This window comes from Choloepus didactylus (assembly GCF_015220235.1).
Source record: "Choloepus didactylus isolate mChoDid1 chromosome 25 unlocalized genomic scaffold, mChoDid1.pri SUPER_25_unloc2, whole genome shotgun sequence".
NCBI classification, from domain to species: Eukaryota; Metazoa; Chordata; class Mammalia; order Pilosa; family Megalonychidae; genus Choloepus; species Choloepus didactylus.
The window spans coordinates 4,430,234-4,502,322 of record NW_023637607.1 but is presented as its reverse complement, the minus strand read 5'-3'; the positions used below and the strand labels follow the sequence as shown (position 1 = coordinate 4,502,322).

General features: G+C 39.9%; 1 protein-coding gene across 1 annotated transcript; it reads left to right on the top strand.

The window, feature by feature from the left end:
• Positions 1 to 25,103: 25,103 nt before the first annotated feature.
• Positions 25,104 to 54,200, top strand: CD209 (CD209 molecule). Its single transcript, XM_037824322.1, is given in 6 exon segments — positions 25,104 to 25,279; positions 47,621 to 47,707; positions 48,430 to 48,500; positions 50,253 to 50,365; positions 53,944 to 54,091; positions 54,093 to 54,200. Coding segments are annotated over 6 exon segments (699 nt in total). The 5' UTR covers positions 25,104 to 25,107.
• The last annotated feature ends 17,889 nt before the right edge of the window (positions 54,201 to 72,089 follow it).

Genomic DNA, 72,089 nt, shown 5'->3' with positions numbered 1-72,089 from the left:
TTTTTTTTTCAAATATAATTTTATTGAGATATATTCACACAAACCATACAATCCATCCAAAGTATACAATCACTTGTTCACAGCGTCATCACATAGTTGTGTATTCATCACCATGATCATTTTTAGAACATTTGCATTACTCTAGAAAAAGAAATAAAAAGAAACAAGAAAACCCCACACATCACATACCCCTTACCCACCCACCCCCACCCCCCATCTTATTGACTACTAGTATTGCACTGTACCCAATTTTAAGACTTAAATACAGGTAGGTTAATTAAGACAGTGTAGTATTGTCAGAGGTAGGCATATAGATCAGTGGAACAGAACAACGCATCTAGACGTAGATCCATACAAACACAGGCAAGTGACTTTTTGTTTTTTTCCTATATTGTTATACAATCATCGTCAAAGATCAGGGCTACTGGATTACAGTTCAACAACTAGAAAACGTACTGTTTTTTTTTTTAATCTTCATTTTATTGAGATATATTCACATACCACGCAGTCATACAAAACAAATCGTACTTTCGATTGTTCACAGAACCATTACATAGTTGTACATTCATCACCTAAATCAATCCCTGACACCCTCATTAGCACACACACACAAATAACAAGAATAATAATTAGAGTGAAAAAGAGCAATTGAAGTAAAAAAGAACACTGGGTACCTTTGTCTGTTTGTTTCCTTCCCCTATTTTTCTACTCATCCATCCATAAACTAGACAAAGTGGAGTGTGGTCCTTATGGCTTTCCCAATCCCATTGTCACCCCTCATAAGCTACATTTTTATACAACTGTCTTCGAGATTCATGGGTTCTGGGTTGTACTTTGATAGTTTCAGGTATCCACCACCAGCTATCCCAATTCTTTTTTTTTTTTTATCTTCATTTTATTGAGATATATTCACATACCACGCAGTCATACAAAACAAATCGTACTTTTGATTGTTTACAGTACCATTACATAGTTGTACATTCATCACCTAAATCAATCCCTGACACCTTCATTAGCACACACACAAAAATAACAAGAATAATAATTAGAGTGAAAAAGAGCAATTGAAGTAAAAAAGAACACTGGGTACCTTTGTCTGTTTGTTTCCTTCCCTGATTTTTCTACTCATCCATCCATAAACTAGACAAAGTGGAGTGTGGTCCTTATGGCTTTCCCAATCCCATTGTCACCCCTCATAAGCTACATTTTTATACAACTGTCTTCGAGATTCATGGGTTCTGGGTTGTAGTTTGATAGTTTCAGGTATCCACCACCAGCTACCCCAATTCTTTAGAACCTAAAAAGGGTTGTCTAAAGTGTGCGTAAGAGTGCCCACCAGAGTGATCTCTCGGCTCGTTTTGGAATCTCTCTGCCACTGAAGCTTATTTCATTTCCTTTCACATCCCCCTTTTGGTCAAGAAGATGTTCTCCATCCCACGATGCCGGGTCTACATTCCTCCCCGGGAGTCATATTCCACGTTGCCAGGAAGATTCACTCCCCTGTAAACCCCCTTTTATAAAGGCCAATCCATCTCTGGTGTTTTGCATTCTGGCAGCATTAGCAAACTAGAACAGATTTTGGTACCAGAGAAATGGGATGCTTTTGCTGCCGAGTTTGCAAATACCAAACATGTTAGAATGGCTTTTTAAATGGATAAGAGGAAGATTCTGGAAGAATTGTGAGGCGCTTGATAGAAAATGCCTCAACTGCTTTGAAGAGACTGTTTGTGGAAACATGGTCTCTAAAGATACTTCTACCAAGGCCTTGAACAGCAATGATAAATGTGTTGTTGCAAAGTGGAAGAAAGGCAATCCGTGTTTTAAAGTGGCAGGGAATTTGGAAAAATTGAGTCCTGGTGTCAGACGGAAGGAAGAATTTGAAAGTGATAACCTGGAATACTTAGCTGAGGAGATCTCCAGACTACATGTGGAGGATGTACCCTGGCTTCTCCTTGCAGCTTATAGTAAAATGTGAGCAGAGAGAGATAAACTTAGAACTGAACTCTTGGGTTCAAAGAAACCAGAAGCTGATGGCTTGGAAAATTATGAGCATCCAGGGGTGGAATCCCAGAAGCTACAGCCTAATGTGAGGATGTAACCAAACATGGAACCCAGCTGCCATTTCAGTACAAGCCAAGATTGGAAAAGGAGTTAAGCAGAAAGGATTTGTGGAAAGTCCTATTGTCTGACAGCTTTGACTCCTGTGTTCTTCATGCAAAGCTAACAGAATTTTTGTGAGATCTTTATAGACAGAGCCATTGCCAGTCTGGACTGGAAGAGACAGACAAGGAACAAATTGAAGGAAAAATTTCTTCAAAGATAGAGCCATGGAGGTTGAGGTCTGGAGTCAAGAGGTCTTGGGCTGGGAAAGTAGAGCAGCCCACATGCAGGGATAGGGTGAGTTTGCCCTGGAGGATGAGGGTGGGCCTTCCACCTCAATGCTCAGGAAATGTTCTGCCACCCCAAGCCCCAAAGAGGGTGGAGCACATTCCCAGGGAATTGGAGACAGCGTGGTTGCCACCGCACTGTTCTGAAAGTGTTGAGCATGTGCCCCAGAGGTGGAAGGGAATCTGAGTGCTGCCCTGATGTTTGAGGAGGGTGGGGCTGAGAAGGTGGTCTCCCCAATGTGTGGATATGTTGGAGTGCTCACCCAAGCATTTGGAGAGGAAAGGGCTGCCACAAAGGCCCTTAGGAAGGGTTAGACTCCCAGTCTCTCAAGCCCCAAGCATGCAACCTCATTCTGTAAATGACTCTCAGACTTTGAAATCTAATGGAGTTTGTCCTGTGGATTTTAGGAACTGTTTTGGTCCTATTAACCCTGTTTTCCTTACTCTTTCTCCTTATGGCAATAGGAATGTTTATCCTATGAATGTCCCTCCTTTGTATATTGGAAGCACATAACTTGTTCTAGGTTCACAGATTCACAGCTAAAAGAAAATCATGCCTTAGGACTGACCACACCTATAATTGATTATGATGGAATTTTGTACTTAACTATTGCTACTGAAATGATTTAAGTTTCTATGATATTATTGTGGAATGAATGTGTTTTTTATTTGGAAAGATAATGTCATTTTGGGGTCCAGGGGGTGGATGTGCTGGTTTGAATGTATTATGTTCCCTCAAATGCCATTATCTTTGATGTAAGTCTTGTGTGGGCAGACCTGTCAGTGTTAATTAGATTGCAATTCTTTGAGTGTTTCTGTGGAGATGTGCCTCACCCAACTGTGGGTGATGTCTCTGGATAGTTCCCATGGAGGTGTTGGCCCACCCATTGGGTGGGTCTGAATTAAATTACTGGTGCACTATATAAGATCAGACAGAAGGAGCAAGCTTGCTACAGCCAAGAGGGACAATCTGAAGAAAGCACAGGAGCTGCAGATGAGAGAGAGTTTGAAGATGGCCATTGAAAGCAGACTCTTGTTCTGGAGAAGCTGAGAGAGGACAGATATCCCAAGTGCATCTAAGAGTGACATTTTTGAGGAACTGCAGCCTAGAGAGGAACATCCTGGGAGGAAGCCACTTTGAAACCAGAAGTTTGGAGCAGATGTCAGCCACATGCCTTCCCAGCTAACAGAGGTTTTCTAGGCACCATTGGCCATCCTCCAATGAAGGTACCCAATTGCTGATGTGTTAACTTGGACCCTTTATGGCCTTAAGACTGTAACAGTGTAACCAAATAAACACCTTTTTATAAAGGCCAGTCCATCTCTGGTGTTTTGCATTCTGGCAGCATTAGAAAACTAGAACAATATGTCAGGTGAAATGTATTATGGGGAAAATAAGGCAGGACAAAAGAAATAGGGCATGGCATGAACTGCAGTATGTGAGAATGGGAGATACTGGTCTATCTATGTTGTTCTGGGAAGGTGTCTATGGTAAGATGTCATTTGAGAAAAAACATGGAAGTCATGAAGAAGTGAGCCATGCAGATATGTGAGGGTTTAGAGTTGCAGACTGAGGAAAGGCATTGACTTGGTACCACAGTTAGAGTCCAAATAAAGCCAAGGAGACTAGTCTGGGCAAAGTGCAGTGATCATGAGACAGAATGGAAAACAGAGAGATAAGGGGGAATGATAGATCCCAAAGTGCCCCATACTTCATTGTAAGGACACTGGATTTAACTCTGAGTAGGATGGGAAGCCATTCAATTTTGAGCAGCTATGTGACAATCAGGGGGTCACTCTGGCTGTGGGCAGAAACATAACTGTTATTGTTACACATTCTATAACATAAATTTGCTAACAGATTTATTATATGTCTTACAACTTTTTATTTTAACTGAGGTGTTTCCAATATTATTAAGCACCATTGTTTTGTTTCCACATTGCTAAAGCAAATACCATGCAATGGGTTGGCTTAAGCAATGGGAATTTCTTGATGCAGTTTTGAGGCTACAAGAAGTCCAAATTAAGGCACCATCAAGGTGAGGCTTTCTTCCCAAAGACTGTGGTGTTCTGCTCCTGGGCTCCTCTATCACATTGCAATGCTCATGGCTGTCTCTCTTGGCCTCTCCCTTCTCTTCTGGGTTTCATTGACTTTCAGCTTCTGGTTGCTCCTTCTGGTTTTTTTTCTCTGGCTTTCACTCTGCTTATAAAAGACTCCAGTAATACATCTTGGTTCATTTGGGCCACACCTTAACTTAAATAACATCTTGAAGAGGTTTTATTTACAATGGGTCTGCACCAACAGGATTGGATTAAGATTAAGAACATGTTTTCCTCATGTATATAGCTCCAAACAACTTCAACCATAAAACAAAAAAATCTAAACTCTATGGAGAAAAGAATTTTTTCTTCACAATTAGAAATATTTTAATAGTGATAATAATAATAATTTCCCAGACAAGATAATATACGTAGACAGCATAAGAAAACATATACTGTTGAGTGAACTTTCAGCATTTCTAAATACTATTCCCCTCTCCATATGAATGTCCTCTAAGTTTGAAGTCATTACCTAAGCCTGACTTCATTTTTTCGGGATGTGAAAAGAAAGCAAACCATTCCTTAATATATAAACTGGTAGAAATCATTTCTATAGTTGAAACAAGACCATATCAACTCAATGTTTAATGAATAAATAAATTTCATAGGGAGAGGGTTTTTATTGTCCGTAACCTTTAAAAAATAATCTTGAATAAACCCATGAATGGCTATCACAACATTTCCCCTAATTTGGGGTGTAATGGAGCATTGCTTAATATGGCTTTTGTAGCAATTGCATAAATTTTTTTTAGACAAGTCAGTAACCATTTTACAGAATGCTTTCTGCAGAATTTGGGGAATAATGCTGAATTGCACAGCTATACTATTTTTAAGTATAGGATAAATAGTGTGATACATTACTTGTTTATTAGAGAAGTTGTGGGTTTACAGGAAAAATCATGCATCAATTATAGGGTTCTCATATACCATCCTATTATCAACACCTGGCATTGATGTCATACCTTTGTTACAACTGATGGAAGCACATTTTAATAAATGTACTATTAACTACTGTCCAAGTTTTTACTGTTTGTGTGTGTTGTTCCTTCAATTAAAAAAATTATTCTGGAATATACAATCAGAAATTTCCCCTTTTACCCACACTCAAATACATAATTCAGCACTGTTAAATACATTCATGATGTTGTGCCACCATCACTGCCATCCATTATCAAAATTTTTCCATTGTCCCAAATATGACTCTGTACATTTTAAGCTTTAACTCCCTATTTCATAGCCTCACCCCATAACCTATATTTGAGGTTCTAATTTTGTGAGTTTGCATAGTCTAATTATTTCATGCCACTGAGATCATTCAATATTTGACATTTTGTTTCTGGCTTATTTCACTCAACATGATATCTCCAAGGTTCATCCATGTTTTTTCATGTATCAAGACTTCATTCTTTTTTACAGATGATAATATTCCATTGTGGAAAGGGGGATACAAGTTGGAGGATTAGGAGAGACAGAGAAAGATTCTACCCCATGAAAAATGCTAGATAAAAGACAAAAAGTGCTCCAGAATAGTGGTTCCAGGGTTCCACTGGCCGGGCAGGGACTTCTACATCCATAGTGACTGTGCACTTGGAGAGACCAAGGGACTGTGTTCAGAGCATGTGAATGTTTGGTCTGGAGAGCTCCCAGGGAAATGGCACATGAGGTTGAACCAGAGTTGGGAGAAACTGAGAGACTGTGTTAGGAGGCAGCTTAGTTTAAAACCCGGAAAGCCTTCAGGGAGCTGGCAGTGGGAGCTGCAGTCAAGCATGGGGGGAGTGCCTTCCATGCCCCAGGCACCCACCTCAGTATCTGGTGTGGGTGACAGTCCTTTGCACACCTGTGGCTAACAGCACCTGAGCCAGGAACAAGCTGCTGCAGCAGGTGGACAATTGCAGAAGTGGGTAATTTCCATTCCCCATACAGCCATATTTGCAGCAGGCTGGGAGACACCCCTTTGCAGTGCCACAGATGAGAGCTTCCTTAAGGGAATTCAGGATTCAGCTGGCTTGTGACAGCACACACCCTTCCTCAGTGGGAGCCCATGGTGTGCACAGCCTAGAGGTAGGGATGCTGCATGGATGTGCCAGGAGACTCACACCAATCCCAGGGACTTGTGAGCCCACAGAAGAGAGGGACCATGTGGGGAATCTGAGCTGAAAGTTTAGGTACATTCTGAAGCCCAAGGGTATTCCAGCCACAGCCCTGGGAATGGCTGGGAGTACTGGGTCTTTAAGCCCTCTTCCCTGCCAAACTGCATAGAGCATACCTTCCACCACAAGGCTGGCAGTACCCACTGCACATGGAAAATTGGTTCACCAATTAGATCCCCACATGGTTTGTACACCCACTTGCTGCATAGATGAAATTGGGGAGAACTGGATTGAGGGTAAGAGGTAGCTCAGGAGTGCCATCTGCTGGTAGGTAAGGGAAAGTACACTCCATCAAGCTGTAGCTCTTCCAAATAGTAGACAACTGTTTAAATAAGCTTACATATCCTAGAAGAACCCTATCAAGATAAGCAAATGTCAAGGCCAAAAACAAGAGAAAATTATAAAGCATACAAGGAAACCAGAAGACATGGATAACTCAAAGGCCCAAATTGAAAAAACCAGAGGAGATACAGAACTTGGAGAAATTAATCAAAGAAGTAATCACAAACACCAATACCACAGCTCAGGATATGAAGGACATCAAGAAGACCTTAGAAGGGCATAAAAAAAATTTGCAAGAGTAAATAAAAAAATAGCAGATCTTATGGAAATGAAAGAAAATTTTAATCAAATTAAAAAGATCCTTGAAACACATAACACCAGATTTGAAGAAGTAGAGAAAAGAATAAGCAAGCTCAAAGAAAGTGTGTTGGAAATTGAAAGCACAAAGGAATAAATGGTGAAATAATTGGAAAACTTGAAATGGATCTAAGGGAAATGATGTACAACATGAAGCACAGAAATATAAGAATCATTGGTATTTCAAAAGGGGAAGAGAAGGGTAAAGGATTAGAAAGAGTATTCCAAGACACTGTTGGAGAAAACTTCCCAACCTTCTAAATGACATAAGTACACAAATCATAGATGTTCAACAAACTCCAAATAGAATAAATCCAAATAAACTCACTGTGAGACATATTCTGATCAGATTGTCAAATGCTGAAGAGAAGGAGAAAGTTCTGAAAGGAAGACAGACATGATTCACCACATATGAGGGAAAAACCTTTTTTTTAATAGTGTCCTTCTTTGTCTCTTATGACATCTTTGCATTTAAAATCTATTTTGTCTGAAACCAATATTGCTACCCCTGCTTTCTTTTGGCTGTAGCTTGTGTAGAATATTATTTTCCATCCTTTCACTTTCAATCTCTTTGTGACACTAAGTCTAAGATAAGTCTCTTGTAAACAGCATACTGATGGTTCATGCTTTGTAATCCATTTTGCCAATCTGTATATTTTAATTGGGGAGTTATTACTGTGAGGCAGTTCTTGAATCAATCATATTATCCCTTTTTTAATTCATTTTCATTGAGAATCAATGTTATTACTGTGAGGCAGTTCTTGAATCAATCATCTTATCCTTTTTTTAATTCATTTTCATTGAGACATATTCACATATCACATAGTTATACAAAACAAAGCATGCATTATATTTTTTACAGTACCATTATATAGTTGTGCATTCATCACCAAAATTAATTTTTGACATTTTCATTACCACACACACAAAAATAATAAGAATAAAAATTAAAGTGAAAAAGAAAAATTAAAGTAAAAAAGAACACTGGGTGCCTTTTTTTTTCTTCCCCCATTTTTCTACTCATTCATCCATAAACTAGACAAAGGGGTGTGAGGTCCATATGGCTTTCCCAAACACATTGTCACCCTTCATAAGCTACATTTTTATACAATCATCTTCAAGATTCAAGGATTCTGGGTTGTAGTTTGGTAGTTTCAGGTATTTACTGCTAGCTATTCCAATTCATTAGAACCTTAAAAGTGTTATCTATATTGGGCATAAGAGTGCCCACCAGAGTGACCTCTCAGCTCCCTTTGGAATCTCTCTGCCATTGAAGCTTATTTCATTTCATTTCATGTCCCCCTTTTGGTCAAGAAGATGCTCTACATCCCATGATGCCAGGTTCAGATTCCTCCCTGGGAGTCATACAAGGGAAACAACTTAAGATTAATTAGTGACTACTCAGCAGCCACAATGGAGGCAAGAAGGCAGTGGTATGACATGTTTAAAATTCTGAAAGAGGAAAATTGCCAACCAAGAATTCCTGATCCCACAAAGCTCTCCTTCAAATTTGATGGAGAGCTTAAAAACTTCACAGACAAACAAAAGCTGAGAGAATTTGCTAATAAGAGACTTGCCCTACAAGAAATAGTAAAGGGAGTCCTACTGGAAGAGAAAAAATAAAGGACCAAGAGGTCTGGAGAGGGACACAGAACTAAAGAGTTTTAGTAAGGGTACATTAAAGGAAATAAAGGGGAGGGGAACATATTTGACAAACAAAAACCAAAGGATAGGATGGCTGATTGAAAAACTGTCTTCACAGTAATAACATTGAATGTGAATGGACTATACTCTCCATTTAAAAGATATAGATTGGCAGAATGGACATATAAATATGAACCATCAATATATGGTTTACAAGAGACTCATCTTAGACCCAGAGACCCAAAGAACTTGAAAGTGAAATGAGGGAAAAAATATTCAATGCAAGCTACAGCCAAAAGAAAGCAGGAGTGGCAATATTAATCTCAGGTAAAATAAACTTTAAAGGCAAGTATGTTATAAGAGACAAAGAAGAACACCATATGCCAATAAAAGGGACAATTCAACAAGAAGAAATAACAATCATAAATGTCTCTGCACCCAATCAAGGTGCCCAAAAGTACATGAGACAAACATTGGCAAAACTGAATGAAGCAATAGATTTGCCACAATTGTGGGAGACTTCAACACATCACTCTCTCCTATAGATAGATCAACCAGACAGAGGACCAATAAGGAAATTGAAAACCTAAACAATGTGATAACTGAATTTGAATTAACAGACATTATAGAGCATTATATCCCAAATCACCAGGATACACATTCTTCTCTAGTGCTCCCGGAACTTGCTCCAGGATAGATCATCTGCTGGGACATAAAACAAGACTCAATAAATTTAAAAAGATTGAAATTATTCAAAGCACATTCTCTGACCACAATGGAATACAACAAGAAGTCAAAACCATCAAGGATTTAGACCATTCACAAATGTCTGGAGGTTAAACAACACACTCCTAAACAATTAGTGGGTTAAAGAAGAAATAGCAAGAAAAATTGCTAAATATCTAGAGATGAATGAAAGTGAGAACACAACATATCAAAACTTATGGGATGCAGCAAAGGTGGTATTGAGGGGGATATTTATAGCTCTAAATGCATACATTAAAAGGAAAGAAAGAGCTAAAATCAAAGAACTAATGAAACAACTGTAGAAGCTAGAAAATGAACAGCAAACTAATCCTAAACAAAGTTGAAGATAAGGAACAACAAGGATTAAAGCAGAAATAAATGATATAGAGAACAAAAAGCAATAGAGACAATAAATAAAACCAAAAGTAGTTCTTTGAGAAGATCAACAAGTTTGACAAGCCCTTAGCTAGACTGACAAAATCAAAAAGAGGGAAGACCCATATAAACAAAATAATAAATGAGAGAGGAGATATTACTGTGGATCCCAAAGAAATTTTAAAAATCATAAGAGAATACTATGAAGAACTGTATGACAAATAACTAGATAATGTAGAAGAAATGAACAATTTTCTGGAAACACAGGAACAGCCTAGACTGACCAGAGAAGAAATAGAAGAGCTCAACAAACCAATCACAAGCAAATAGATCCAGTCAGTCATCAAAAAGCCTCCCATAAATAAAAGCCCAGGGCCAATTGGCTTCACAGGGGAAGTCTACCAGATTTTCCAAAAAGCACTGACAGCAATCTTACTTAAACTCTTTCTAAAAGTTGAAGAAAGTGGAACAGCACCTAACTCATTTTATGAAGCTAACATCACTCTAACACCAAAACCAAAGTAAGGATGCTACAAGAAAGGAAAACTACAAGCCAATCTCCCTAATAAATAAAGATGCAAAAATTTGCAAAAAAAAAAAAAAAAAAAAAAAAAACTCACAAATTGAATGCAATGACACATTAAAAAAATCATACACTGTGACCAAGTGGGGTTCATTCCATGCATGGAAGGATGGTTCAACATACAAAAATCAATCAATGTAATACAGCACATCAGCAAATCAAAAGGGAAAAATCAAATGATCATCTCAATAGATACTAAAAAAGTATTCAACAAAATTCAGCATCCCTTTTGAGAAAAATACTTCAAAAGGTAGGAATTGAAAGAAACTTCTTCAATACGATAAAGGGCATATATGAAAAACCCACAGCCGGTGTAGTACTCAATGGCAAGAGACTGACAGCCTTCCCTCTAAAGATCAGGAATGAGACAAGGATGCCCACTGTCACCACTGTTATTCAACATTGTGCTAGAAGAGACAGCTAAAGCAATCCAACAAGACAAACAAATGGCACCCAAATTGGAAAGGAAGAAGTAAAACTGCCATTATTTGCAGATGATATGATCTTATATTTGCAAGATCCTGAGAAATCTATGACATGGCTATTTGACCTAATAAATGAATTTAGCAAAGTAGTGGAATATAAGATTATTGCACATAAATCAGTAATGTTCCAATATGCTAGAAATGACCTGACTGAAGAGACACCGAAGAAAAAGATTCGATTCTCAATAGCAACTAAAATAATCAGGTACCTAGGAATAAACTTCACCAGGATGTAAAAGACCTTTACATAAAAAATTGCACAGCTTTACTAAAAGAAATAGAAGTGGACCTAAAAATATGGGAAAATATTCCATGTTCATGGATAGGAAGGCTAAATTAAGGTGTCAATTCTACCAAACTTATCTTAAGATTTAATGCAATTCCAATCAAAATTCTAACAACATATTTGCAGACTTGGAAAAGTTAGTTATCAAATTTATTGGGAAGGGAAGAACACCTCAAATTGCTAAAAACATTCTGTAAATGAAAAAGCAGGAAGTCTTACAATTCCTGACTTTGAAGCATACTATAAAGTCACAGAAGTGAAAAGAGCATGGTACAAAGATAGACATATTGATCAATGGAATTGAATTGAGATGTCAGAAATATACCCCCAGATCTACAGCCAATTCATCTTCAATAAGGCCCCCAAAACTCCTGAACTGGGCCATAACTGTCTCTTCAACATATGGGCCTGGGAGAGCTGGATATCCATAGCCAAAAGAATGAAAGAGGACCCCTACCTCACACCCTACACAAAAATTAACTCTAAGTGGATCAAAGGCCTCAATATAAAAGACAGTACTATAAAACTAGAAGATAGAGGGGGCTGGGCAAGATGGTGGCATAGAGAGTTGTGGAATTTAATTAGTCTTCCAGAGCAACTAGCAAATAGCCAGGAACAACTAAGCTCCTAAACTTCAGTGTGGGAGAAAGAAGCAGCTCCTACTGGAGCAAGTGAATACAGCTCAACCAATCTCCAACTAGGGTTTTAATTAACAAATAAGAGCTGCTGAAAGCAAGCTATAAATACAGACAAACACATAAAAAGCAGCAAAGTACCCTGAGTTTTCTCCCAGTGGAGAGGTGGGTTGATGAGAAAAAATATAGAAGCTTTTGGAAATGACTGAGCTTAGAATACTGGAAAATGGCTGTGTCACAAGAAAAGGGGCACAGAAGACTGGGTACTATCTCTGGCCAACAGGCAAAACTGGGGGGTCAGGGACAGACTCTGAAAAGGGGCTTTCTTTCCTCCTTTTTCTCTCCAATATGAGTGGCAAAGTGGAGAAAAACTCAGCTGTTTTCAATTCACAGTGCTCTGACCCAGACAGGGGTGAAGTAAGAGTCAGAGAGACAAAAGAGTAATTCAAATGCAGAAGATAATTTCCTAGGGGTTGTATCTTCCCTAAGAGGAGGGAGGTGGGACCCAGCTCAAGTGGGTGCCCTCCCTTTAGAACTCTGACCCCAGTGCCTGGGAGAAAACAATCAAACCCAAAACAGCTTAAGCTGAGAATTAAAGGGACAACACCTCTTGACACTAGTGGGGAGTGACAGGCTGACATATGCCACCTGCTGGGCAGGTTAGGAAAAGCACAGCATCTAGAGGCTTCATGGGAAAGCATGTCAATCTGCTAGGACACACCCTCAGGGAAACCTGATACTTAATATATCCTCCTCCTGTGACCTGAACCCATTCTGGTCTGTGAAAATCTGATTGCGGTAATCAAGGAAATCAGATGCCTAGACAACAGAAAACTACAAATCACACTAGGAAAAACAAAGATATGGCCCAGTCAAAGGAACAATCTTATACTTCAACTGAGACACAGGAATTGAAACAACTAATTAAAGATTTTCAAGTAAATATGCTAAATCAATTCAAAAACAAACTCAACAAGTTGAAGCAAGATATGGCAAAAGAGATAAAGGATATAAAGAAAACATTGGGCAAACACAAGGAAGAACTTGAAAATTTGAAAAAAAAACAACTGGCAGAACCCAAGGAAATGAAGAGCACAACACAAGAGATGAAAAATGCAATGGAGACATACAATAGCAGATTTTAAGAAGAAGAAGAAAACCTCCAAGAACTAGAGAGCAAGACACCTGAAATCCTACACTCAAAAGACCAGATAGGGAAAAGAATGGAAAAATCTGAGCCATGTCTCAGGGAATTGAATGACAAAATGAAGCACATGAATGTGCATGTCATGGGTGTCCCAGAAGGAGAAGAGAAAGGAAAAGGGGCAGAAGCAATAATAAAGGAAATAATCAACAAAAATTTCCCATGTCTTATGAATGGCATAAAATTACAGATCCAAGAAGTGCAGTGTACCCCAAACAGAATAGATCTGAATAGACTTATGCCAAGACACTTAATAATCAGATTATCAAACATCAAAGACAAAGAGAGAATCCTGAAAGCAGCAAGAAAAGAGCAATACATCACATACAAAGGAAGCTTGATAAGGCTGTGTGTGGATTTCTCAGTAGAAACCATGGGGGCAAGAAGGCAGTGGTGTGATATATTTAAGATACTGAAAGAGAAAAACCACCAAACAAGATTCTTTATATCTGGAAAAACTGTCCTTCAAATATGAGGGAGAGTTTAAAATATTCTCTGACAGACAATGAGAGAGTTTGTGAACAAGACATCTGCTCTACAGGAAATACTAAAGGGAGTGCCACAGACAGATAGGAAAAGACAGGAGGGAGAGGTTTGGAGCACAACTTTGGGTGATGGTAGCACAATAATGTAAGTAAACTGAGCAAAGATGACTGAATATGGTTGACAGAGGAAGTTTAGGGGCATGTGGGACACCATAAAGAAAGAGGGAAGATAAAGACTGGGACTGTATAACTTAGTGAAACCTAGAGTGCTTGACAATTTTGATAAAATGTATAAATATGTTTTTACATGAGGGAGAGCAAATGAATGTCAACCTTGCAAGGTGTTTGAAATGGGTTTGTGTTGGGGAAAAATGAAATCAATGCAAACTAGAGTCTGTAGTTAACAGAAACATTGTATTATGTTTCTGTTAATGTAACAAAGGCAATGTACCAGAGCTAAATGCCTGTAAGAAGGGGATATAAGAGAGTGGTATGGGATTCTTGGCATTGGTGATGTCTGACTGTTTTACTTTGCTTATATTTTATCTTTTCTTTTATTGCTTTTTAATCTGTCACTTTTTTCCTCTTTTTATTTTCCTTTCGCTTTTCTACCTTTTTTTTGACTCTTCCTCTTTCTTTATGGAAGAAATGGAAATGTCTTTATATAGATAGTGGTGATGGTGATGAATGCATAAGTACATGATTATACAGGGAACTATTGATTATTTACTTAGGATGGAATGTATGGTGCATGAACAAAACTGTACTAAAAAATGGGTTGATAGATGAATGTTGAGGACATTAGGGTGAGTGAAATAAGCCAGACACAAAAGAACAAATATTGTATGATCTCACTGAGATGAACTAATTATAATATGTAAACTCACAGACATGAACTATAGGTTACCAGTATATAGAATGGGGCTAAAGAATGGGAAGCAGTTACTTACTATGTGTAGAATGTTTAGCTAGGTTGAACTTAAGCATTTGGAAATGGACAGAGGTGACACTATAGCACGTTATTGTGAGAATAACTAATGGAGCTAAGTGGTGTGTGAATGTGGTGGAAAGGGGAAGTTTAGAGCTACATATGTCACCAGAAAGAAAGCTGGAGGTTAAAACATGGGAATGTATAACATAGTGAATCTTGTGATGGACAATGTCCATGATTAAATGAACAAATATTAGAAATTGTTTTCATGAGCTAGAACAAATATATGACACTATAACTAGAAGTTAATAACAGAGGTGTATACAGGGAAAAATGTACCTATTGCAAACTATGTACTACAGTTGGTAATATTTCAATATTTTTTCATCAACAGTAGCAAATGTACTATACCAACACTATGAGTCAATAATGGAAGCGGGTTAGGGGTATGGGAGGATTTGAATTTACTTTCTTATTTTTATTTCTTTTCTGAGGTAATGAAAATGTTCTAAAATTGAAAAAATTAATTGTAGTGATGAATGCACAACTGTATAATGCAGGCATCCTTTTCTTGTTCCTGATCTTAGAGGGAAGGCTCTTGCCATTGAGCATTATGCTGGCTGTGGGTTTTTCATATATGCCCTTTATCATATTGAGGAAGTTTCCTTCAATTCCTATCTTTTGAAGTGTTTTTATCAAAAAAGTTTGCTGGATTTTTTCAAATGCTTTTTCATCTATTGAGATGATCATTTAATTTTTCACTTTTGATTTGTCAATGTGTTATCACATTGATTTTCTTATGTTGAACCATCCTTCCATGCATGGAATGAACTGCACTTGGTTATGGTGTATGATTTTTTAAATATGTCTTTGGATTTGATTTGCAAGTATTCTGTTGAGAATTTTTGCATCTTTATTCATTAGGGTGATTGGCCCATAGTTTTCCTTTCTTGTTTACCTGGTTTTGGTATTAGAGTGAAGTTAGCTTCATAAAATGAGTTAGGTAGTGTTCCATTTTTTTTTTTCAATATTTTGAAGGAGTTTAAGTAAGAATGGTGTCAGTTCTTTTTGGAAAGTTTGATAAAATTCCCCTGTGAAGCCATCTGGCCCTGGGCATTCATTTGTGGGAACCTTTTTGATGAGTGATTGGTTGGTTGAGATCTTCTATTTCTTCTCTGGTCGGTCTAGGCTGTTCATGTGTTTCCAGGAAATTGTCCATTTCTTCTACATTATCTAGTTTGTTGGCATACAGTTGTTCATGTCTTATAATTTTTTTAATTTCTTCAGGATCCACAGTAATGTCACCTCTCTCATTTATTATTCTGTTTATTTGGGTTTTCTCTCTTTTTGATTTTGTCTCTCTAGCTAGGGGCTTGTCAGTCTTACTGATCTTCTCAAAGAACCAACTTTTGGTGTTATCTATTCTCTCTAGTGTTTTTTTGTTGTTGTTGTTCTCTATATCATTTATTTATGCTTTAATCCTTGTTATTTCTTTTCTTCTACTTGGTTTAGGATTACTTTGCTGTTCATTTTCTAGCTTCTTCAGTTGTTCCATTAGTTCTTTGATTTTATCTCTTTCTTCCCTTGTAATGCATGCATTTAGAGCTATAAATTTCCCCATCATTACCACCTTTGCTGCATCCCATAAGTTTTGATATGTTGTGTTCTCATTTTTGTTCATCTGTATGTATTTAGTGATTTCTCTTATTTCATTAACCCACTGATTGTTTAGGAGTGTGTTGTTTAATCCACAGATATTTGTGAATTTTCTAAGTCTCTGATGGTTATTGACTTCTAATTGTATTCCATTATGATCAGAGAATGTGCTTTGAATACTTTCAATCTTTTAAAATTTATTGAGGCTTGCTTTAGTCCCAGCAGATGATCTATTCTGGAGCAAGTTCCATGAGCACTAGAGAAGAATGTGTATCCTGGTGATTTGGGATGTAATGTTCTATATATGTCTGTTAATTCAAATTCATTTATCAGGTTGTTTAGGTTTTCAATTTCCTTATTGGTCCTCTGGTCATTCTATCTATAGGAGACAGTGATGTATTGGATTATCCCACAGTTATTGGGGAAACATCTATTGCTTCCTTCAGTTTTGCCAATGTTTGTCTCATGTATTTTGGGGCACCTTGATTGGGTGCATAGGCATTTATGATTGTTATTTCTTCTTGTTGAATCATTCCTTTTATTAGTATGTAGTGGCCTTCTTTGTCTCTTATAACATCCTTGCATTTAAAATCTATTTTGCCTGAGATTAATATTGCTACTCCTGCTTTCTTTTGGCTGTAGCTTCCATGTAATATTTTTTCCCCATCTTTTCACTTTCAATTCTTTGTGTCTCTTTGTCTAAGATGAGTCTCTTGTAAGCAATGTATTGATGGTTCATATTTTTTAGTCCATTCTGCCAATCTATATCTTTTAATTGGGGAGCTTAATCCATTCACATACAATGTTATTACTTTGAAGGCATTTCTTGAATCAACCATCCTATTCTTTGTTTTTTTGTTTGTCAGATATCTTTTTCTTCCCCTCTCTCTTTCTTTCCTTTAGCATACCCTTACTCTTTAGTTCTGAACTCTTCTCCATACCTGTCTCTCCTTTCTTTGTTTCTCTGCCAGTAGGGCTCCCTTTAGTATCTCAACTAGGGCAGGTCTCTTGTTAGTAAATTCTCTCAGCGTTTGTTTGTAAAGATTTTAAGCTCTCACTCAAATTTGAAGGAGAGTTTTTCTGGATAAAGAATTCTTGGTTGGCAATTTTTCTCTTTCAGAATTTTAAATATGTCATACCACTGCCTTCTTGCCTCCATGGTAGCCGCTGAGTAGTCACTTCTTAGTCTTATGTTGTTTTCCTTGTTTGTAATGAATTGCTTCTCTCTTGCTGCTTTCAGAACTTGCTCCTTCTCTTCAGCATTTGACAGCCTGATCAGAACATGTCTTGGAGTGGGTTTACTCTGATATATTCTGTTTGGAGTTCATTGGGCACCTATGATTTTTTTTTAATTTTACTTTGAAATAATTTCAAATTTACAGGAACAGTTGCAAAAACAATACAAAACCCATATACAGAACTCCAGCATACCCTGACATCCCTCCCCTGATACCCTGATCCACCAACTTTAACATCCTGTCACACCACCATTTCTTCTTTCTTTCCCTCCCTCCCTATCTTCATCCATCATCTATTGCTCTGTCTTCTGAACATATGAGAGCAAGCTGCACATAGCCTTGAACAAACAGTATAATTCACATATACAATTCCCATGAACAAGAACATTCTTTTATGCAATCCTGTTAAGGGCAGCTAAGAAGTTCAAGAAATTCAACATTGATAAAAGCTTACATTCTATATTTCCTTTTTTTTTTTTTTAACTTATGTCCCATCTGTGTCCCTTTGAGCCTCCTCTCCTCCATCCTCAGATCCCATCCAGGCTCATCCTTGGCATTTAATTGTCATTGCCTATTTAGACTGTCTTTTTCTTTCTTTTTTTTATTTTTCAATTGTGGAAACATATATACAGCCTAAATCTTCCCATTCCAACCCCTCCCTAGCATTTGTTTGTCTGTGAAAAATTTAAGCTCCCCCTCAAATTTGAAGGAGAGTTTTGCTGGATTAAGTATTCTTGGCTGGAAATTTTTCTTCCTCAGAATTTTTTTTTTATCATCATTTTATTGAGATATATTCACATACCACGCAGTCATAGAAAACAAATCGTACTTTCGATTGTTTACAGTACCATTACATAGTTGTACATTCATCACCTAAATCAATCCCTGACACCTTCATTAGCACACACACAAAAATAACAAGAATAATAATTAGAGTGAAAAAGAGCAATTGAAGTAAAAAAGAACACTGGGTACCTTTGTCTGTTTGTTTCCTTCCCCTATTTTTCTACTCATCCATCCATAAACTAGACAAAGTGGAGTGTGGTCCTTATGGCTTTCCCAATCCCATTGTCACCCCTCATAAGCTACATTTTTATACAACTGTCTTCGAGATTCATGGGTTCTGGGTTGTAGTTTGATAGCTTCAGGTATCCACCACCAGCTACCCCAATTCTTTAGAACCTAAAAAGGGTTGTCTAAAGTGTGCGTAAGAATGCCCTCCAGAGTGACCTCTCGGCTCGTTTTGGAATCTCTCTGCCACTGAAGCTTATTTCATTTCCTTTCACATCCCCCTTTTGGTCAAGAAGATGTTCTCCGTCCCACGATGCCAGGTCTACATTCCTCCCTGGGAGTCATATTCTACGTTGCCAGGGAGATTCACTCCCCTGGGTGTCTGATCCCACGTAGGGGGGAGGGCAGTGATTTCACCTTTCAAGTTGGCTTAGCCAGAGAGAGAGGGCCACATCTGAGCAACAAAGAGGCATTCAGGAGGAGACTCTTAGGCACAAATATAGGGAGGCCTAGCCTCTCCTTTGCAGCAACCGTCTTCCCAAGGGTAAAACTTATGGTAGAGGGCTCAACCCATCAAACCACCAGTCCCCTATGTCTGTTCTTCCTCAGAATTTTAAATATGTCATGCCACTGCCTTCTCACCTCCATGGTGGCCACTGAGTAGTCATTACTTAGTCTTATATTGTTTCCTTTGTATGTGGTGAATTGCTTTTCTCTTGCTGCTTTCAGAACTTGCTCCTTCTCTTCAGTATTTGACAGTCTGATCAGAATATGTCTTGGAGTGGGTTAATTTAGATTTATTCTATTTGGAGTTCACTGGGCATTTATGCTTTGTGCATTTATATTGTGTAGAAGGTTTGGGAAGTTTTCCCCAACAATTTCATTGCATACTCTGTCTAGACCTTTACCCTTCTCTTCCCCTTCTGGGACACCAATGGGTCTTAAATTTGGATGTTTTATTTTATCTATCATATCCCTGAGATCCACTTCAATTTTTTCAATTTTACCCCACTTTTTCTTTTGTTCTTTCATTTTCCATTCTGTGGTCATTGAGGATGCTGAGTCATTGTTCAACTTCCTCTAATCTTGTATTATGAATTTCGAGTCTTTTTAATTTGGCCAACAGTTTCTTCTATTTCCATAAGATCTATTTTTTTTAATTTATTCTTGCAATTTCTTCTTTATGCTCTTCTAGGGTCTTCTTTATGTCCTTTATATCCTGTGCCATGCTCTTCTTCATGTCCTTTATGTCTTGTGCCATGCTGTCATTGTTTGATTTTAGGCTTTGATTAATTGCTCCAAGTACTGTGTCTCTTCTGAACTTTTTATTTGGGTGTTTGGGTCTGGGTTCTCCATATCATCTGGTTTTATCATATGCTTTGAGATTTTCTGTTGCTTTTGGCCTCTTGGCATTTGCTTTACTTGATAGGGTTCTTTCTGGATATAAAAAATACCAATCTCTAATTTGTCTGATCTACAGCTTGGTGGCATATACTTTCTCTAACTGGCCAGCAGATGGCATCTGTGAGTCACCTATTCCCCTCAAGTCAGTTCTCCCCAACTTTGTCTTTGTGGTGTGTGGGAATCTGATTCTTGCAGGGTTCAGTTGGTGCACTAAGTTTGGGTGTGTTGTTGGTGCTGTCTGCCCTGAATCTGGGGCGTGTCCCTGGGTGGTTAGGGAGGCAGGGAAGCATTAATAATCAAATCTCCCAGGTGTTCCTGGAGATTTAAGGCTGTTGCAAGAGTCTAAGCCTTCATTTCAGTCTTGCCACATAGTGTCTCTGCCACTGACCCACAAGTCCTTGGTATTGGCATAGGGTCCCTGGGATTTCTGAGTGGGTCCCCCTTCCCAGCTGTGCTCTTCTGGGACCTCTGCTGAGGGAAGGCTATGCCATGTCACAAGTGCACACTAGCCTCCAGGGAAGCCCTGGGCCACCAGGCAATGCAGGGGCGTTCCCAGCTTGCTTTAAAGATGGTTGAGTGGGGTATGTTAATTTTCCCCTTTTTGCACAGCTCCATCTTCCCAGATCTGGGACAATTAGCTGTGGGTGCATAAAGGCCACAGTCCATGGCCAATATTGTGGCATGTGAACAATGCTGTGGGAAACACTCTTGGTGCAGCTCTGGGCTATGGCTCCATCCCTGGGCAGGAGTGTCTCCAGCCAGCCGGGGAGATGGTTGCAAGGGGTGTGGTTTCTTTCTCCTTTTGGCTCCCCTCTGTCCCCCAGGCCCTGAGACAATCAGCATGGGTGTGGGGAGGGCTATACTCCATGCCATACACCAAGGCATTGGCTACAGCCTGCTCCTGCTGTGGTTCACTGCATGGTTCTCACTGCCATATCTGCAGCTGCTCTTGGGTTTTTTTTTTTTTAAAGAACTAGTCTGTCTCCAAATGCCAACCTGCAGTTTCCCCACACTGCAGCATGGCCACTGGACTTTCAGCCAGCTTACTCACTCATTTCAGAATGCAGACTCCTGGTTTTACCAAATGCATGGTCCCTGTGGATTTAGCAGACCTTGTCTGGCTGGTGCATCACCAGAACTGGTGTTCTGGGTCACTTTCTGGCTTTTATCTAGTATTTTTCATGGAGATGGTTTTTTGCCCTGTCTCACCTAGCCACCATCTTAGGTTCTCCTGCACCTATGATTTTTGTATTTACAACATTTAGAAGGGCTGGGAAGTTTTCCCCAACTATTTCTTTGAATGCTCTTCCTAGATCTTTACCCTACTCTTCCCCTTCTGGAACACTAATGTTCTTACATTTGTGCATTTTATGTTGTCCATCATATCCCTGATATCCATTTCAATTTTTTTGATATGTTTTTCCATTCTTTCTTTTGTACTTTCACTTTCAAGTCAGCACTCTTCCAGTTCCCTTATTGTTTCCTCAGCTTCCTCTAATCTAGTACTGTGTGTATCCAGAATCTTTTTAATTTGATCAGCAGTTTCTTTTATTTCCATAAGGTCATCTATTTTTTTATTTACTCTTGCAAATTCTTATTTATGCTCTTCTATGGTCTTCTTCATGTCCTTTAAATCCTGTGCCATGATCTTGTTTGTGATCACTTCTTTGATTAATTGCTTCCAGTACTATGTCTCCTCTGATTTTTTGATTTGGGTGTTTGAGTTTGGGTTATCCATATCTCCTGGTTTCTTCATATGCTTTAAAATTTTCTGTCATTTTTGGCCTCTTGGCATTTGCTTATCCTGATAGGGTTCTTTTAGCATATGCAGACTTATTTGAACAATTACCAACAATTTTTCAGGGCTACAGCTTGGTGAAGTGTACTTTCCCTGATTTACCAGCAGATTTCACCTCTGAGCCACCTATTACCCTCAAGCCAGTTCTCCCCAACTTTGTCTATGCAGTGAGTGGTATCTGAATCTTGTGGGGATCCAATTAGTGCACCAAATTTCCATGTGTAGTTGGTGCAGCCATATCTGAAGGTGGGGGGTGTGCCCTGTGCAGTTAGGGAGGGAAGCTGGCTTTAAGACTCATATCTCCCAGCCATTCCTTGAGACTTAAAGCTGTTGCACTAATCCAACCCTTTGGCTCAGACTGCCCACAGCCTCTCTCTCCTGTGTGGCTTTAATGAAAAAGTTGATAAAGTTGGTATCAACCAGGAGTTGGTAAGGTGCAAACAGCTGTGTGTTATATTGGAAGAATAAGCAGGAAGGCTGTCAAGGCACTTCTCTTTCCTTGACTGCAGTGGGATCTTTCTTTTCTTTCCTTTTAGTTTTTAATCTATCCTTTTATTTACATATTCATGCTGCACTGTCAGTCTTATTTTTCCCTCCCACTTTTTTTGGTACCTGTTACCAGTTTTATCTTTGTACATTGAATATCCATTGCCATAGTTTTATTTTTACTTTTTCTGCATTACATTTTAGCACCTGTAAGAAGTAAGAAATGGAGTTACATACCAAACAATACAATACAATAATACTGTCATTTAAAATTACCCAAATGGGAAGATGGTTGCTGCAAAGGAGAGGCTAGGCCTCCCTGTATTTGTGCCTAAGAGTCTCCTCCTGAATGCCTCTTTGTTGCTCAGATGCGGCCCTGTCTCTCTGGCTAAGCCAACTTGAAAGGTGAAATCACTGCCCTCCCCCCTACGTGGGATCAGACACCCAGGGAAGTGAATCTCCCTGGCAACGTGGAATATGACTCCCGGGGAGGAATGTAGACCCGGCATCGTGGGATGGAGAACATCTTCTTGACCAAAAGGGGGATGTGAAAGGAAATGAAATAAGCTTCAGTGGCAGAGAGATTCCAAAACGAGCCGAGAGATCACTCTGGTGGGCACTCTTACGCACACTTTAGACAACCTTTTTTAGGTTCTAAAGAATTGGGGTAGCTGGTGGTGGATACCTGAAACTATTAAACTACAACCCAGAACCCATGAATCTCGAAGACAGTTGTATAAAAATGTAGCTTATGAGGGGTGACAGTGGGATTGGGAATGCCATAAGGACCAAACTCCACTTTGTCTAGTTTATGGATGGATGTGTAGAAAAGTAGGGGAAGCAAACAAACAGACAAAGGTACCCAGTGTTCTTTTTTACTTCAATTGCTCTTTTTCACTCTAATTATTATTCTTGTTATTTTTGTGTGTGTGCTAATGAAGGTGTCAGGGATTGATTTAGGTGATGAATGTACAACTATGTAATGGTACTGTAAACAATCGAAAGTACAATTTGTTTTGTATGACTGCGTGGTATGTGAATATATCTCAATAAAATGATGATTTAAAAAAAAAAACAAAACAAAACAAACAAACAAAAAAATTACCCAAATGGTTACCTTTTCCAGAAGTCTTTATTTCTTCATGCTGCTTTGAACCACTGTCTGGTGTCCTCTCCTTTAAGTATGAAAAACTCCCTTTAGCACTGCTTATAGGGAAGGTCTGTGGTTATGATCTCCTTCAGCTTTTGTTTATCAGGATGTCTTGATCTCTCCCTCAATTTTGAAATACAGCCTCACTGGATATAAAACTCATTGTTAATTGTTTTCCTTCAGCATTTTTAGTATTTCAACCTACTGCCTTCTTGCTTCCATGGTTTCTGATGAGAAAGTAGAACTTGATGTAATTGGAGCTCCCTTGTACATATATTACTTTTTCTCTTGCAGCTTTCAAAACCCTTTCCTTGTCCTTTGCATTTGACAATTTGATCAGTATATGATGGGTGTGGTGGTTTGAAGCTGTTATGTACCCCAAAAAGTCCAAGTTCTTTTAACTCATTCCTGTGGGTGCAGACCTATTGTAGGTGGAACCTTCTGATTAGGTTATTTCAATTGAGATGGGACACACCTCATTCAAGATGGGTCTTAATCCTTTTACTGGAGTCCTTTATAAAAGGATAAAACATATACAGAAGTTAAATTAAGAGAAACTTATACAGATAATCCCTGGAGAATCTAAGAGAAGACCCACAGAAGCTCAGAGAGTAAGCCACTGGAATCAGAAGCAGAAGGCAATGAAACCCAGGAGCAAATGACCAGCAGATGCTGGCCATGTTCTTCCCATGTAATAGAGGTATCTCAGATGCCAGCAGCCTGTCTCAGAGTACAGGTATTCAATTGGACATTTTCACAACCTAAGAACTTTAAATTTTGTAAGTTATTAAATCCCCATAAAAGTCAACCCATTTCTAGTATGTTACATCCAGGCAGCTTTAGTAAACTGACACATGGGGCATACTTTTCTTTGAGTTTATCCTGTTTGGTGTTCTGTGGGTTTCTTGGATGAGTATATTCATGGTCTTTGCTAAGTTTGGAAAGTTTTCTGTCATTATTTCTTTGAATATTTCTTCTGCCCCTTTCTCTCTTTCTTCTTCTTTTGGGACCCCCATAATGAGTATATTGGTATGCTTGATGGTCTCTTAGGCTCTTTTCACTTTTATTCATTCTTTTTCTTTTAGCTCATTAGGCTGATGCATTTCAATTGTCATTTTTTTTTCTTCCTGAGTCTTTCTCCTGCCAGCTCCAATTTGCTAATGAAACTCTCCTGAGAATTTTTCATTACATTATTGTGGTCTTCAACTCCAGTAGTTCTGTCTGGTTTCTTTTAAAAATTTCTGTCTCTTTACTGAGATACTTATTGTTCTTTCATTGTTTTCCTGATATCCTTTAGTTCTTTCTCTGTAATTTTTTTCATCACCTTGATCATATTGGGTGTCATTGTTTAAAAGTATTTGTCTGGAATGTCACAGTCTGATATTTTTTGTTGACACTTTCTGGATTTTTATCCTTTTCCTTTGGATGGGCCCTTATTTCCTATTTCTTTGCTTTTCTTGTAATCTTTTGTTGCAAATTTACATGTTGATATTTTAAAATGTTGACTCTGGGATTTATTCTGTGAGATGTCTGTTTCTTGAGTTTGTAATCAGCTTGTGATATGACAGAGATTTTCTTGAGGGTCAGGAGCTATCAAAACCAAGAAAACCTAAGCAAAAAACACCTTTCATTGTCTTTGCAAATTGGTTTTATGTTGGCTAGTGCTTGTCTTCAGAGTCCAATCCTCCTATCAGAAAGGTCAGCCCAAGGTGAATGCAGAAAGCAGGGCCCTCCCTGTCTTTTCTGGGTCTGTCTTATCCTGGGCTTGTGCTGTCTAGTGGCCTTGGTTGCTTCTCTGTTTACAGGAATTTGAAGGCCCCCTTCTACTTCCCAGAAGACAGACCTTCTCCCTCTACTGGCTGTTCTACTGCAGGACTTAAGGCAGGTAATCCTGTTCCCAGTCCATACACCTCAGTTGTTTGTTACTCTGCTTTCATTGTCTTAAGCTGATTTTGCCCAGAGGGCAAATTTTGGGAGAGGGAACCCCAGGAGAGGAGGTTCTTAAGTCAGGCTTTCCCAGCCTGATCAAAGCCAGGGGCCCACAAAGTGAGTGCCTGCTGGCTCCAAGCTGCCCTAGGGAGTGGATGAGGGAGGGGTCAGGAAGGGCACCAGGGGCTTCTCCAAAGCTCCCCAAAGCTGCACTTTATTGACTCAGCCCCTGCCCAGCAAATGCAGTCCTTCAGGTGTCCTCAGCAGTTTTGAAGGAAGCCTTCCCTCAAGTCTCCCCCTCCACCTTTGTGGCAGGTTGGAACTATAGCCATTCTTGGGTATGGTCCAAGTAGCTAATTGAAAGCAGTGATCAGAGATCAACCCCTCCATCTTGGGGAACTGGATTTGATGTCTCTTTCTGACACTAGCAAACTATGCCAGAGGCTAGACCCCATTGCTGACTGCTGTGAGAGTAGGGGATAGGGGATGGTAACCAACACACAGAGAAAGCAATTTACTGGTATTTACTATAATTTACCAGCCTCTTCCTCCCACTTTTCCCTAGAAGTTGTTCAGTGTTCTACTGGAGCCTGGAGTTTTGAAATAGTTGATTCAGACAGCTCCTGCCTGTTTAATAGTTTTTCTGGTGGAGGGACTGATTCCTGGAGCTTCCTATTCTACCATCTTCCACAATCATAAAAAATGCTTATTTCTAGGCATAATAATTTGCCACAAGCTTTACCCAAATATTCCCTCTATTTTTGGAATGGTGCTTTTTCTTTAAATAAGGGTTAAAAGAGAAGACTTTTCTTGGGCATCTGGTGGCAAGAGACCTGTGCAATGTGATTTCTCATGACAGTCATTTGCAGTTGATCTGTGCCCCCCACTTCACGTATGGAAAAACCAAGGCACAGAGAGTTGAGGTAAACTGCTTACAGCTGCACAACTAGAAGCAGAGCTGAGGCTCAAACACAGATCTCTCTGGCTCAACATGCTCTTGTGCTCAGCTGGTCTTCCTGAGCAGATACTGAGTTTCCCACCTCTGGAGGCGTATCACCAGAGCCTGAATATCAACCCCTTAGAAAGATCAGATGAGAAATCCTTCCATAATTGGTATATCCCTCCAAAGCCTTAACACTGTGATCCCCTCATTCCTTCCAAATTAATTCCTGACACTTCAGCATGGCATTCACATCCTTGTAAACATATTGCACACTAGATTTCCACTCCTGGAGCTCTGCAGGCTCCCTGAACATATTTCAGTTCCTCCAGTTGATTACATCTTCTCTCCCCTACTAATCTGCCCACATGCTGACCTAACTCTCTAATTCCCACTATTCTTCACTACTGATACTTTAAGCCATATAATTCTTTGTTGTGAGGAACTGCCCTGTGCCTTACAAGATGTTTAGCAACCTATCAATGCATGATAGTACCTCCTCCCCAGTGAGACACCCAGACATTTCCAAATGTCTCCTGGAGGACAAAATTGTCCCCTGCTGAAAATCACTGCTCTAACAAAGGATACTCCTTCTTCCACAACCCCATTTATTCTCTACTCAAACAACTCAACCTTCAGGCCCACCTCCTCCATGAAGCTATCCTGGATACTCCCAAACAGGGTCAGACAACTCCTCTGGGCTCCACCAGGCCCTTATTAATATAACATGCAGAAATTCCCTAGTTACGGATCTGCCTACTTCCCTAAACCGTGAGCTCCAATGGGGAACTGTTTAGTCTGATTTACTGTTGTGTCCCTGGCACCCAACACAGTACCTGACTCACAGTAGGTGCCCAATAAATGTCTAGTGAATGAAGTCAACGGGTAAATTTTGCTTACTTCACTGTCTGGCTCAACCTTTATGCTACAGAGAGAAACATGTCTGTCCAGTCCTACTTTCCCAACCTTATACTCCTCTTCCTTTTCTAACAGTAAAGCCCCATCATCTTTTAATACCACCATATCCAGGAAGTCCTCCTTCCCTACACGATTGGGGTCTCTCCCCAAATTCTTGGACAGAAGATTTCCCTGAAGATCTATAACATGTCACCTTCCACTCACTTCCCCCATGACTCAAGCACCACTCACTGCCTTTCGGGCTTCTCACCAAGCTGGACCATATAACCCAGACTGTTAAGGTGGCTTCAAACACAGATTACAGAACCAAGACCCATACTTTCCCACCTCCTTGTCTTTGCATTGCCTGAGCCCTCTGTGCCAAGCAGGCCCCTTCCTCCACCTCTCCAGCATGTTACATATCTTTGGGCTCTGTTGCAACCCTCCAGGTTTGCTCATGTTCCAATGTGGAGCCTTAATCCCTCATCAACACTCTTGCCCTCAAGAGCCCCAGGAAGGAGGGCATGTTCCTCCACAGAGTTCTGCCCATAGTGAAGTTGGCTTCTGTAGCTTCAGGAATTGCTGCAGCCCTCATGACTCCATTCCTCATGTCTCAGAAAAGTGAGACCTCCAGGAACACAGGCTAGCATTCCCCATCATTGAGGGAAACCCCCTCAGTCCTGCAGGTGTTCTCAGACTTCTTGAGAAAGGGTTGTCCTCACTCTGGTGTTCACCTTATCCCTCTTACAAGTTGGAGGACTCATGCTTCCTGATTTTAAATCATATTATAAACCCACAGTGGTCAAAACAGTATGGTACTGTTAAGATATCAATTCTACACAAACTGATGTACAAATTCAACAATTCCTATCAAAATTCCAACAATCTACTTAACGACTGACTTTGCAGACTTGGAAAAGTTAGTTATCAAATTTATTTGAAAGGGAAAGTGGCCTCAAATTGCCAAAAACATTCTAAAACAGAAGAACAAAGGGGAAGGACTTACACTTCCTGACTTTAAAGCCTACTATAAAACCACAGTAGTCAATACAGCATGGTACTGGCACAAAGACAGACATACTGATCAATAGAATCAAATCAAGAGTTTGGAAATAGGCACCAAGATCTATGGTCAACTGATTTTTGACAAGGCCCCCAAATCCACTGTTCTAGGACAGAATAGTCTGTTCAACAAGTGGGGCTGGGAGAACTGGATATCCATATCCAAAAGAATGAAAGAGGACCCCTACCTCACACCCTACAGGAAAATTAACTCAAAGTGGATCAAGACTCAATATAAGAGCCAGTACCATAAAATCCCTAGAAGATAAAATAGGGAAACATCTTCAAGACCTAAAAATAGGAGGTAGCTTCTTAGACCATAAACCCAAAGCACAATGAAAGAAAAAAATGGATAAATGGAAACTCCTTAAAATCAAAAGTTTCTACACTTCCCCCTATGTGAGACATGACTTCCAGAAGTGTAAATCTCCCTGGAAACATGGGATGTGACAACTGGGGACAAGTCTGGACCCAGCATCATGGGATTGAGAATGCTTACTTGACAAAAAGGGAAAGAAAAATGAAACAAAATAAAGTTTCAGTGACTGAGAGATTTCAAATAGAGTTAAGAGGTCATTCTTATGCATTATATAGATATTCCTTTTTAGTTTTTAGTGTATTTGAATAGCTACAAGGAAATACCTGAAACTTTTGAACTGCAATCCAGTAGCTTTGATTCATGAAGATGAGTATATAACTGTATAGCTTATATGGTGTGACCATGTGTGTAAAAACCTTGTGGCTCACACTCCCTTTATCCAGTGTATGGACAGATGTGTAGAAAAATGGGACAAAAAAATAAATGAATAATGGGGGGCATGGGATGCTCTGGGTGTTCTTTTTTATGTTCATTTTTATTCCTATTTTTATTTTTATTACTTTTTTGGAGTAATGAAAATGTTCAAAATTGATTGTGGTGATGAATGAACAACGATATGATCATGCTGTGAACAACTGGTTGTACAGTTTAGATAATTATATAGTATGTGAATATATTTCAATAAAATTTCAGGAAAAAAGTTTTAAATCAAAAGCTTCTGTGCCTGAAAGGACTTTGTTAAAAAGGTGAAGAGGCAGCCAATTCAATGGGAGAAAATATTTGGAAACCATATCTCTGATAAGAAACTGATATCCTGTATACAAAAAGAAATTCTGCAACTCAACAACAGTAGTGCAACAAACCCAATTACAAGATGGGCAAGATACGAAAAGACATTTTTCTGAAAATGAAGTACAAATGGCTAAAAACACATGAAAAAAATGTTCATCTTCACTAGCTATTAGGGAAATGCAACTTAAAACCACAGTAGTGGAATGATGGAATACTATGAAGCAATAAGAAGGAATGATATCCTGAAACATGTGACAACATGGATGAACCTTGAGGACATAATGCTGAGTGAAATGTCAGACACAAAAGGGGAGATATTGTGTTATCACTAATATGATTTCCCTGAATAATGTAAAATCAGTGTCTTAAAATGTAGAATATAGAGAATCTAGAGATAGAAGCTAGAGAAGGGGGAATGATTATCTACTATGCACAGACCTGTTAATGAGGTTGAACATAAGAGTATGGGAATGGACAGGGGTGATGATGGTTTGTTAACAGGATTATAAGTATCAGTGCTGCATTGAAGGCAAACATGATCAAAAGTGGTTGTTTAAAGACATGTATCCCACAGATTAGTGCTACAAATATAAATAAGTGCTTGCAGGATCTACTTCTAATGTATGACACTGGTACAAAGAGTTAACAACAGAGTGGTATATGGGAAAAGGTACCTATTGCATACTATGAACTATATTTAATAGGAATACCTTATTAGCGCCACACTAATACTAGAGATAAATAATTAGGGTAAGATAAGAGATTTTGGGTGTTTTAGGTTATGATAATTGTTTAAAATTGAGAGTGATGACTGTACAACTAAGTGAAGATGGTGTGAGACACTGATTGTTTATCTTGGACAGAATATATGCTATGTGAAATTAGGAACCCCCTATTTACTATGTCAGGCCCTCCATCTTGAGGCTTGCTCTTGTGAAACTTATCGCTGTAATGGGGAAGCTAAGCCTACCTATAATTATGCCTAAGAGTCACTTCCAGAGAACCTCTTTTTTGCTCAGATGTGGCCTTTCTCTTTCTAATCCCAATTCTGCAAATAAATTCATTAACATCCCCCCCTACACGGGACATGACTCACAGGGGAGTGAGTCTCCTTGGTGATGTGGGACATGACTTCAAGGAATGAGAATGGCCCAGCCATTGAGAGATTGAGAGAGCCTTCTTAACCAAAAGGGGGAAAAGAAAGGTAACAAAATAAGGTTTCAGTGGCCAAGAGATTTCAAGTAGATTTGAGAGGTTACCCTGACGGTTACTCTTATGCAAATTTCAGCTAGATATTCCAAATGGTCACAGTATGCCAAACTAAAATCAATGGTAGTCTTGAAAATCCTAAAGAATACCCATGTCCCTGTTTAAGACTATAAAAGTTTCACTTCACTAAGTTTGCTTCTCAGAAAGTTAAATCCTCCAGAGTGTTCTTATGCCAGATAAGTCTCCAAACCCATAGGCAACAGCCTCTATAAGAACATCAACCAGATGCATCCCCCTTCACCATAATGGCAACACCTCTTTCCAATATGAACAAATTAGAGTGGTCACTGCCCAGATATCCCTGAAGATTGAGACAGTGATCAAATGAGAGGGGGGAGTAGCAACAGAGAAGACAGGATTTAACAGAAGATTACATCTTTATATAATTTTTTTTTAGTCTCTAGGGTATTAAACAGCTAGAAGGAAATAACTGAAATTGTGGAACTGTAGCCCATAACATTCTTTGAAGTTTGCTCTATAGCTACCTGTTAAATCATACTTTCAAAGGTAACACTTTTTGTATATATATTTCATAATAAAGAAATAACTGAAATTGTGGAACTGTAACCCAAAACATTTTTTGAAATTTATTCTACAACTACTTAAGTTGTACTTTGAAAGTTATCACTGTTCTGTATATATGTTATATTTCACAATAAAAGATGTTTAAAAGAAACAGCTGTCAGGGTCTCTTACCTCTGATGGTGGGGAGGGCTGCCTGGTGGTGGCTGCCAGGGTTGCCACTTTTCTGGCTGGGCAGTGCTAGGGTTCCTGGGACAGAGACCCACTCCATCAGCCCATGACAGGAGGCCAGTCCAAGCCAGGAGTCAGGAGGCTTTTGCTCTAATCCAGGTTCTGCCATCTCCTCTACTTTGTGACATCTGGCAAGTCACTTCATGCCCTGAGCCTCAAACTTCCTCCTCTGTAAAATGGGGGTAATAAAACAGCTATAGTGCAAGACTGTTGTGAAGCACAGATAGAGGGCTTAGTTTTTGAACAACTGAAGCTCCAGGTTCCACAGGTTCTGGACCTTCCTCTCTCACAGTTGCAGGGTGCCCAAGGCAAAATGAAAGGGCATTCCTGGAATTTCCCATGTAAGGCTCATCCTCCCACCGCCTAAAATGGTGGCTCATTGGAAGGAGAAGAGAGCCATGTTCGGGGTATATAACAATATCAGGATCCTGGGAAACTTTGAAAAGTGCCCCCAAAAAACTGATCAAAAGTTCCAGATGGTTTTGAGGCTGGAACAGGAAGGAACTGCAGTGTTGTTTCAGAAAGAAGAAAATGGTTGGGAATTGGATGTTCACTGATGACCTGCACAGCTTTAACAAATGCATCAACCATCTCCTTAAGCACTTAAATTGACATGGGAATTATGGGTAGAAGAGAAGGTTGGGGATTGTGGAAGTGGTTCATCTGTTACCCTGAAAGGGGAAGCAGAACTTTCCTTATGAGAAAAGGAATTTTTATGCTCTCTGTAATAAAATGGGGCTTCTTTGGAATCCAATGTCCACATAGTTTATTTTCCTTTAAATGTTCCTTCTACAAATTCATGTAGAAGATGAAATCTGACTTACCTCTAATTTTACAATCTATGGTTTGGATGTCACCCTTCACCCTTTGCTATCTAGCCATATCTATACCTTCAAAAAAGAAATGTTGGTGAGAGTACCTATTGTTGGCACTTGTTGACATTTGGCCATTAATACACTGAAAGTGGTCATTTTTAGTTTCACCATAATTCAATGATTAAGTGTCTTTCTAAAGACCCTTCTACACTGGAATGAAATGTAATAAAAAGTGGAATTATACTTCTGCATTACTCTCATCAAAAAATATTTGTTGGGGACCATTTAGGAGCTGAAGACTGTAAAGAAAACAAAAGTATGAGATATCCTCCTCTCCCTCCCCAATATACTTCTCTAGTTAGGGATATCAGCATTATAATCTCATAGTATATTTTAATGAGGCAATAAGTACCATATGAGTGATATTAGTGGGTGGTCCCTAAACCTGATGATCAATTTAACATTTCAAAAGCCTAGTCCCAACCCCTAAAGACTAAGATCAATAGAGATGAGCTAAATCTTGAGTATCTATGTGTATTTTAAAAAATTTGAGTCATCCATAATAAATACAAAGTTTACAAAAAAACAATCAGATGAAAAATTTTCTCACAGCCATTATTTTTTGTTCTTGGAGGTAGCCACTCATTTCTTTTTAATCTTTCTGGACAGATTCTGTGCATGTACATGTGTGTGTGTGTGTGTGTGTGTGTACATATATATTTTTTTCCATGCATGTCTTTATTTTATTATTCATTTTCCCATACACTGGATAAAGGAGTATAAGTCACAAGGTTTTTACAATCACACTGTCACAAGATGAAAGCTATGTACAATCATTATCAAAGCTTAAGGATACTGGGTTACAGTTCAACAATTTCAGGTATTTTCTTTTGGCTATTCTAATACACTAGAAACTAAAAAGAAATATCTATCTAATGAGTCAGTACCCATAATCACTTGTTAAATCCTAACTTCTCAGTTACAACTCCTCCCTCTCATTTGATCATTCTCTCAATCTTCAGGGATATCTGGGCAATGACCATTCTAACTTCTTCCTGATGAAAAGGGGTCAACATTATGGGGTAGAGGAATGAAACTGGTTGATTGGAGAGACTGGTACCTTGGGTTTCAGGGTTTACATGGCATAGGAGACAGCTGGAGGCTTTAAATTTCTGGAAAAAAAATAAACTCAGTAGGTAAAAGATTTATAGAGGCTTAGATAGAGCCCAGGGTCTTCTTTAAGATTATCAGGAATACTGTTGTTTGGGGCTTGGTATACTGAGTCAATTTGTAACATATGGCTGAAACTTGCCTAAGAGTAAACTCCAGAATGACCTGTCAACTCTATTTGAAATACCTTAGCTGAAACTTTATTTTGTTTCATTTCTCTTCCCCCTTTTGGTCAAGAAGGCATTGCCAATTCCATGGTAGCAGACCCAGGCTCATTCCTTGGAGTCATGCCCCACATTGCCATATATATATATATATATATATATATATATATATATATATCTGTGTGTGTGTATGTGTGTGTGTGTGTGTGTGTGTATTAGTGTAGCATTCCATATACTGTTATGTACCTTGCCCTTTCACTTAATATAGCTTAGAAATTGTTTCATATCCTCACATTATATACTATGTACTGCTAAGATTTAACCAGTTGACTTTTCAAACTATGGCTATCCTCTAACTTTGGGTAATTTCTAACTTTAATCAGCCATGTTTGGAAACCACTGAGGTAGACAATAAATAACTTAGATAAAAGAATGTATCTGGCCTAATCAAGGGAGACTTCATAAAAAAAGTTGAATTTTGGTAAGCAGAGAGGGGAGTGGCAGAACATTTAAAGTGGGGGAGAAAAGAAAGATCAACAGTGTATGATGGGGGAGAACACAGAATGTTTTGGGGGTAGTTAGGTGAGTCTGGCTGCCTTGAAGCATAATCTGACACTAACTGTCTTTCTTTCCTTTTAATAATTACTTGACTGTGAATCAAGTTAAATAGCCTTTATGTTACTCAATCAAGACGTGAAAACATGGCTACAGTTTTTAGAATAGTGTGTCAATTAAGGTTAAATTATTTAGTACTTAGAACAGTGAGGCATTCAAATATTCACTGGATGCATTTGATATATTGCTAATAAAGAGATCTTTTATGTGGGTTAAGAAAATGGATCAAAGACCTAAATATAAAAGTCAGTAACATAAAAGTCCTAGAAGAAAATGTAGGAAAGTATCTTCAAGATCTAGTGCTAGGTGGTAGTTTCTTAGACCTTACACCCAAAGCACAAGCAACGAAAGAAAAAAAATAGATAAATGGGACCACCTCGAAATTGAATACATCTGTAATTCAAAGGATTTTGTCAGAAGAGTGAAAAGGCAGCCAACTCAATGGGAGAAAATATTTGGAAACCACATATCTGAGAAGGGTTTGACATCCAGAATATATAAAGAAATTCTATAACTCAGCAATAAAGACAAACAACCTAATTAAAAAATAGGCAAAAATCATGAAGAGACATTTTTCCAAAGGAAATTCAAGTGGCCAAAAAGCTCATGAAAAGATGCTCATTTTCACTAGCTATTAGGGAAATGCAACTCAAAACCACAGTGAAATATCATTTCACATCTACTAGGATGGATACTAAACAAGCAGGAAACTACAAGTGTGGAGGGGATGTGGAGAAAGAAGATGGTTTGTCAGTTCCTCAGAAAGCTAAATATAGAGTTGGCCTATGATCTAGCAATCCCACTACTCAGTATGTACACAGAAGAACTGAAAGCAGGGATGCAAACAGACATTTGCACACTGATGTTCATAATGGCATTATTTAAAATTGCCGAGCTTAGTTTGTGGTTTTCCAGGTGAGACCTATTGGTGGCAAATCAAAGTTTCTAGAGGTTCCAGCCATCATCTTTCTCTGCTTTGCTCTGAAGCCACATCTCCCTTCTTTGTAGTGCATTTCAGTTGGTTGGGATCCAAGTAGTTTTAGTGAGTAGAGAAAGGGAAGCACTACTTAAAGGATAGATATATTACTATATTAATTCAGAAATCTCTTGAAAATAGATGTTAGCATTCTAATTGAAGATTATAAAATATTCAAATAGGTAGATGATGTACAAATTGATTTGTGTCTTCATTATTCCATAGTTGCCCTCAGAAGATCTCTGGAGATTCTGTCCTACACCTCTCACTTTAGGCAAGTGTTTACTTGCAGTGTGTCAGATAGATGGCATTTTGTTTGTAAAAATCTCAGATATAACCTTGCTTAGCTTTACAGAAGATACACAAATTTATACTTCTTTTAGTTATGTATGATTCTGTATCTTTTTGTTTTGATTTAACATTTATGTTGTAAAATAAATTTCTAGATGGCAAATATACAAAAACAAATTGCCCAAATATGGAAACAACCTAAATGTCCATCAACCAATGAATGGATAAAAAATGTGATATATACATATGATGGGATATTATTCAGCAGTAAGAAGGAATGAAGTCCTGAAGCATGCGACAAATGGATGAACCTTGAAGACATTATGTTGCATAGAACAAGCCAGACACAAAAGGACATATATTGTATGCTCTCATTAATTATAATATGCAAACTCATAGACATAAAATCTAGAATATAGGTTACCAGGTGATAGAATGAGGCTAGAGAATGGGGAGCACTTTGTTAAGATGTGCAGAATGTTTAGCTAGGTTGAATTTAAATGTTTGGAAATGGACAGAGGTGATGGTAGCACACTACAGTGAGTATAATTAACAGTGCTGAATTGTGTGTGAATGTGGCTTATAGTGAGGCAGGTTAGACATAGGAAAAACTTCTTGCAGACTCTGAGGTGCCTATGAACTCAGAACAGGAAGGGGGCTATATCTGGTAGGAATAGTCAGGCTCCTGAAACAAAAGGAGACTGAATAAAGTAAAATACATTATTCAGCCATGCAGCATGGACCAATCACAATAATCCATTCACAGTCCTTGATTTGAATGTGTATTCAGCCTATTGCAATATCTTATTTACAAACCTTGGGTTGCATGTTTATTAACCAATCACAAGAATGTATACACAACTGTGCCAGTTTGGATGTATTGTGCCCCCAAAACACCATTATCTTTGATGCAATTTTGTGGGGCAGAGGTATTAGTGTTGATTAGGTTGGAATCTTTGAGTGTTTCCATGGAGATGTGACCCACCCAACTGTAGGTGATAGCTCTGATTAGATAATTTCCATGAATGTGTGGCCCCACCCATTTGACATGGGCCTTTATTAGCTTACTGGAGCCCTGTAAAAGCTCAGACAGAAGGACCTCACTGCTAGCTGCAGCTGAGAGACACATTTTGAAGATGGCCATTGGAAGCTGACACTGACATTTTGGAGAATGCCATTTTGAAACACAAGCTGGGAGCAAGCAGATGCCAGCCATGTGACTTCCAAGCTACCAGAGGTTTTCTGAATGCCAATGGCCATCCTTCAGTGAAGGTACTCTATTGATAACTTATCTTGGACACTTCATGGCCTTAAGACTTTAACTGTGTAACCAAATAAACTCCCTTTATTAAAGCCAATCCATTTCTGGTATTTTGCATTCTGGCAGCACTAGCAAACCAGAACAACCATTTGCAATAGCCTCCTTACACTACTTAATTTGAATGATTACTCACCAATCACAATGTGCCAGTGTACCATCTCAAACCACACCTCCCTTTGATTTGTTAAAAAGCCCTTGTGCCAAATTACATGCAGTACATCTTTCTCTTGAGCACACCCTGTGCTCACCCCATAGACCATGTGCTTTCACTTTCCTCAATAAACTTTTCTCACTTGCTTATACCTACTTGTCTCATCCTTGAATTCCTTCTCGTAATGAGACAGTGAGCCTAGAATGGAGCTCTGGTAACATCTTCCTTGATAAAAGGGAGCTCTGCTAACAATAGGGGAAGGTTAGAGTCACGTATGCCACCAGAAGGAAAGCTAGAGGTTAAAACATAGGACTGTATAACACAGTGAATCTTGTGGTGGATGATGACTGTGATTAACAGCACAAATATAAAAAGAGTTCTTTCATGAACTAGAACAAATGTACATCACTATAATAAAGAGTTAATAATAGAGTGGTATTCTGGTTTGCTAAAGCTCTCATTATGCAAAATATCAGAAATGGATTGGCTGTTACAAAGGGGATTTATTAGGCTACAAATTTACAGTTCTAAGGCCATTAAAGTGTCCAAACTAAGAAATCAGTAAGAGGACACCTTCACTGAAGAAAGGCCAATGGTGTCTGGAACACCTCTGTCAGCTGGGAAGGCATGCTGCTGGTGTCTGCTGGTCCTTTGCTCCTGGATTTTGGTTTCAAATGGCTTTCTCCAAAATGTCTTTGGGCTTCTGTCTCTCTTAGCTTCTCTCTCTCAGCTCCTGTGCATCCTTGCTTGTTCTCCCAGGGCATTTCTCTGTAAGTGTCTGGAGGTTCTCTCTTAGCTTCTTTGGGGACAAATTATGGGCTTCATCTCTTAGCTTATCATCTCCAAATGTCTTTCTGTCTGTCTCCACATGTCTGGGTCTGTGTTGGCCCCTGAGTTCTCTTTTTTCTTTTTTTTTCCTTTTTAATTTTTATTGGGCTTGTTCAAATACCATACAATTATATCCAAAGATCCAAAGTGTACAATCAGTTGCCTCTGGTACCCTCATACAGCTGTGCATCCATCACCACACTTAATTTTTGTTCAATTTTTAGAACCTTTTCATTACTCCAGACAAGAAACAAAGTGAAAGATGAAAAGAGAAAAAGAAAAAAAAAAAAAAGAAAAGGAAACTCGAATCCTCCCATTTCCCTAACCAACCCCCTCAATTGTTGACTCACAGTGTTGGTATAGTACATTTGTTACTGTTTATGAAAGAACATTGAAATATTACTAACTGTAGCATGTAATTTTCAATAGGTATATATTTCTTCCCTATATGCCCCTCTATTATTAACTTCTAATTGTATTGTCATACATTTGCTGTGGTTCGTGGAAGAGATTTCTAATATTTGTACAGTTAATCATGGACATTGCCCTCCATTGGATTCAGTTTTACACCTTCCCATCTTTTGATTTCCAGCTTTCCTTCTGGTGATATATATGACTCTGAGCTTCTCCTTTCCACCTCATTCATGCACCATTTGGCACTGTTAGTTATTCTCACATCTTGCTACCAACACCTCTGTTCATTTACAAACATTTAAGTTCATCCTAGTTGAACATCCTGCTCATACTAAGCAACTGCTCTCCATTCTTAAGCCTCATCCTATATCTTGGTACTTTATATTTCATGTCTATGAGTTTACATGTTATAATTAGTTCCTATCAGTGAGACCCTGCAATATTTGTCCTTGTGTGTCTGGCTCATTTCACTCAGTATATTGCCCTTGAAGTATTGTCATCAACCCATTTGTTTTTTTTTAAGATGGTTTTGTTCACACACCATACATTCCATCCTCAGTAAACAATTGATGGTTCTCTGTATGGTCACATATTTATGTGTTCACCACCTTCACCACTATCTATATAAGGGCATCTACATTTCTTCCACAAGGCAGGAGGGAGAGTCAAAGAGGGTAGAGAGGCAAAAGAAAAAGGAAAATAAAATGACAGCTAGGAAGCAGCAAGAGGAAAAATAACCTTAAATCAAAGTAAAGAGTCAGACAACACCAACAATGTCAAGTGTCTAACATGCCTCCCCTATCCCCCCTCTTATCTGCATTTACCTTGGTATATCACATTTGTTACATTAAAGGAAGCATAATACAATGATTATGTTACTTACAGTCTCTAGTTTATGTTGATTGCATCCCTCCCCCAATGCCTCCTCATTTTTAACACCTTGCAAGGTAGACATTTGCTTGTTCTCCCTTGTAAAAGAACATATTTGTACATTTTATCACAATTGTTGAACAATCTAAATTTCACCAAGTTACACAGTCTCAGTCTTTATCTTTCCTCCTTTCTTCTGGTGTCTCACATGCTCCCAACCTTCCTCTCTCAACTGTATTCATAGTTATCTTTGTTCAGCATACATACATTGCTGTGCTACCATCTCCCAAAATTGTGTTCCAAACCACGCACTCCTGTCTTCTCCTATCATGCTGTAGTTCTGCCTTTAGTATTTCCTGTAGGGTGGGTTTCTTGTTCACAAAGTCTCTCATTGTCCATTTGTTGGAAAATATTTTGAGCTCTCCCTCATATTTGAAGGACAGCTTTGCTGGATATAGGATTCTTGGTTGGCAGTTTTTCTCTTTCGGTATCTTAAATATATCACACCACTTCCTTCTTGCCTCCATGGTTTCTGCTGAGAGATCCGCACATAGTCTTATTAAGCTTCCTTTGTATGTAATGGATTGCTTTTCTCTTGCTGCTTTCAGGATTCTCTCTTTGTCTTTGACATTTGATAATCTGATTATTAGGTGTCTTGGCGTAGGCCTATTCAGCTCTATTGTGTTTGGAGTATGCTGCACTTTTTGGATCTGTAATTTTATGTCTTTCATAAGAGATGGGAAATTTTCATTGATTATTTCCTCTATTATTGCTTCTGCTCCTTTTCCCTTCTCTTCTCCTTCTGGGACACCAATGATACATACATTATTGTACTTTGTTTCATCCGTAAGTTCCCAGAGATGTAGCTCATATTTTTTTTTCATTCTTTTCTCCATCTGCTCCTTTGCATGTAAGCTTTCAAGTGTTTTGTTCTCCAGTTTCTGAGTGTTTTCTTCTGCCTCTTGAGATCTGCTGTTGTATGTTTCCATCGTGTCTTTCATCTCTTGTGTTGTGCCTTTCATTTCCATAGAATCTACTAGTTGTTTTTTTAATTTTCAATTTCTGCCTTCTGTAGGCCCAGTGTTTTCTTTACAGTCTCTATCTCTTTTGCAAAATCTTCTCTAAACTTTTTGAATTGATTTGGTATTAGTTGTTTAAATTCCTGTATCTCAGTTGAAGTGTATGCTTGTCCCTTTGACTGGGCCATAACTTCATTTTTCTTAGTGTAAGTTGTAGTTTTCTGTTGTCTAGGCATCTGACCTCCCAGGCCACCCCAATCAGGTTTTCCCAGATGAGAACAGGCTCAGGTCACAGAAGGAGGAAATATTCAGTATCCAGTTTCCCTGATGGTTTTTCTTAGAGGGCTGACACACCTGTGCTTTTCTGCCCTGCAGGTGCACCTGTCAGCCTGTCACCGGCTGGTGTAAGAGGGTGTGGCCTGCCCTTGAGGAGCCTGTGGAGAATGCAGGGGTATTCGCCTACCCCACCTCCATGGTTGCTAACATGACCACAGACATAGGGGACTGGTGGTTTGATGGGTTGAGCCCTCTACCATAAGTTTTACCCTTGGGAAGATGGTTGCTGCAAAGGAGAGGCTAGGCCTCCCTATATTTGTGCCTAAGAGTCTCCCCCCGAATGCCTCTTTGTTGCTCAGATGTGGCCCTCTCTCTCTGGCTAAGCCAACTTGAAAGGTGAAATCACTGCCCTCCCCCCTACGTGGGATCAGACACCCAGGGGAGTGAATCTCCCTGGCAACGTGGAATATGACTCCCGGGGAGGAATGTAGACCTGGCATCGTGGGACGGAAAACATCTTCTTGACCAAAAGGGGGATGTGAAAGGAAATGAAATAAGCTTCAGTGGCAGAGAGATTCCAAAACGAGCCGAGAGATCACTCTGGTGGGCACTCTTACGCACACTTTAGACAACCCTTTTTAGGTTCTAAAGAATTGGGGTAGCTGGTGGTGGATACCTGAAACTATCAAACTACAACCCAGAACCCATGAATCTCGAAGACAGTTGTATAAAAATGTAGCTTATGAGGGGTGACAATGGGATTGGGAAAGCCATAAGGACCACACTCCACTTTGTCTAGTTTATGGATGGATGTGTAGAAAAATAGGGGAAGGAAACAAACAGACAAAGGTACCCAGTATTCTTTTTTACTTCAATTGCTCTTTTTCACTCTAATTATTATTCTTGTTATTTTTGTGTGTGTGCTAATGAAGGTGTCAGGGATTGATTTAGGTGATGAATGTACAACTATGTAATGGTACTGTAAACAATTGAAAGTACGATTTGTTTTGTATGACTGTGTGGTATGTAAATATATCTCAATAAAATGATGATTAAAAAAAAAAAAAAGAGGGTGTGGCCTGTGGCTCTCCTCCCCCAGGCTTTGGGGTCTGATTCTGGTAAGGCAGGTAATAGAGCTGGGCCCCTTCCTTTCCTCTTGGGAAGCTGTGCCCCCTCCAGAGATGTCATTGCATATCAATAAGTTCTTTGTTTCTCTGACTCTGCTGATCAAAGTGTTTTTATTTCAAAATGGCTGAGGCTGTCTTTACTGCAAAGTGCTGTGGGCTGAAAATGGCTGAAGTTTTCTCCACAGAGAGAGAAAGGGACAGAAAAACTCCCAGATTCACCCATTAGCCAGAGACAGCACCTGATCCTCTGGGCTCCCTGTCCTGAGACAGATATGTACTCTGACTCTCCCAAGGTCAGTTGTCACCAAAAGCCTCTGTGTGCTTGTTGAGGATTTGTTGTCTGTATTGAGCAGTTAATATTAAAAGTTCAGTTGGAGCTGGGCTGAGAGAGTGCTGCTCTCTAGCACCATGTGGCTTCCATGAGGGAGGGGCTCTTGGCTCTTGGCTCTCAGCGTGGGTCCACAGTTTTTACTTAAAGATTTTACGCTGTGATTTCTGACATTCTTCCCAATTCAGGTTGGTGGATGATGAGTGGTCAGTCACATTTGTCTCCCCACAGTTATTCCAGGTTATTTACTAGTTTTTTGGTCATTTACGAATTGTTCTGGTGGGGGGGACTAACAGTCTTCCACTCCTCTCTATGCTGCCATCTTAGCTCCTCCTCCCTAGTTCTCTTAAGGAGTTCAGTAAACTAATGAAGACCCACCCTGAATGGGTAGAGTCACACTTACATGGAAATAATCTAATCATATGTTCTCATCCATGGTTAGGTGGGTCACATCCCCATGGAAACAACCTAATCAAAAGATCCCACTCCTAGTAAGTCTGCCCCCACAAGACTTCATTAAAGAACATAGTCTTTCCTGAGGTACATAACAGTTTCAAACCAGCACAAATGGTATATGGGGGAAAAATGCACCTATTGCAAACTATGGACAATAGTTAATAGTAATATTTTAATATTCTTTCATCTACTGTAACAAAGGTACCACATCAATGCTAGGGGTCAATAATGGGGGGGAGTAAAAGGTATGGGGTATCTTGTGGTGTTTTTGCTTGTTTGAGAAATGAAAATGTTCTAAAATTGATTGTGGTGATGAATACACAACTATGATACTGTGAACCATTAAGTGTACAATTTGGATGGATTGTATGGTGTGACAATATATCTCAATAAAACTGCATTAAAAAAGAAAAAATAGTTAAAATGGCAAATTTTTGTTTTTATATGTGTTTCAACAATAAACTTTTTAATCAAAAAAAGATAAAAGGGTAAAGTTTGGCCTCTGCATGTCTAAAACATAGGTTCTAAATTAACTGTAAAATGTGTTGAAATGTACCAATTGGCAAAATTTCAGGGCCTTAATAAATACCAGGGATCAAGTTACAGTTATGCCTGGGGATCTCACTAAATTTAAACATGGCTCCTGTATTAGTTAGGGTTCTCTAGGGAAACAGAATCAATGAGAGATGTCTCTGACTATCAAATTGTAAAAGTGACTCACACAACTGTGGGTATGCATGAGTCCAAATTCTGTAGAGCAGTCAACAAACTGTCAACTCCAAGGAAGATGTCCGATGAACTCGTCAGGAAACGAACCGGCAACTTCGACGAACTCCTCAGGAAATGAACTGGGATCTTCAACGAACGTGTTCGATGAAGCCTCAGGAAACGAACCCGCAACTTTGACAAACTCCTCAGGAAATGAACTGGCAACTTCAATGAACTCTTCAGGAAATGAACCGGAACCTTCCACAAACGTGTTCGATGAACTCCTCAGGAAATGAACTGGCAACTTTGACAAACTCCTCAGGAAATGCTTCACTGGGCAGCTGAAGAAGAAGTGAAGGTCCTCTATCTGTCTTGCTTATAAGTCTTCAACTGATTAATTGGATTAAATCCAGCCAATTGTATTCTCTCATTGTGGAAGGCACACCTTTTGGTGAGTCATCAGTCACAGCTGCAGTCAATTGACTGATGATTTAATAAACCAGCCTGTTGGTTTATTAACCAGCCTCAAATGTCCTCACAGCAATTGTTAGGCCAGTGTTTGCTTGACCAGACAGTTGGGTACTATCACCTGGCCAAGTTGACACATGAACCTAATCATCACAGCTCCCCTATACTCCTAGGGGAGTTAATGAATATAAAATAGAAGACATATAGATTTCAGAATGAACATCCTAAAACTTCCCATAGTAAGCATGGATGCTCTAACATAACGTGTCTTAAATTAAAATCAAAATGAGTCTTTGGCACTTACAGATTGGCTTGGCAAAATGGAGCACCTGTTGACCCCCAGTTAAAATAGTTAATATGGTCCAAGGCAAATTAGAACAGGACTTTCAAAACTGAAACTTATTATATAAGATGTAATGTGTGAAGGGGTGATTATCCCCACTGTTTCTCCATTTAACAGGCCAATTTGGGCTGTGCTTAAGAAAGAATGAGTGAAGGGCACCTGTGGTGGATTGAGTTATGTAATTTAGACATGCTCTTGATCTTGGTCTGCATTCCTGTGGGTGTGAACCCATTGTAAAAAGGATATCTTGAAGATGTTATTTTAAATTAAGTTATGGCCCATCTGAAAGAAGTTGGATCTTAATTTGGTTTACTGGAGTCCTTTTAAACAGAAGTAATTAAGACATGGAGAAAGAAAGCCATGGGGAGGAGCTAGGAGGATGAAGTCAGCAGGAATATGGAACAGAGAGGAGCATTGCCATGTGCATTGTCATGTGACAGGAAAACCAAGGAACCCAAGGGTGGCCATCAGTGCACCAGAATGCCAGTCTTTGGGCAAAAAGTATCACCTTGCTGTTGCTTCAATTTTGACTTCTTCTAACCTCAAAACCATGAGCCAATAAACATCTGTTGTTTAAACCAAAAGCAGTTGGTGGTATTTGTGATAGCAGCCTGACAAAACTAAGACAAGTGTCTCACAGTGGATCACTGCAAACTTAACGCTGTGGTCTCATCTATTAATGCCTTCATACCCAATATCCAATGTTATTGAAATTATTGACTCCATCCAATCAGCAACCAGTGAATATTTTGCTGTTACAGATTTAGCTAATATTTTCTGGTCAGTGCCCATTTCAACAGCCTCCCAGTCAGTTTTGCTTACCTCCAAAGGGATAAAATACAAATTTACCAGACCACCCGTAGGATACCTCTTACTATCACCCACAGTCTTTGCAAGCAAGATCTTAACTGCAACCACCCTTCTTCAGGGGCACAAGTATGACATCACATTGATGACATCTTGCTCCAAGGAGATTCATTTGACACACTCATTAGGGACATACAGATACAAAGGAGCTCACAAAGGGGGATGAGCCACTATGCCACACCAAGTGCAAGGCCCTGGATATTTCTGTTAAATTCCTGAAAATTATTTGGCAAACTGAGGGCTTCTCCATCTCTGACACTGTTGGGAAACAGCTACTGACCCCTCTCAGCACCCACAGTTTTCATACAAGTCCAATATCTTTTAGTACCTTTGGGGTTCTGGAGGCAACATATTCCTCATTTACAAATTTTACTTAATCTCACTGATGCTGTTACTTGCAATATGGCCCACTTTGAATGGAGCCCCCTCCAACTCCAGGCTCTAGAATCTGTCCAAATTGAGATCAATAGGCACTCTCATTTGTGCCCCTGAGAATCCTTCACTATAGGGGCTTTAGCCACCTCCTCTCATGCCTCCTAGATTCTCTGGACCACCCAGGATGGCCATAAATTGCACATGGGCTTCTGGTGCAAGAAAATGCTCTCCTTGGCCCCATGCTATGCACCATTAGAGTAGCAATTGCTGGCAACAGACTTGGTTCTTCTGGAAATAGAGGCTGTCACAGACCCTGAGCCTTGCATCCTCTATACCCATCTGGCTTGGGTCAAGGAAGCAGCACCCTACAAGCATGATATGGCTACTAAGTCCTTGTTACAGATTGGGCCAAACCTGGGTCCCCTGGTATATCGCACCAGCAAGAGAGGTGCCTCCCCTATCCTCAGTCCCTTACCAGATTCCATGGTGGTAGAGGAGGTCACCCCTCTCCCAGACCCCTTGGCTACCCCTCTCCTAGTGAGTCCCTTGGGATCAACTGAATAAACAGCAATGTGAGTTCATACCCTTTATGGATAGCGCCATAATCATTATACATGATGGAGCTCAGTGGAATGTTGCTGCTTCTCATCCCTTAACTGGGACATCCCTGAATAAAGGATGGGATCCAGGGTCAGTGGGGGATCCAGCAGTCATCTTAGCACTGATGCCCTGACCAACAACTGGCCCCATCTGTAAATTTTTACAAACCCTTGGGCCATTGCCTAAGAGTTTCTCCCTTTGGGGTAAAGAACTCTGGGAATCTCTTGCTTTACAGATACCCAAAATCTAAATGAAGGCCGCACATGTCTCTACATAACTAAGGCTACACTACAAGGCCTCATTGAGACACTCCTTATCCCCTTTGGAGCTCCAGACATTGCTGATAGTGCCCAAGGCACTCATTTCACTTCTCAGAATACACAATGCTGGGCTCTCATAGCAGGTATTAAAGGAAACATCCATCTCCCTTATAGGACAGAGGAAACTGAGTGGCATAACAGGCTCCTAAAATAACTCTTACTTAAGATGCAAAGTGGCAAATCGACCCCCTTCTGGGTGTCACTATTGTCACACATATTGATTAGCCTAAATCAGTGTCCCCTGGGGACACACAGTCTCTACCCCAATGGCACACAGTTACCCCAATTGCCTTTATTGGCCATAAAGGAGGACACACTAAAGTTCATGTTTTTTAATGTCACCTCACCATATGGCCCCTTCCTCCTGATCAAGGGCCTACTTTTTCCCCAGAGGGCCACTTCCAATCCACAGACATCTCAGTTGTCACCAGCGTCTAAACTGATGTCAAGGCATCAAGGGGTCAATTGTGGGGTAAGACCTAAAATGAAGGCCCAATATTATGAGCTGCTCTGACTTCTGGAGGAAACTAGGAAGGCCTTGAATTGCCTAACTGTGAGTTCACTTCCCATTCTGCTCCTCTAATTAAGGTCCCCTAGCCAAGAAAACCTCTTTATCAAAGAGACCAGGTGGAGTTCCTGCTTATCTGTGAGTAGCAGGTTTCAGTTCCCTGCCAGCCCATGGAATTACACAAACAAGCCAGTGACATTCTCCTGCAGGAACCAGGGGTCATTCCACTGTCATGATACTACAAAGCCTGCTTCTCACAGCCCCTGGTTGTGACTCTGCTCCCCAGGGCAGCCCCCATGTAGCCTTGCATGGCAGTCAATGTCCTCTTACAGATTGTGAGTATATGTTACCAATTAACTGCTGTTGCTCTCATCTTTCTGGTGTGGGATTCCCCATAACCCTAGGGAAGGAGTCTCTCACTCATCAATGGTATGAATAGGACTGTCTGGGTTCAAATTTCAGCTCTACCATTTACTAGCTGTGTGACCTTAAGCCAGTTACCTAACCTCTCTGAGCTTCCATCCTCCATCTGTAAATGGAGGTGATAATATTACCTACTGCATGGTGGGAAAATTAATTGAATTAGTATATAAAGAAGTTAGGAAAGTGCCCAATAGTTGTCATTAAATAACAAAAAATTGTGAATCAACCCCAATTCCCAAAGTCAGCAGAAATCACCATAAATGAAGGCATGAACATGGCAAAGCAGCAAAGTCTAGAATTCCAAGGGAATGGTGGTTCCAATAAGATTGGGGGCCCTGCCCACCCAGCCCTATTTTAGGTTGAGGAAGCAGAACAAAATAGCTTGACTTGAAGTGTTATCAGATTTCATAACAAGCACAGCTCCACCGTGCTATGAATGGGCCAGCCCATCTCACTATCAACCGCAGACCATTCCCTGCTTCCCTGGCATTCCTAGAAGTCCTGGCTCATTATACTGTCAGAAACTTGGACCCCTCCCTCTGGCCTTTTCTGTTTTACTGTCACTGTTCCCTTTTCTCTTCCTGAGTATGAGTATATTCACAGAGCATCACGGGGTGGGAAATAAAAGCTGTGTCCCCAGCAGTGTGTGTACAGGGCATTGAGAGGAGCAGGGGTTGGAGGATGGACATGTATGACCTCAGGGAACTGATGGCAAGCCAGGTAGGCCCCTTGGGTAAGGCTGCATTGGGATTCGGGATCCTGAAGAGGGGAATAAATTTGGGAACCTGGTCTCAGCTTGCCCAAGCTCTGAGTTGGTGCTCTCCCCATTCAGAGGAGGAAGAACTGATAATCAGCAGTATCAGACATTCCCCAAAAGACTTTGGATTCCAACAGTTTCATGGCCTCAGGAGCTTCACAGGTACAACTGGGTTAGGGAATGGAAAGAAGGGACAGATCTGTCCAGACTCCTGAGTCCTGGGGGAGGTTTAGGCAAGTAAACAGGACTCTTGGGTCCCAAGGAGGTGGAGGCTGGGGGATCAAACCTTGGCATCCTTAGGGAGTTAGAGGCTGGGGGAATGGATTCCTGGGTACTTGGAGAGATGGAAGCTGGGGGAATGGACTCCTGGGACCTCAGGTAGGTGGAGGATGGTGGACAGGAGTTCTGAGAAAGGGGTAGGTTGAGGCAGTGACACAGGACTGCTGGAACTGTACCTTGTTCTTTCTCAGGGTGTCTGGGCCAGGGCCACACCTCCCTGATCCTGCAGCTCTTCTCCCTCACACTCTTCACTGTGCTTCTGGTGGCCATCCTTGTCCACGCCGAGGGGCAGACCCCAGAGGCAGGTGGACATACGTGCAGTGTCAAAGTCCTGGAGGGCAGTGGGGCTGAAAATAAGGGTGGTATCTTGGGTGTCCCCTGGAGCTCTCCCAAAGTCCCTCCCAATCCTCTGGTACAGGAGAGGATGGGGAGGAGTGGGAAGGGGAAAATAATTCTGACTCAACCTACCTTCTGGTGCAGCTTCTCTGGGAGTTAGTTTTCCTCATCTTGACTCTCAGAAACAATGTCCCTGGGGGCCCAGTGCAGGGTGTGGTACACAGTAGGTGCTTGATAATTCCAGTTTGTTTTCTCTTGGCATGGTCTAGGAAGCCCCCACTTCCCAGGGGCTGGAGCATTCAAAGCAGGAGGAGATCTACCAGGAACTGGCCTGGAGTTGGTGAGTAGTCAAGATGATGGTCCTGGGGCTGGAGAGGGTCTCAGTGTGGTATCACTGGGCTCAAGTCACTGACCCTTTCTGAGCCTCAACTTCCTCATGTGTGAAATGGGAAAACAGATTACTGCATTCAGTGTTTCCAGAGGCCAGGTACACAGTAGGCATTAAATTAAGCCAGATACCTGCCTTCTGTACTGAGCTCTAAAGCCTGTAGTTCTCTCAGCATAGAGGAGATAGGAGCCAGGACTCTGGAGTTCTCCTGGGGCTGAGGAAGGTTCTCAGGAAGTGGAGAGGGGGCTGGCCCATCCATTGTTTAGTTAAAGAATGGCCTCTACTTCCACGGGCTTGCAGGGTAGGGCAGATACAATGATCTAGGCATCCAAACCTGGGTCTCAGCCCTGACTGTCTTCCTCCTCATCACCCCCAGCCCACCTGTGCCATCCTTGTCCCTGGGAGTGGACATTCTTCCAAGGAAATTGTTACTTCTTCCCCAAAACCCAACGGAACTGGCATGACTCTATTGCTGCCTGCCAGGAAGTGGGAGCCCAGCTGGTTGTAATCAAAACCGCTGAGGAGCAGGTGTGCCTGGTGGAAACCCCCACATGACTTGGGGCATGCTTCTGGTCACTGGTCAGCTAGGGGGGAGATGGTCAGAGGGTCTTTCTGAAAGAGGGGATATTACACTTGAAAACTAGGGAGGATGGAGGATGGGAGAGTAGGGAAGGGGAAGTGTTTGTAAAAATTTTAAAAATAAAGAAAAATTTAAAAAGAGAGAAATAAAAAGTAAAGAAAAAGAAAAATGAAGAAAAATAAAAATAAAATGTAAAAATAAAGAAAAATTAAAAGGAAAGAAAAAAACTTAAAAGAAAGAAAAATTTGAAAATAAAGGAAGGAAAATAAAAATTAAAGAGAAAGAAAATTTTAAAATAATGAAAAACTTAAAAAAGAAAAAGAAAAAAGAAAAGAAAAAAATTTTTTTAAATAAAGGAAGTAGAAAATGTAAAACTAAGGAAAAATAAAGCCTAAAGAAAATAGAAATGAAGAAAAATTAAAAGTAAAGATATTTTAAAACAAAAAAAGGAAAAACTAAAGAAAAGGAGAGGAAATTTTTAATAAAGGAAGAAAAATAAAAAATAAAGAAAACTGAAAAATAATTTTAAAAGAAAGATAGGGAGAAGGATTTGAATGAGGGGTTTCCAGGCATCTTCCAGGAAGATATGAACAAGATCTGAAGTTGCAGGTAAGTAAACCCCAGTGGTGTGCTGGTAAATGTCTAACAACTGGCTCTCCAGGGAAAAAGAAGTCCTGATTTGTAGTGTTGGCCCGTCCCCCAGTGTAAATACTCCCACTGACGTCGAGCTGTCATGTAACATCACTAAGTGCCAAGCTGGGAAGAGATGTGCACAGCAGGCTCCCACAAGCTGTTACCTGGCTCCAGCTTATTAAACCCAGCCACGAGAAATTCACATGAACATCTTAGGACATACGAAACACATAAACATTGCAATGTTGCCACTTTTGGGTGATTAGACACCAGCTATGTCTGCAAGTCAGAATGCTTGTGCCTATAGGCATGCTCTCAAATGTGAGAGGCTTCCAGGCATCGTGAACACATGTGGGTGCTCAGGACCTGGCATACTAGGAGGCTGTAGTTGAGACTGAAAGAAGAACTTCCTGCCAAGAGATTGGGAAGACACTGAGCCTGGAGAAGAGGGTGTGAAGCTCTCTCCTGACCCTTCCTTTGCCCCCCACCAGAACTTCCTGCAGCTGCAGACTTCCAAGAGTAACCGTTTCACCTGGATGGGGCTCTCAGACCTGAAACATGAAGGCACGTGGCGCTGGTTAGATGGTTCACCTCTGTTGCTCAGGTAAGTCTCAGGAGAAGGGAACACCTTGTCAACTGGGGATGGGGTTCTGAAACTCTGGCTTGAACTTCACCTGGGGATCCTCCCCCACTCACTGACTGCCTAGCCTAAAAATCTGGGATTTTTACTGATTTGTAAAAGGTGGTCTTCATACCTAAATCAGACAGGTGGACAGGTGCCTAAAATTCCTCCATCAAAACTGCAGGAGCGAGAACCTAAGATGGCAGCTAGGTGAGACAGGGCAAAAAAACACCTCCATGAAAAATACTAGATAAAAACCAGAAGGGGACCCAGAATACCAGTTCCAGCGATGCACCAGCTGGACAAGGTCTGCTAGAACCACAGGGGCCATACACTTGGTGAAACTGGGAGTCTGCATTCTGAAATGAGTGAGTAAGCCGGCTGAAAGACCTGTGGCTGTGCTGCGGTGTGGGAAAGCCGGGGGTTGGCATTTGGAGATGGGCTGATTCTTTAAAAAAAAAAGGGGGGGGGGAACCCAGGAGCAGCTGCAGTTGCAATGGTGGGAACTGTGCAGTGAAGCATGGCAGGAGCAGGCTGAGATGGCCTCTCAGTGTCTGGCATGGGGGATAGCCCACTGCAGATTCCCCCAGGGCCAGGGGAGTGGAGGGAAGAGCCAGAAGGAGAAAGAAACCCCACTGCTTGCAGCTGGCTCCCCGGCAGGCTGGAGACACTCCTGCCTGGGGCCGTGCCCACAGTCCAGAGCCACACCAATTGTCCCGGAGCTGGGAAGGAGGAACTGTGCGAGGAGAGGGGGGTGGTTGAGATGCCCCATTCAGCCATCTTTGCATCAGGCTGAGAGTGATCCTGCATGGCCTGGCGGCCCAGGGCTTCCCTTGAGGGATGGCATGTACTTGTGACATAGCACAGCCTTCCCTCAGCAGAGGTCCTGGAAGATCACAGCTGAGAACGGGGGCCCGCTCGGAAAACCCAGGGACATTACGTCAATGCCGGTGGTTTGTGGGTCAGTGACAGAGAGGGTCTGAGGCAGAACTGAAATGATGGCTTAGACTCTTGCAGTGGCCTTGAATCTCCGGGAACACCTGGGGGGTTTGAATATTAAACCTGCCCCACCTCCCTAGCCACCTGGACACACGCCCCACATTCAGAACAGATGGCTCCAGCAACACACCCAAACTGAGTTCATCAACTGAACCCCACAAGAATCATTTCCACACACAACACAAGGACAAAGTTGAGGAGAACTGACTTGAGGGGTATAGGTGACTTGCAGATGCCATCTGCTGGTTAGTTAGAGAAAGTGCATGCCACCAACTTGTATTTCTGAAAAATTAGATTGGTATATTTTTTTACAACTTGAAAGAAACCTATCAAGCAAAGCAAATGCCAAGAGGCTAAAAACAACAGAAAATCTTAATGCATATGATAAAATCAGATGATATGGAGAACCCAATTCCAAAGACCCAAATCAAAATATCAGAAGAGATGAAGTACTTGGCACAACAAATCAAAGAACTACAATTGAGGAACAAAAACATGATAAAGGATATAAAGGACATGAAGAAGACCATGGCCCAGGATATAAGGGACATAAAGAAGACCCTAGAAGAGCATAAAGAAGACATTGCAAGAGTAAATAAAAAAAATAGAAGATCTCATGGAAATAAAAGAAACTGTTGGCCAAATTAAAAAGACTCTGGATACTCATAACACAAGATTAGAGGAAGTTGAACAATGACTCAGTGTCCTAGAAGTCCACAGAACAGAAAATGAAAGAACAAAAGAAAGAATGGAAAAAAAAACTGAAAAAATCAAAATGAATCTCAGGGATATGATACATAAAACGAAATGTCCAAACTTAAGACTCATTGGTGTCCCAGAAGACGAAGAGAAGGGTAAAGGTCTAGAAAGAGTATTCAAAGTAATTGTTGGGGAAAACTTCCCCAACCTTCTACACAATATAAATCCACAAAGCATAAATGCCCAGCAAACTCCAAATAGAATAAACCCAAATAAAACCACTCCGAGACATATTCTGATCAGACTGTCAAATACTGAAGAGAAGGAGCAAGTTCTGAAAGCGCAAGAGAAAAACAATTCGCCACATTCAAAGGAAACAACATAATACTAAGTAATGACTACTCAGTGGCCACCATGGAGGTGAGAAGGCAGTGGCATGACATATTTAAAATTCTGAGAGAGAAAAATTTCCAACCAAGAATACTTTATCCAGCAAAACTCTCCTTCAAATTTGAGGGAGGGCTTCAATTTTTCACAGACAAATGCTGAGAGAGTTTGCCAATAAAAGACCTGCCCTACTTCAGATACTAAAGGGAGCCCTACCAAAAGAGAAACAAAGAAAGGAGAAAGAGATATAGAGCATTTTAACAGACATATATAGTACCTTACATCCCAAATCACCAGGACACTCACTTTTCTCTAGTGATCATGGATCTTTCTCCAGAATGGACCATATGCTGGGACATAAAACAAGCCTCAATAAATTAAAAAAAAATTGAATATATTCAAAGCACATTCTCTGACCACAATGGAATATAAATAGAAGTCAATAATTTTTGAATTGTAACTCCACTATTTACTTCCTACATGATATAAAATATACAAACTCTAATGACAAATCAGTGGTTTTGAACTCAATGTAAAATATGTAATTTTTGACAAGAACTATATAAAAGTGGGGGAATGGAGGAGTATAGGAACATAGTTTATGTGTCCTATTGAAGTTAAGTTGGTAGCAAAGAAAGCAAGATTGTTATGGATTTAAGCCCCACAGTAAACACAAAGAAATTATCAGAGAATATGACCATAGAGATGAAAAGTAGAGTATGGGTTAAGAGAAATGGGGGAAGAGGCAATGGGGAATTAAGAAATGAGTGTAGGGTTTCTGTTTGGGGTGAAGGGAAATTTCTAGTAATGGATGGTGGGAAAGAGATAGTATTACAATATTCTAAATGTGACTAATCCCACTAATGGAATGCTAGGGAGGGTGTGGAATGGGAAGATTTAGGCTGTATATATGTTTCCACAATTGAGAGAAAAAAAAAAAAAGACAGTCTAAATAGATGACAATTGAATGCCAAAGATGACCCTGGATGGGATCTGAGGATGGAGGACAGGAGGCTCAAAGGGACACAGTTGAGACATAAGGAAAAAAAAAAAGGAAATATAGAATGTAAGCTTTGTATCAATGTTGAATCTCTTGTACATCTTAGCTGTGTTTAATGGGATTGCATAAAACAATGTTCTTGTTCATGGGAATTGTATATGTGAATTATAGTGTTTGTTCAAGGATGTGTGCAGCTAGCTCTCATATGTTCAGAAGACAGAGCAATAGATGATGGATGATAGGGAGGGAGGGAGGGAAAGAAATAGCGGTGTGACAGCATGTTAAAGTTAGTGGATTGGGGTATCGGGAGGGAGTCAGGGTATGCTGGAGTTCTGTCTATGGGGTTTGTATTGTTTTTGCAACTGTTCCTATAACTTTGAATTTATTTAGAAAAAAAAACTGCAGGAGCCAGCAGCTTGTGTGGAGCAGGGGAAGGCCCTGGGCAAGAGAGTCATGCGCTGCATGGGCTTTGCAGCTTCATGCGGTATTGGAACAAAGGAGAGCCCAATCGTAGTGGTGAGGAAGACTGCGCAGAATTTAGAGGTGATGGCTGGAATGACTCCATATGCAATTTGAGCAAATTCTGGATCTGCAAAAAGGCTGCAGTCTCCTGCTCCAGTGACTGAAGACCAAATTCTGTCCTCAGCCCCTGCAACCCCAACCCCACTGCTGGATCTCAGAATTTTACCCACTCTTGTGCCAGAGTTCCTTCTCCCAATCCACAGAGGTTGAGTTCTGGACCAAAGCTCTGAGACTCTTCCCTACCAGATTCTTCATACCCTATGAGCTGGGCCCACTTCTGTCTCTCCTCTAGTGCCTCAGAGCATCACCTGGCTAGAGCTTAATAAAGTGACCTGGTGTGGGATGCAAGCAGGTGCCTGGTGCATTCCATTGCCCTACTCTCTCTTATCTTTGCCAAGATTACAGATTGGATTGTCATGTGTAGACACCACATCCTCTCAGGCTTTAGCATGTTTGAACACCTTCTATCTGCTCAAATTCCACCTGCCATCAGCCCACCTTTTTGCCAGAGGGCTCTCTCCATTTGCTAGGGTTCATTCTGGCCAAGACTGGCAGGAAATGAATGCCCCAGTCCAGCAATGACTGTTGACAGTTGGTGTATGAGTTCCCCAGCTCACTCCTCCCTTGATGATGTGCTGCATACTGAAAAGGGCAGCAAGGAAGGAAGTGATGCCCTGGGTTTTGGTAAGCCTGTTGGCAGACAGCCTTCAGCTGTTGGCCATTTGGGAAGGCTCGGCTATGGAGAGCTGCCTTGCCCAATGCCGTCCTCCTTCCTGGCATGGCTCATATTAGTGCAGGGATATAAAGGTCTGGACATCTTGGCTCAATGAGGGCACCTCTGAAGAACCATTCTGGTTCTGGAGCTTCCCATGGGGTCAATCGAGGCTGTCAGACCTGCTCAGCTTGAATTCTTCCTCTGCCCATTCCTGCTTCTGACCCCTTCCTGCCACGGGTGTTAACCCCAGGTATGCTCCTTGAGGAACAACTTGCATGCTAAATTCCTGCTTTCCAGGAAACCTACCCTGTGGCAGGATAAGTCAGACATGTGTCCTGCACCATCTCCCAGGAGTTCCCAGTGGGGCTGAGCCCCAGTTTCCCACATCAGTCACCTCTATCAAAGCACCCTGTATTGGCTTCCTCCCCTTCCTTGTCTCACTTTCCCACTCCTCTACTGGTGCTTTTTGGAATCAATACCCAGATAAATGCTGTGTCCAAATTCTGTTCTCAGGCTCTGCTTCTGGGGAAAACCAAGCCAAGACACTGCATTTTATTAATATGCTTTGATATTGGCTAGGCATTATTCTTTTTTTTAATTCAATTTCATTGAGATATATTCACATACCATGCAGTCATACAAAGCATACATTCAATTGTTCACAGTACCATTACATAGTTGTGCGTTCATCACCAAAATTAATTTTTGAACATTTTCATTACCAGATATGCAAAAATAATAAGAATAAAAATTAAAATGAAAAAGAACACTGGGTGCCTTTTCTTTTTTTTTTTTTTTTTTTTTTTTTTGCCCCCATTTTTCTACTCATCCATCCATACACTGGACAAAGGGGAGTATGGTCCATATGGCTTTCCCAATCATTTTTATACAATTGTCTTCAAGATTCAAGGGTTCTGGGTTGTAGTTTTGTAGTTTCAGGTATTTACTGCTAGCTATTCCAATTCATTAGAACCTAAAAAAGTTGTCTATATCGTGCATAAGAGTACCCACCAGAGTGACCTCTCAGCTCCTTTTGGAATCTCTCTGCCACTGAAGCTTATTTCATTTCCTTTCACATCCTCCTTTTGGTCAAGATGTTCTCCATCCCACAATGCCAGGTCTAGATTCCTCCCCAGGAGTCATATTCCACGTTTAGACATTATTCTTATCTATCAAAATTTTCTTGGATATTCTTGTGCAATTTATTTTATAAATGATTTTTGAAATTTACTATAGCTCTAAATGTTTTAATTTACTTTTTGGACAAGTAATCAATCCATAAAATGAATCAAAACATAGAAATCTATGCAGTGATAATATTCCAAATTATCCACTTGTCAAATTTGTTTTAAAATCTATTAATCCTTTAATAAGTAGGTTTTTGTGCTGGTTTGAAGCTGTTATGTACCCCAGAAAAGGCAATGCTTTTTTTAATCCATTCTTAAGGTGCAGACCTATTGTGGGTGGGACCTTTTGATTAGGTTGTCTCAATTGAGATGTGACCCACCCAATTCAAGGTGGGTCTTAATCCTTTCCTGGAGCCCTTTATGAGAAAATAAAGGACAGAAAAAAGCCAGAGAGCTCAGAGAGAAATATCCAGAGAAAGCTGACAGAGAAGAGCCCCAGAGATGCTAAGAGAGGACCCACAGAAACTCAAGAGAGGAGCTACTGGAACCAGAAGCTGAAAGCAAAGAGAGTCGAGAGTGAAGGAGCAGCAGACACTAGCCATGTGCCTTCCCATGTGACAGAGGAACCCCAGACACCAGCAGTCTGTCTTCAGAGTCCAGATATCATCCTGTTGATGCCTTAATTTGGACATTTTCATAGCCTTAGAACTGTAAATTTGTAAATTAATAAATCCACATTGAAAAAGCCAACCCATTTCTGATATATCATATCTCAGCAGCTTCAGCAAACCAAGAGTCTTCATTATAGAAAAACTGCAACCAATAAATGTAGTCAGAATAAAGGAAATAGAAAATTGCCATTAGAATACCACGGTTATAATTGTTGCAGGCAAGATCACACATGCTAAAAACTAATTGTTAAGACTTTAAGGAGAAACATGTTATTTGCATAACCTCAAATATCCCCACAAATATTTATTAGTTACTGTTGCAGTTTCAGTATATGTTCACAAATGTTTTTTACTCCTCCCTCTAAGAGGTGGAATTTAATTCTCCTCTTGTTGAGTGTGATTGGACTTAGTGATTCATCTCAAAACAATAAATGTGTTTCTCACTTTTTAAATGTCTAACAAGGAGACTTTGTAGACATTTTTTCCTAATTGTCCCTTCAAATTAAATGCTAAGAAATACATTACCCCATAAAGCAAATGTTAAAGAATCTAAAAAAAGAGTTTAGACTTTAATTAGAGATATGAACAAAATGGACTTGGTTAGAACTAAGGTAAATCAAACTAAAAGGTAAATGATAATATTGATGGCATTTTTGAAACTTCAGCTTCTGTGTGGGACCAAAGGAAGAGATGTGTATTAGATGCAAAATCTATATTTTTTGTAACACATTATATAATTTGACTTATATGATCAGTTTATTCAAACAACATATTTACATGGAGCATTGATTGGGGATTGAGGTCTGGTTGGTTTGTGCAGGTTGGTGTGAAGCCCCAATACATCCCAGAATAATTCCAGCAGAGAATAAAAATGTATTTGCAGGATGGAGGCAAGATGGCAGACTGGTGAGCTGTATGTTTTAGTTACTCCTCCAGGAAAGTAGGTAGAAAGCCAGGAACTGCGTGGACTGGACACCACAGAGCAATCTGTCTTTGGGCATACTTCATACAACACTCATGAAAATGTCGAACTGCTGAGATCAGCGAAATCTGTAAGTTTTTGCGGCCAGGGGACCCGCGCCCCTCCCTGCCAGGCTCAGTCCCGTGGGAGGAGGGGCTGTCAGCTCTGGGAAGGAGAAGGGAGAACTGCAGTGGCTGCTCTTATCGGAAACTCATTCTACTGATCCAGACTCCAACCATAGATAGACAGAGACCAGACACCAGAGAATCTGAGAGCAGCCAGCCCAGCAGAGAGGAGAGAGGCATAGAAAAAAAAAAAACAACACGAAAAATTCCAAAACAAAAGCAGAGGATTTTTAGAGTTCTGGTGAACACAGAAAGGGGAAGGGCGGAGCTCAGGCCCTGAGGTGCATATGCAAATCCAGAAGAAAAGCCGATCTCTCTGCCCTGTGGACCTTTCCTTAATGGCCCTGGTTGCTTTGTCTCTTAGCATTTCAATAACCCATTAGATCTCTGAGGAGGACCTTTTTTTTTTTTTTAATACTTTTTTCTTTTTCTAAAACAATTACTCTAAGAAGCCCAATACAGAAAGCTTCAAAGAATTGCAATTTGGGCACGTCAAGTCAAGAGCAGAACTAAGAGAGCTCTGAGACAAAAGGCAATAATTCAGTGGCTGAGAAAATTCACTAAACACCACAACTTCCCAAGAAAACAGGGGTGTCCACTCACAGCCACCATCCTGGTGGACAGGAAACACTCCTGCCCATCACCAGCCCCATAGCCCAGAGCTGCCCCAGACAACCCAGTGTGACGGAAGGGCTTCAAATAACAGGCACACACCACAAAACTGGGCGTGGACATTAGCCTTCCCTGCAACCTCAGCTGATTGTCCCAGAGTTGGGAAGGTGGAGCAGTGTGAATTAATAAAGCCCCATTCAGCCATCATTTGAGCAGACTGGGAGCCTCCCTACACAGCCCAGCAGCCCAGAACTGCCCTGAGGGGACGGCACTCACCTGTGACATAGCACACTCATCCCTCAACAGAGGACCCGGGGTGCACAGCCTGGAAGAGGGGCCCACTTGCAAGTCTCAGGAGCCATACGCCAATACCAAGGACTTGTGGGTCAGTGGCAGAGACAAACTGTGGCAGGACTGAACTGAAGGATTAGACTATTGCAGCAGCTTTAAAACTCTAGGATCACCAGGGAGATTTGATTGTTAGGGCCACCCCCCCTCCCCGACTGCCCAGAAACATGCCCCACATACAGGGCAGGCAACACCAACTACATACGCAAGCTTGGTACACCAATTGGGCCCCACAAGACTCACTCCCCCACTCACCAAAAAGGCTAAGCAGGGGAGAACTGGCTTGTGGAGAACAGGTGGCTCGTGGACGCCACCTGCTGGTTAGTTAGAGAAAGTGTACTCCACGAAGCTGTAGATCTGATAAATTAGAGATAAGGACTTCAATAGGTCTACAAACCCTAAAAGAACCCTATCAAGTTCAGCAAATGCCACGAGGCCAAAAATAACAGAAAATTATAAAGCATATGAAAAAACCAGACGATATGGATAACCCAAGCCCAAGCACCCAAATCAAAATACCAGAAGAGACACAGCACCTAGAGCAGCTACTCAAAGAACTAAAGATGAACAATGAGACCATAGTACGGGATATGAAGGAAATCAAGAAGACTCTAGAAGAGCATAAAGAAGACATTGCAAGACTAAATAAAAAAATGGATGATCTTATGGAAATTAAAGAAACTGTTGACCAAATTAAAAAGATTCTGGACACTCATAGTACAAGACTAGAGGAAGTTGAACAACGAATCAGTGACCTGGAAGATGACAGAATGGAAAATGAAAGCATAAAAGAAAGAATGGGGAAAAAAATTGAAAAACTCGAAATGGACCTCAGGGATATGATAGATAATATGAAACGTCCAAATATAAGACTCATTGGTGTCCCAGAAGGGGAAGAAAAGGGTAAAGGTCTAGGAAGAGTATTCAAAGAAATTGTTGGGGAAAACTTCCCAAATCTTCTAAACAACATAAATACACAAATCATAAATGCTCAGCGAACTCCAAATAGAATAAATCCAAATAAACCCACTCCGAGACATATTCTGATCACACTGTCAAACACAGAAGAGAAGGAGAAAGTTCTGAAAGCAGCAAGAGAAAAGCAATTCACCACATACAAAGGAAACAGCATAAGACTAAGTAGTGACTACTCAGCAGCCACCATGGAGGCGAGAAGGCAGTGGCACGATATATTTAAAATTCTGAGTGAGAAAAATTTCCAGCCAAGAATACTTTATCCAGCAAAGCTCTCCTTCAAATTTGAGGGAGAGCTTAAATTTTTCACAGACAAACAAATGCTGAGAGAATTTGCTAACAAGAGACCTGCCCTACTGGAGATACTAAAGGGAGCCCTACAGACAGAGAAACAAAGACAGGACAGAGAGACTTGGAGAAAGGTTCAGTACTAAAGAGATTCAGTATGGGTACAATAAAGGATATTAATAGAGAGAGGGGAAAAATATGGCAAACATAAACCAAAGGATAAGATGGCTGATTCAAGAAATGCCTTCACGGTTATAACGTTGAATGTAAATGGATTAAACTCCCCAATTAAAAGATACAGATTCGCAGAGTGGATCAAAAAAAATGAACCATCAATATGTTGCATACAAGAGACTCATCTTAGACACAGGGACACAAAGAAACTGAAAGTGAAAGGATGGAAAAAAATATTTCATGCAAGCTACAGCCAAAAGAAAGCCGGTGTAGCAATATTAATCTCAGATAAAATAGACTTCAAATGCAGGGATGTTTTGAGAGACAAAGAAGGCCACTACATACTAATAAAAGGGGCAATTCAGCAAGAAGAAATAACAATCGTAAATGTCTATGCACCCAATCAAGGTGCCACAAAATACATGAGAGAAACACTGGCAAAACTAAAGGAAGCAATTGATGTTTCCACAATAATTGTGGGAGACTTCAACACATCACTCTCTCCTATAGATAGATCAACCAGACAGAAGACCAATAAGGAAATTGAAAACCTAAACAATCTGATAAATGAATTAGATTTAACAGACATATACAGGACATTACATCCCAAATCACCAGGATACACATACTTTTCTAGTGCTCACGGAACTTTCTCCAGAATAGATCATATGCTGGGACATAAAACAAGCCTCAATAAATTTAAAAAGATTGAAATTATTCAAAGCACATTCTCTGACCACAATGGAATACAATTAGAAGTCAATAACCATCAGAGACTTAGAAAATTCACAAATACCTGGAGGTTAAACAACACACTCCTAAACAATCAGTGGGTTAAAGAAGAAATAGCAAGAGAAATTGCTAAATATATAGAGACGAACGAAAATGAGAACACAACATACCAAAACCTATGGGATGCAGCAAAAGCAGTGCTAAGGGGGAAATTTATAGCACTAAATGCATATATTAAAAAGGAAGAAAGAGCCAAAATCAAAGAACGAATGGCTCAACTGAAGAAGCTAGAAAATGAACAGCAAACCAATCCTAAACCAAGTAGAAGAAAAGAAATAACAAGGATTAAAGCAGAAATAAATGACACAGAGAACAAAAAAACAATAGAGAGGATAAATATCACCAAAAGTTAGTTCTTTGAGAAGATCAACAAGATTGACAAGCCCCTAGCTAGACTGACAAAATCAAAAAGAGAGAAGACCCATATAAACAAAATAATGAATGAAAAAGGTGACATAACTGCAGATCCTGAAGAAATTAAAAAAATTATAAGAGGATATTATGAACAACTGTATGGCAATAAACTGGACAATGTAGAAGAAATGGACAATTTCCTGGAAACATATGAACAACCTAGACTGACCAGAGAAGAAATAGAAGACCTCAACCAACCCATCACAACCAAAGAGATCCAATCAGTCATCAAAAATCTTCCCACAAATAAATGCCCAGGGCCAGATGGCTTCACAGGGGAATTCTACCAAACTTTCCAGAAAGAACTGACACCAATCTTACTCAAACTCTTTCAAAACATTGAAGAAAATGGAACACTACCTAACTCATTTTATGAAGCTAACATCAATCTAATACCAAAACCAGGCAAAGATGCTACAAAAAAGAAAAACTACCAGCCAATCTCCCTAATGAAATTAGATGCAAAAATCCTCAACAAAATACTTGCAATTCGAATCCAAAGACACATTAAAAAAATCATACACCATGACCAAGTGGGGTTCATTCCAGGCATGCAAGGATGGTTCAACATAAGAAAAACAATCAATGTATTACAACACATTAAAAACTTGAAAGGGAAAAATCAATTGATCATCTCAATAGATGCTGAAAAAGCATTTGACAAAATCCAACATCCCTTTTTGATAAAAACACTTCAAAAGGTAGGAATTGAAGGAAACTTCCTCAACATGATAAAGAGCATATATGAAAAACCCACAGCCAGCATAGTACTCAATGGTGAGAGACTGAAAGCCTTCCCTCTAAGATCAGGAACAAGACAAGGATGCCCGCTGTCACCACTGTTATTCAACATTGTGCTGGAAGTGCTAGCCAGGGCAATCCGGCAAGACAAAGAAATAAAAGGCATCCAAATTGGAAAAGAAGAAGTAAAACTGTCATTGTTTGCAGACGATATGACCTTATATCTAGAAAACCCTGAGAAATCGACGATACAGCTACTAGAGCTAATAAACAAATTTAGCAAAGTAGCGGGATACAAGATTAATGCACATAAGTCAGTAATGTTTCTATATGCTAGAAATGAACAAACTGAAGAGACACTCAAGAAAAAGATACCATTTTCAATAGCAACTAAAAAAATCAAGTACCTGGGAATCAACTTAACCAAAGATGTAAAAGACCTATACAAAGAAAACTACATAACTCTACTAAAAGAAATAGAAGGGGACCTTAAAAGATGGAAAAATATTCCATGTTCATGGATAGGAAGGCTAAATGTCATTAAGATGTCAATTCTACCCAAACTCATCTACAGATTCAATGCAATCCCAATCAAAATGCCAACAACCTACTTTGAAGACTTGGAAAAGCCAGTTATCAAATTTATTTGGAAAGGGAAGATGCCTCGAATTGCTAAAGACACTCTAAAAAAGAAAAACGAAGTGGGAGGACTTACACTCCCTGACTTTGAAGCTTATTATAAAGCCACAGTTGCCAAAATAGCATGGTACTGGCACAAAGATAGACATATAGATCAATGGAATCGAATTGAGAATTCGGAGACAGACCCTCAGATCTATGGCCGACTGATCTTTGATAACGCCCCCAAAGTCACTGAACTGAGCCATAATGGTCTTTTCAACAAATGGGGCTGGGAGAGTTGGATATCCATATCCAAAAGAATGAAAGAGGACCCCTACCTCACCCCCTACACAAAAATTAACTCAAAATGGACCAAAGATCTCAATATAAAAGAAAGTACCATAAAACACCTAGAAGATAATGTAGGAAAACATCTTCAAGACCTTGTATTAGGCGGCCACTTCCTAGACTTTACACCCAAAGCACAAGCAACAAAAGAGAAAATAGATAAATGGGAACTCCTCAAGCTTAGAAGTTTCTGCACCTCAAAGGAATTTCTCAAAAAGGTAAAGAGGCAGCCAACTCAATGGGAAAAAATTTTTGGAAACCATGTATCTGACAAAAGACTGATATCTTGCATATACAAAGAAATCCTACAACTCAATGACAATAGTACAGACAGCCCAATTATAAAATGGGCAAAAGATATGAAAAGACAGTTCTCTGAAGAGGAAATACAAATGGCCAAGAAACACATGAAAAAATGTTCAGCTTCACTAGCTATTAGAGAGATGCAAATTAAACCACAATGAGATACCATCTAACACCGGTTAGAATGGCTGCCATTAAACAAACAGGAAACTACAAATGCTGGAGGGGATGTGGAGAAATTGGAACTCTTATTCACTGTTGGTGGGACTGTATAATGGTTCAGCCACTCTGGAAGTCAGTCTGGCAGTTCCTTAGAAAACTAGATATAGAGCTCCCATTCGATCCAGCGATTGCACTTCTCGGTATATACCCGGAAGATCGGAAAGCAGTGACACGAACAGATATCTGCACGCCAATGTTCATAGCAGCATTATTCACAATTGCCAAGAGATGGAAACAACCCAAATGTCCTTCAACAGATGAGTGGATAAATAAAATGTGGTATATACACACGATGGAATACTATGCGTCAGTAAGAAGGAACGATCTCGTGAAACATATGACAACATGGATGAACCTTGAAGACATAATGCTGAGTGAAATTAGCCAGGCACAAAAAGAGAAATATGATATGCTACCACTGATGTGAACTTTCAAAAATGTAAAACAAATGGTTTATAATGTAGAATTTAGGGGAACTAGCAGTAGAGAGTAATTAAGGAATGGGGAACAATAATCCAAGAAGAACAGATAAGCTATTTAACGTTCTGGGGATGCCCAGAAATGACTATGGTCTGTTAATTTCTGATGGATATAGTAGGAACAAGTTCACAGAAAGGTTGCTATATTATGTAACTTTCTTGGGGTAAAGTAGGAACATGTTGGAAGTTAAGCAGTTATCTTAGGTTAGTTGTCTTTTTCTTACTCCCTTGTTATGGTCTCTTTGAAATGTTCTTTTATTGTATGTTTGTTTTCTTTTTAACTTTTTTTTTCATACAATTGATTTAAAAAAGAAGGGAAAGTTAAAAAAAAAAAAAGAAAGAAAGAAAAACAAGGAAAAAAAATGATGTAGTGCCCCCTTGAGGAGCCTGTGGAGAATGAAGGGGTATTCGCCTACCCCACCTCCATGGTTGCTATCATGACCACAGACATAGGAGACTGGTGGTTTGATGGGTTGAGCCCTCTACCATAAGTTTTACCCTTGGGAAGACGGTTGCTGCAAAGGAGAGGCTAGGCCTCCCTATATTTGTGCCTAAGAGTCTCCTCCTGAATGCCTCTTTGTTGCTCAGATGTGGCCCTCTCTCTCTGGCTAAGCCAACTTGAAAGGTGAAATCACTGCCCTCCCCCCTACGTGGGATCAGACACCCAGGGGAGTGAATCTCCCTGGCAACGTGGAATATGACTCCCGGGGAGGAATGTAGACCCGGCATCGTGGGACGGAGAACATCTTCTTGACCAAAAGGGGGATGTGAAAGGAAATGAAATAAGCTTCAGTGGCAGAGAGATTCCAAAACGAGCCGAGGGTCACTCTGGTGGGCACTCTTACGCACACTTTAGACAACCCTTTTTAGGTTCTAAAGAATTGGGGTAGCTGGTGGTGGATACCTGAAACTATCAAACTACAACCCAGAACCCATGAATCTCGAAGACAGATGTATAAAAATGTAGCTTATGAGGGGTGACAATGGGATTGGGAAAGCCATAAGGACCACACTCCACTTTGTCTAGTTTATGGATGGATGAGTAGAAAAATAGGGGAAGGAAACAAACAGACAAAGGTACCCAGTGTTCTTTTTTACTTCAATTGCTCTTTTTCACTCTAATTATTATTCTTGTTATTTTTGTGTGTGTGCTAATGAAGGTGTCAGGGATTGATTTAGGTGATGAATGTACAACTATGTAATGGTACTGTAAACAATCGAAAGTACGATTTGTTTTGTATGACTGCGTGGTATGTGAATATATCTCAATAAAATGATTAAAAAAATAAAATAAAAATAAAAATAAAAATAAAAAAAAATGTATTTGCAAAGCCCCCTTGAGGGTCTGGGGGAAATTGTGGAAATATTAAACTTCCCCACCTGGAGAATTAATGATACTCTCACAAGAATTGGGGACTACCAAATTATAAGGCTGAGCCCTCAATCTTGGGGCTTGCCTTTATGAAGTTTGTTACTGCAAAGGAGATGCTAAGCCTACTTAAAATTGTGCCCAAGAGTCACCCACAGAGAACCTCTTTTGTTGCTCAGATGTGGCCTCTCTCTATAAGCCAACTCTGCAGGTAAACTCACTGCCCTTGCTTCCCCTACATGGGACATGACTCACTGGGATGAGCTTGGCCCTGGCATTGTGGGACAGAGAAGGCCTTCTTGGACCAAAAGGGAGAAGCAAAATGAAGCAAGGTAAAGTTTCAGTGGCTGAGAGATCTCAAATATAGTTGAGAGGACATTCTGGAGGTTATCCTTATGCATTGTATAGATACCCCTTTTTAGTTTTTGGTGTGTTGGAGTGGCTGGAAAGAAATACCTGAAACTGTTGAACTGCAACCCAGTAGCCTTGATTCTTGAAGATGATTGTGTAACTATATAGCTTACACTGTGTGACTGAGTGATTGTGAAAACTTTGTGGCTACCACTCCTTTTATACAGTGTATGGACAGATGAATAGAAAAATGAGGACAAAATGTAAATGAATAATAGGGAGGGATGGGGGATGGGATGTTTTGGGTGTTCCTTTTCACTTTAACTCTTATTCTTATTCTTTTTTGTGTATGATAATGAAAATGTTTAACAATTGAATGTGGTGATGAATGCACAACTATATAATGGTGCTGTGAACAATTGATTGTACACTGGGGATGATTGTATGGTATGTGAATATATCTCAATAAATTTGAATTTAAAAAGATAACCCTTTTGAAAAACACATACACAATCCCATTACGAAACAAAAAATAATAAAAATACATTTATTCATTGTTTATTTTACTCAACTATATACTATAGAAAACACTAATGAATAAGATTTTGTTGGACATGGTTGATCTTTGGAGGGCCACAAGCCATTGTAATTTCTGAGATATTTTTGCCCCCAAAAGTATCAGTTTCACCCCCTTGGGGGCAATATCAGCCCCACTTAGAATGCATGAAATAGAGCATGGGAAGGGAAAACTATTGATGTTATACTAGAGAACCTGGCAGACACCAACTTAATCAAGGTTATCATCAGTGATAAGTCAATTAGATATCATCCCCTCCCTCCCATACCATGGGATAAGAAGGGCATTTTGCCCATGTTATTCTTCTCCCCAAACACACTTCCCCAGTATAATCACAATAAAATATCAGAAGAAAACAAATCATGGCCCATTTAATACAATATTGATTGATTCTCTTCAAAACTGTCAACATCATGGAAGACAGGAAAAGACCAGGAATCTGTTAGAATATGGAGAAGACTACAGAGACATGATGAGTAAATGAAAGGTGGGGTTTGGGATGGATCTGGAACCAGAAAAAAAGTGGACAAAACTAATGAAATCTAACAAAGACTGCAGTTTAGTTAATAGCATTGCACCAATGTTAAAAAGTACTGTACCAATGATAATTTCCTCATTTTGACAAATGTACCATGTTAAGATAAGATGTCAACATTTGGAGAAGCTGGATGAAGTGTTTGCAGGAACTCTGTATTATCTATGCACCTCATCTTGAAATCTAAAATTATTTTAGAAGAAAAGCTTTTAAAATGTGTAGTATATCTGTATATCACCCTACTGTTAACACCTTTCATTGGTGTGGAACATTTGTTACAATTGATGATAGAACATTTTTATGATTTTACTATTAAATAAAGTCCATTCCATAACTTAGGGGTCACTGTGAAGTATAATTCCATGGATTTTTAAAAATTTTATTCTGTTACCATATAGTCAATCTAACTTTTCCCCTTTTAATCACATTCAGATATATATTTTAGTGCTGTTATGTTCACAGTATTGTGCTACCATCACCACCATTCATTACCAAAACTTTTCCATCACCCCAAATAGAAACTCTGTACAATTTAAGCATAAGGTTCCCATTCCCTAACCCCCACTCTGGGCCTCAATAACCTGTATTCTAGTTTCTGACTCCATGAATTTGTTTATTCTAATTATTTCCCGTCAATGAGATCATGCAATAATTGTCCTTTGTGCCTGGCTTATTTCACTCAACATGGTGTCTTGAAGGTTCATCTATGTTGTCATATGTATCAGGACAACATTCCTTTTTATGGCTTAACAATATTCTATTCTGTACCACATTTTGCATATCCATTCATTGGTTGATTGACACTTGGGTAGCTTCCATCTTTTGGCAATTATGAATAATGCTATTATGAATATCAGTGTGGAAATATCTGTTCAAGACTCTGCTTTCAATTATTGTGGGCATATACCTAGAAATGGGATTGATGGGTCATTTGGCAATTCTATACTTACTGAGGAACTGCCAAACTATCTCCCACAGCAGCTGCACCATCTTCCATTGCCACCAGCAATGACTGAATGTTCCTATTTCTCCTCATCCTCTCCAACACTTGTTATTTTCCTTTTTTTTTTTAAAGTATCCATTCTAATGGGTGTGAAATGGTATCTCATTGTGGTTTTGATTTGCATTTCCCTGATGGCTAATGATGTTGAGCACCTTTTCATGTGCCTTCTGGTCATTTGTATATCTTCTTTGGAGAGATGTCTATTCAAGTATTTTGCCATTTTAAAATTGGGTTGTTTGTCTTTTTGTTGTTCAGTTGAAAGATTTCTTTATATATTCTGAATATTAAACCTTTACTGGATATGTAGTTTCCAAACATTTTCTCCCGTTGTGTAGGTTGTCATTTTACTTTCATAATAAAGTCCTTTTTTATTGTGGAACATTACATATATACATAGTAGTGATAACTTTCCAAGTGCAATTTAACAAGTAGTTAGAGAGCAAATTTCAAAGAATATTATAGGTTACAGTTCCACAATTTCAGTTATTTCCTTATTATGAAATACAACATATATACTAAAAGGTAATATCTTTCAAAGCATGATTTAACAAGTAGATATATAGGAAATTTCCAAAGTTGTTATGAGTCATAGTACCATAGTTTCAGTTATTTCCTTATTGTGAAATATAACTGTTCCAGTTTGCTAATGCTGCCAGAATGCAAAAATACCAGAAATGGATTGGCTTTTATATAAGGGGGTTTATTTGGTTACACAGTTACAGTCTCAAGTGTCCAAGGTAACACATCAACAATCAGGTACCTTCACTGGAGGATGAGGCCAATGGTGTCTGGAAAACCTCTGTTAGCTGGGAAGGCATGTGGCTGGCATCTGCTCTGGAGTTCTGGTTTCAAAATGGCTTTCTCCCAGGACATTCTTCCCTAAGCTTCAGCTCCTCAAAAATGTCACTCTTAGTTGCTCTCGGGATGTTTGTCCTCTCTTAGCTTCTCCAGAGCAAAAGTCTGCTTTCAAAGGCTGTCTCCAAAATATCTCTGTAAGCTGAAGCTCCTCTCTCAGTTCCAGCGCATTCTTCAAAGTGTCCCTCTTGGCTGTAGCAAGCTCACTCCTTCTGAGCTTTTATGGAGCTCCAGTGAACTAATCAAGGCCCATGCTGAATGGGCAGGGCCACACCTCCATGGAAACTATCCAATGAAAGATCTTGCCCACAGTTGAGTGATCACATCGCCACAGAAACATCCAATCAAAAGTCTCCAGCCCAATCAACACCAATATGTTTCCTAAACCACACAGGTCTGCATCAAAGATAATGGCATTTTCGGGGACATAATACAACCAAACCAGCACAATAACATATATACAAAAAGGTACAGCTTTCAAATTACAATTTAACAAGTAGCTATAGAACAAATTTCAAAGGATCCTGTATTATAGTACCACCATTTCAATTCTTTCCTTCTAGCTATTCTAATACCCTAGCAACTAAGAAAAAGAAAATTATATAAAGACATAGTATTCATAATCCTTTGTAAAATTCCATCCTGTGTATTACTACCCTTCCTGTAGTTTAATCACTTTCCCTATCATCAGTGTTGTCTAGGCAGTGACCACCCTAACCTGTTCATATTGAAAAGGGGTGTCATTTTTATTTGCAAAGGGGACACATCTAGTTGATATTCTTGAAGAGGCTATTGCCTCTGGGTTTTGGGACTTGGCTGGGATAGGCACACTCTAAAGGATTTAAGTTTCTGAAGAATAAACTTAGTGAATCTTTTATATAGTCTCAGATAGGGATCTGGGTACTCTTTAAGGTTTGGGGGACTACTGTTGACTTGGGCTTATCATATTGTGGTCATTTGGTATATCTAGGTGAAGCTTGCATAGGAGTAACTTCCAGCACAATCTCTTGACCATATGTGAATTCTCTTAACCACTAAAAACTTTTTTTTTTTTTTTGCCTTTCTTTTCCCCCTTTTGGTCAAAAAGGCATTCTCAATCCCTTGATGCCAGGGTCAGACTTATTTACAGAATCCATGTCCCACATCACCAGGAAGGCTCATCATTTTGGCCATCATGCCCCACATTGGGGGAAGAGTAATGAATTTATTTGCAGAGTTAGGCTTAGAGAGAGAAAGTCCACACTTGAGCAACAAAGAGGTTTTCTGGAGGTGACTCCTAAGATAATTATAGGTGGGTTTACCCTCTCCTTTACAACCATAAGTTTTCCTTGAGCAAGCCTCAATATTGAGGGCTTGACTTACAAAGTAGGGGGTACTTAAATTCACATAGCATATGTTATGTCCATTTTAAACAATCCTCATGACCTAAAACATCTTGTAGCTCTTGTCAGCCCTTAAATATTTGTATAATATTTGTGTAATACTAGTATTAGTATTTACGTAATACTAGTATGGTATTTCTATTAATTATAGTCCCTAGTATGCAACATGTAGGTTTTTCCCATATACCCTTCTGTTGTCAACTCTCTGTACTAGTGTCATACCTTAGAGGTATATCATGCAAGCACCTAACTATATTTGTGGTGCTGATCTGTGGGAAACATGCCTTTAAACAACCCCTTTACATCCTATTCACCTTCAATACAGCTCTGATACTTATAATCCCATTAACAAACAATTGTCACCTCTATCCATTATTGTACCTTTGAATTCACCATCATTAACATATTGAACATATTAGATTATCATTCCCCCTCACTAGCTACTGTCTATCTCTAGGTCCCCAATATTCTTACATTAAAAGACATTGATTTTACATTGTTCAGATAGCTCATAGAAGTGGTAATATACAATATCTCTCCTTTTGTGTCTGACTTATTTCAATCAGAATTATATCTTCAAGATTCATCCATGTTAGTGAAATAGTGACACATCCCAGAGTAATTTGGGCAGGTAATAAAAAATATATTTACAGCCTCCCCCTCCCCAGCCCCGAGGATCTGGGGGAAGGTGCGGATGTGTTGGACATCCTCACCTGGACTGGTGTTGATGTTGTCACAAACATTGGGACTGGCGGTTTGATGTGCTGAGCCCTTGAGCATGGGACTTGCCGTTATGAAGCTCATTACCACAAAGGAGAGTCTAAACTTGCATGTAATGGTGCCTAAGAGTCTCCCCCTGAGTACCTCTTTGTTGCTCAGATGTGGCCCTCTCTCTCTCTAACTGAGCCATCTCAACAGGTGAACTCGCTGCCCTCCCCGCTACATGGGACCTGACTCCCAGGGGTGTAAATCTCCCTGGCAATGCAGAATATGACTCCCGGGGATGAATGTGGACCCAGCATCATGGGACTGAGAGTATCTTCTTGACCAAAAGGGGGATGCAAAATGAGACGAAATAGTTTCAGTGGCTGAGAGATTTCAAATGGAGTCGAGAGGTCACTCTGGTGGACATTCTTATGCACTATATAGATAACACCTCTTAGGTTTTAATGTGTTGGAATAGCTAGAAGTAAATACCTGAAACTACCAAACTCCAACCCAGCAGTCTGGACTCCTGAAGACAATTATATAATAATGTAGATTACAAGGGGTGACAGTGTGATTGTGAAGACCTTGTGGATCACACCCCCTTTATCTAGTGTATGGATGAGTAGAAAAATGGGGATAAAAACTAAAGGACAAATGGGGTGGGATGGGGGGATGATTTGGGTGTTCTTTTTTCACTTTTATGTTTTATTCTTGTTCTGGTTCTTTCTGATGTAAGGAAAATGTTCAGAGATAGATTGTGGTGATGAATGCATAACTACGTTATCATACTGTGGACAGTGGATTGTATATCATGGATGATTGTATGGTGTGTGAATGTATTTCAATAAAACTGAATTTAATTAAAAAAAAAAGATTCATCCATGTTGCCATATGACTCGGGACATTGTTGCTTCTGACTGCTGCATAGTATTCCATCGTGTGTATATACCACATTTTGTTTATCCACTCATCTGTTGAAGGACACTTGGATTGTTTCCATCTCTTGGCAATTGTGAACAATGCTGATATGAACATTGGTGTACAAGTGTCTGTTCGTATCACTGCTTTCAGATCTTCTAGGTATATACTGAGAAGTGGAATTGCTGGGTCATAAGGTAATTCAATATCTAGTTATCTGAGAAACTGCCAAACCATCTTCCAGAGTGGCTGTGCCATTATACAGCCCCACCAGCAATGAATAAGTGTTCTGATTTCTCCACATCATCTCCAGCATTTGTAGTTTCCTGTCTGTTTGATGGCAGCCATTCTTATAGGTGTGAGATGATATCTCATTGTAGTCTTGATTTGCATCTCTCTAATAGCTAGTGAAGATGAGCATTTTTCCATGTGTTTTTTAGCCATTTGTGTTTCCTCTTTGGAGAAATGCCTTTTCATGTCTTTTG